Source organism: Cyprinodon tularosa, unplaced genomic scaffold, assembly GCF_016077235.1.
Source record: "Cyprinodon tularosa strain WSP-4 unplaced genomic scaffold, ASM1607723v1 ctg26, whole genome shotgun sequence".
NCBI classification, from domain to species: Eukaryota; Metazoa; Chordata; class Actinopteri; order Cyprinodontiformes; family Cyprinodontidae; genus Cyprinodon; species Cyprinodon tularosa.
This window is the reverse complement of record NW_024038961.1, coordinates 1,350,078-1,421,987: the sequence shown is the minus strand read 5'-3', so window position 1 is coordinate 1,421,987 and position 71,910 is coordinate 1,350,078. Positions and strand designations below refer to the sequence as shown.

The 71,910-nt window shown below is 38.6% G+C and overlaps 7 protein-coding genes across 7 annotated transcripts; 4 read left to right on the top strand and 3 right to left on the bottom strand.

Annotated features, from left to right (window-relative positions):
• The first annotated feature begins 2,463 nt into the window (after positions 1–2,463).
• On the top strand, positions 2,464–3,061 carry LOC119785941 (ladderlectin-like). Its single transcript, XM_038288914.1, has one exon. It carries the CDS (start codon positions 2,494–2,496, stop codon positions 2,980–2,982), a length of 489 nt encoding a protein of 162 aa, XP_038144842.1. The 5' UTR covers positions 2,464–2,493; the 3' UTR covers positions 2,983–3,061.
• A 19,576-nt stretch (positions 3,062–22,637) lies between these two features.
• Positions 22,638–23,297, bottom strand: LOC119785937 (lactose-binding lectin l-2-like). Its single transcript, XM_038288909.1, has one exon. It carries the CDS (start codon positions 23,294–23,296, stop codon positions 22,706–22,708), a length of 591 nt encoding a protein of 196 aa, XP_038144837.1. The 5' UTR covers position 23,297; the 3' UTR covers positions 22,638–22,705.
• A 2,639-nt stretch (positions 23,298–25,936) lies between these two features.
• On the bottom strand, positions 25,937–26,632 carry LOC119785938 (galactose-specific lectin nattectin-like). The gene has a single exon (XM_038288911.1). It carries the CDS (start codon positions 26,594–26,596, stop codon positions 26,069–26,071), a length of 528 nt encoding a protein of 175 aa, XP_038144839.1. The 5' UTR covers positions 26,597–26,632; the 3' UTR covers positions 25,937–26,068.
• Positions 26,633–41,830: 15,198 nt separating this feature from the next.
• LOC119785936 lies at positions 41,831–43,308 on the top strand. Its single transcript, XM_038288908.1, has 2 exons — positions 41,831–42,850; positions 43,049–43,308. The coding sequence occupies exon 1, from the start codon at positions 41,864–41,866 to the stop codon at positions 42,836–42,838; it is 975 nt and encodes a 324-aa protein (XP_038144836.1). The 5' UTR covers positions 41,831–41,863; the 3' UTR covers positions 42,839–42,850; positions 43,049–43,308.
• Positions 43,309–44,264: 956 nt separating this feature from the next.
• Positions 44,265–45,553, top strand: LOC119785940 (lactose-binding lectin l-2-like). The gene has a single exon (XM_038288913.1). The coding sequence runs from the start codon at positions 44,400–44,402 to the stop codon at positions 44,886–44,888; it is 489 nt and encodes a 162-aa protein (XP_038144841.1). The 5' UTR covers positions 44,265–44,399; the 3' UTR covers positions 44,889–45,553.
• Positions 45,554–46,591: 1,038 nt separating this feature from the next.
• Positions 46,592–59,566, top strand: cdca7b (cell division cycle associated 7b). Its single transcript, XM_038288649.1, is given in 11 exon segments — positions 46,592–46,802; positions 49,526–49,669; positions 49,776–49,876; positions 50,767–51,013; positions 51,098–51,160; positions 54,052–54,231; positions 54,378–54,399; positions 54,402–54,532; positions 54,888–55,037; positions 58,539–58,675; positions 59,180–59,566. Coding segments are annotated over 11 exon segments (1,215 nt in total). The 5' UTR covers positions 46,592–46,784; the 3' UTR covers positions 59,202–59,566.
• Positions 59,567–62,115: 2,549 nt separating this feature from the next.
• On the bottom strand, positions 62,116–71,355 carry sp4 (sp4 transcription factor). Its single transcript, XM_038288676.1, is given in 8 exon segments — positions 62,116–63,999; positions 64,001–64,215; positions 64,414–64,613; positions 66,573–66,771; positions 66,982–68,197; positions 68,293–68,643; positions 70,382–70,452; positions 70,733–71,355. Coding segments are annotated over 8 exon segments (2,310 nt in total). The 5' UTR covers positions 70,740–71,355; the 3' UTR covers positions 62,116–63,948.
• Positions 71,356–71,910: the final 555 nt, after the last annotated feature.

Genomic DNA, 71,910 nt, shown 5'->3' with positions numbered 1-71,910 from the left:
CAATACAATATAATTTTTTTCCTGGAGCACCATTTTTTTTTGAAACACATAAGATTACATATTTTTGAATATATAATGAAATATATAATGAAAAGAGAGCTGAACCTGTAGACACGAAAGTAAACCCAGTAGAATCAAGATGGTAACAAAAGAGAAACCAACAAAGATGGAATGAAAAGCACAGACTATAATCCAACAGAGAATAATCAAAATAAGGTGCATGGTATAAAAAAAAAGACAATTGGGAGTGAATGGTGACACAAAATACCTATGATTTTTTTTTCATGTTTTTCAGTTTTCGAAAGCTTAGTAATGTTATCACATTTCCTAATTATCTACTATATTTTAGTCATTTTTCTCTTTAATGACACATTATAACATATCTTATCATGATTACTTGTTTTTTCTTTTTTATTATTATTTATTGTCACATTCAATCTATGTGCCTCTCATGGTTTTATGTCTCTCCTTCTGTTCTTATGATTCACTTGCCCCTAAACTTGACTTCTAGAGATAGACGGATGAGAGTTGGAGGGAGCAGAACCCTCTTATTTGGCTGTGGTCAAACTCTTAAAAGCTGAGAGTCAGAGGCAGATGTGGGTGAGATGAAACAGTGGATCAAAGCAGGGCGGGATGTCCATTTGACTGTGGGAAAGGGAGAAAGAGTTTAACCTTGTTTCTGAATTGAACCAATTGAAGAATGATTTCGGTTCCATGGGCCTCATGCAAAAACTGTTTATACAAACAGAATTCGTTATTTGTCGTTAAGGAGAAAATGTTACATTCACCAATTTTCGCCAAATTTCTAATCTTCTCTCAGGTATGAAAACATTTTAAGAGTGCCCCAGACTTGACATAAGAGTCTTGTCCAACCAGTCAGCTTTTATCCATTCCTAGTTTTTCACTAAATGATTACATTTGTCTGCTACCGTAAAGCAATTGTCCATCTTATTAAGCTACATCATTATATACGGTAGGAGGAAAAAGTAGGAGAAATTTATGTCAAGAACATGAACATTTTGTTGCACAAGGCCTATTGTTTTATCCACACTATCTGTCTGATCATTATTTTACTTGAAACATGTGATCTTCTTAATCTCTGATTACACATATCTGATATTGTTCAGGCGGAACCTGCTTTCTGGCCTCTTCCTGAATGCTTCCTTTCATTATCTTGTCCTGTGTTGACCTTGAGTTGCTTTTGTATACTCGTCAACAATTATTTGTCTCCCTTCTTAAAGGTTTGTTTTTTCTTGGTTCCTTCCGATCACTTTTGATCGATTTCACTGCAGTCAGTTTAAGACTCAGTCATTGCATTGATATCCTCGCCATGTGGCTGACACAGTGCATCCCAGTCTGCAGCCTCAACACAAAACCTTACTGGGCCTCTTTAACTTCTCGTACCCATCTTTTTACAGTTCTTTTTAATCCAGGTTGTCTTTTACAAAGAGGCGTATACTCTGGACAAAGAAAAAACAAATGGTGATCTGATTTCCTGAGAGAAGTCTTATTGTGTTGCCATTTGCATGAAACAAATCCAAGACCCAGCGCATCTTGTTGGCAGAACACCAGCTGGATCCTACCTCATTCTCTGGGCATGGACTGAACTTATAAACTGTGGTCACTAACCTCTGTTTATATCCTGCAGAGTTTCCTGCCTAAGACGCCCTAGCTACAGCAGAACTGAAGCCGTTTCAAAATAAATGTTTTTTGAATATTTCTACTGTCTGTCTTGCATTGAATACTGGGTATCCTGCTCTGATCTGGAATGATCTTTTTTGTTTTAGATTTTAATGAAAAGATATTTTCAGTAATTCCATTTAAATTTTGTCTTATTTTATTGAGAAAGTAATAAAGACACTGTAGGTACTATTTTATTTTATCTAATCCTGTATCAACCTTGTTTAACATGTATCTTTATTATACTCTGGAGAAAATATCCATTTGCAGAAAGTTGTAAAACAAGTTATGGTGTGCCAGGAACTGAATGAATTACTTTGAGTTGTGTGTCTAACTCAAGGTCACTGCATAATGGAATGAATGTGTATCACGTTGCAACTTACTCCCCACATTCCTTCAGGGTTGCGGGGTAAAATTTTGTAAGGAGGAGGTCAGCAAGTGGGCTTCAGAACAGGGGGCAGGTGGTAACTGATCACATATCTTTCCATTCTCCAACATCTGGTGTCTTCTTCTCCAGGTTATTTGATAAGTGTTTGGGTGTTTAAACCTAACAGACACCATGAGGCAACCATGGAGTCAATGACATCTCCAAACCGCCATAATGATAACGATTTAAATCCATTGCTGGAAAACAGATAACAAATGATAGATGTTATGGGAAATCAAATGAAGAATCAAAGTAGCTCATTAACAGAAATGTGATAGATGCACTTTCTGAAGAGTATAAAAAAGAGCAGAATCACTCTGTCCCTCCAGAACTTTTCTAAACATCATTCCCAGCAGATAAAGCCAAACAAGACATCAGACTCCAAAATGATGTTGTTGTTCTTTTTGTTTGGTCTCTCTCTGGCTGCTGAGACTCCTTCAGAAAGGCAGAGGACTCCACTGCTTCGTGGCAACTGCAACAGATTCTGGTACAGCTTTGACAACAACTGCTACAAATACGTTGCCACATTGATGACCTGGGCTGATGCAGAGAAGTACTGCAACACCCAAGGTGCCAACCTGGTTTCCATCCACAGTCTGAAAGAAGAGAACTTTGTTAAAGACCTGATCACAAACTTTGATCCTGCCGAAGGAGTGAACTGGATTGGACTCTCTGACGCCCAGCAGGACAGAGCATATTTCTGGTCTGATGGGTCTCCACTTGATTTTACTCTCTGGAATGCAGGAGAGCCAAACAATGCAGGAGGAACTGAACCTTGTGTTCACACCAACTGGGGTCCAGTTAAGAAATGGAATGACAAAGTGTGTGCAGAGAAATATTCATTTGTTTGTAAGGCTCGACAAGTTTGTCAATAACTTCTGACAATGTATTTCTAAACTAACTCAATTGTATAAATTGTGCTGATCAGAAAATATCAATCTAAACATGTGAAGATAGAAAATGTCTATCTTTTATTGTAAACTGTTTTTTAATTAAGTTTGACAATCATTTTTCACATTATTCCAATTAAAAAACATTAAACCTTTAAAGGGATTTGAATGAAATCATTTTATATTACAAATGACATAACTCATAGAAATGCATTATGTTTGAGAATTTATATTGTACAAAGTATTATTTAAGGTTAATCTGTCCAGCTGTTTTGAAATGATAAACACTTGTTTGGTAAAACCAGGAAACACTATTAAAGGGTACCTCACCGCTTGTCTTTGGTTAAGTATAGAGTATAATTATACCCATCCATCCATCCGTACATCTGTACACTTGGAGTTCATTTATTGCTCATCTCCCATTAATTTTGTTTATGCTAGATTAATTTTCCTAGTTCAGTCTCCCTCACCCACTGCAGCCATTCTATTCTCTCAGTCTCCATTCTGCTCTCTCCTCTGGTACAACAAAACAGTTAACCAATAAGCCCTAGTACATTGTTTCCTTCAACTTCCATTCAAATTCCCAATATTTGAACTGGTCTCCTGCTCTCACTAATCAATGGTTCCTCAGATTATGCACCAGGTATTTTTTCCTGCTTCATGTAACTTATAGATTCCTATCTTTTTTAATCTCGGCTCCACGAGTTCCCTCTATCCTCTATCTCTCTATCCTTTTGTTGATTTACAAGAAAAAAAATTTTCTGAGGGACACCAGTGATTTAATAAATGCATACAAATAAATGCAACTTATTGTTACAATTTACCAGCAACTCTTACTATACTGAGTTAAATGCAACTTATTTTTTCTTGAGTTTTTTTAAATGATAAAGAACAAGAACACAGAAAGCAAAACCCAAAGCATGTTCATAACCAAGTTATTTACTTAATTTGACTGTTTGCATGACTTTTCTAATTCTCACATATATCAAGGGCTACAAATCAATGCCTGCAGGAAAATCTATTCCGGTTGTTGTCTAGGACTCAAATGCCGGCAAAATACAAGGTAAATGTACACCAAAAATGTTGCTGTTTAATTATACAAACAGATAACTACAAAAAATAAAAGCCAGAAATCCCAGAAATCAAACTTAACATCACAAAGCTAGATAAATCAGTATGGACGACAAATTATGGAGGGCAAAATTTAAGACTACAGCGGAACAGCAAACCTGCTTTGCAGAGTCCATCCTTTTTGGATTAGTAAGAAGATTCTTAGAGATTGTTATTGTTCCTATGTTGAAATTCTTCTCACATTTTGATTTGGTTTGTTTTATTTGTGAGGGACAGAAGCAGCCTAAACAAGATTGTTAATGTTTGTTCCAGAATATTGGTGTTTGTCAAAACGATCTGTCGTTACTCTCGCTCCAAGGCTGGTCAGATTATAGACTTGGAAAAGAGGAATGTCTTATCGACATGTTTTAGTTTAAAACCCACATGTCATTATTCTAGATTTTTTTATACCCTTAGCGACTAGGTTCTCAAGCTTGAATTAAGTGTCTTTAATGAAGTATGCTGGTGAAGGTTCTTAGCCATTCAGGTCATGGTTAGGAGAGTACTGGAAAGCGGAGGACCTCATCTATTCAGCCAGGCCGAAAATCCCCTTTAACGACCAACCTTTCAGAAACTTATATGGGTATGGGGCATTGCAGTCTAACAGAAGAAGCTAAACCACCCACATTCCTAATAGGTGGACCCCTTCTTCAGTTCTTATTTGCATGTTTTCAAAACAAAAACAAGGCCTTGTTGGGCTACTGTATAAAACCTCGAACCCAATGCTATTTGACTTTATTAGCTCCAAAATACTTTTACTCATATGTTGGAGAACATTGCCAAAGACTGAATTATGTATTATTATGTAGAGTGACTGGCTGCGAGTGAATTGTGTTTTTCTTTCATCTTGATTTTCTTGCTTTCCCCTTTGTTCTGAGTTTAGTGTAGTAGACTAGCTGAGGGTTTCCTTTGAACCGTGTGCAACCACATGGTCGGAACATGGTAGGAACTTTGAAAAGTTGAATTTTTATATGCTGAATTTTTAACACTGAAAATTTAAACTGTGAAAAATATGTATATTGAAAATTTGATCACTTTGAAATAGGAATGTGAATTTTTTTAATAACTGAAAATTGCAACCATGTAAAAAAAATTACACTGAATTTTATTTTTAATGTACAAATAATGACATTGAATTTTTTTAGGTTAAAAATATATTCTGAATTTATTTTAATACTGAAAAAGTAAGCACTAATATACAACAATCAAATTTCAGAGGTATTTTTTATTCAAATTCTGATGGCACATATTTACTTCCATAGGAACAGCCATTTTGTGAATTCAAAAGTTTAGATACGCATATTGTAGTCAAACCCTTTACCTTTAATCACGTGATTACCATCCGGCAGTTTCCATTCTGTTGCATCACTCACTCTAGACCACATGGTAGGACACCTACATCTTGACCCCCCTTTATCTAACTAGCTTGGCTGAATGAGTTTACTTAGGTGCTACAGTGCTACATTGTTAATGCCTTTGTAAAGTAGTCATCACAAGCTGAATAAAGTTACATGTTATAACTGCACTACTGTTATCATCATACTATCATCATACTGCTACTATTCGAAACAGACGCTGTTAAAGGTATTAACATCTGGCTTAACTCGGACAATCTCAGAAGCCACTTAAACAGACTCTAGGGATTTTGGTCTTTTTCTTTAAAAACTAGTAATTTAGTCTACCTTGTGTTTATTTTCTAATAGCATGTAGTGTCTTGCATGGATGTTAGATTTCTGTAATTCTGAATTATTAGAATAAAGACATAATTGTTTTGACTTGCAGTCGTTTGTGCTTTGTACAGCGAATGGTTGATCACTCAAGCCAGATTCCACCATCCTTTTGGTAACAGTTTGTATAAACAGAGATAGTTATTTGATTCATGATTAATAGCTCTGCTGATAGCCTAGCCTAAGTCACTAAATTGGTTATAAGAACTGGATTTTAACAGCCGATGCAGTAGCCACCCAGAGGTGAAAGACACAAACCCTGGTAAGTGAGCAGATTATAGCTATAGTTACTCAACTAATTTCACTGGAGAAAAAAAAAAGTTATACATGAAATTATTTTTATTGAATAAAAATAATTAAACTATTCCTGTCTGAATATAACTGCATTATGAAAACCATTAATTTAAAGCTTACAAATAATATTTTCTGGCTGTACGTAAGACAGCCAGAAGGCCCCCGGCTCTTTGGAATGCCCTCCTATCCGTTCCGCAACTTCCCTGACACAGTTCCAAAAGCACCTTAAAACACACCTTTTCTCTCTTGCCTACCCTTCCTAACCCCCTCCCTGTCCCTACCCCCCCTTACTTCACCTCTTGTAAAGCGACCTTGGGTGTCCTGAAAGGCGCTATATAAATCAAAGTTATTATTATTATTATTATTATTAAGAGTTTCCCACCCTAGCTGAAAGGGCTCTGAAATGTCTCCTTCCATTTGCAATCACTTACTTGTGTGAGTCTGGCTTTTCCACTTTAAAAGTACTGAAAACTAAACACAGATCACGTTTAAATGTGGAGAATGACATGCGTGTTGCTCTGAAAAGTCATCAAGCCCAGACTGGACAAACTGTAGAAGCCATCAGGCCCACTGCTCCCATTAGCATGGTATGTCTATGTATCTCTCATGTAGCCTATATTTGTTGTTAGGCCTGCATTTTATAAAATGCCTGCATGTTTAATTTGGGCCGAACTTTTATTTTGTTGACAAATCTTTGTGTTTTTGCAAGGTATATGTAACCGGTTGGTTTATTGGGTGTAAATTCCCACCCGTTTCGGGCCCTTGAATGCATCAAAGCACATTTTCTCTACCTTCATGTCTGCTTTACAGCATTGAAGGGCTCATTAGCGTATATAGGCACTAGATGTCCCAAGCAAGCTATGAGAGTCGGCTCCGTTTGGTGTGCAGTGGATTCTTTTGAATAAGCGTTGGGAGCCGTGCTTGGGCATCTGTTTAGGATGCCTCCTGGACGCCTCCCTGGTGAGGTGTTCCGGGCACGTCCCACCGGGGGGAGGCCCCGGGGAAGACCCAGGACACGCTGGAGAGACTATGTTTCTCGGCTGGCCTGGGAACGCCTTGGGGTTCCTCCTGAAGAGCTGGAAGAAGTGGCTGGGGAGAGGGAAGTCTGGGCCTCCCTTCTTAAGCTGCTGCCCCCGCGACCCGACCCCGGATAAGCGGAGGAAGATGGATGGATGGAGCCGTGCTGCTAAACTAGAATTTGGATCTGGATATTCGGGCTGCTGGAAGAGTTGTGGGTTTTCACTGCAACGTTTGCATATACCCCTGTCTGTGGCTGATGAAGGTACTTTTTTTTTTTTTTTTTACCTTATAGCTTTATTATGGTCGGCAGACACTTTATTATTGTTTTTTGGTTGTTACAGATTGCTGCTGTTTCATATTATACTCTCACCAATGGGACCTTTTTTTGTTAAATGCTCTTGGTTTTGGTAAAAGGTCTACTCTAGAGTTGGAGTTGTAGCACAGGCACTACTGAACCAGAACGACCATTTATTTATTTTATGAATAAGCTGATTGTGCACAGCTCTACATGACTGAGGAACGCAACGTGAGATTAGTTTTTTTCTAACTTAATATGATCTTGTCTTATCTTGTGTGTTACTAACGTGGTTTGCAGTGTGTTTCTAGAGTCTCAGATTGCTTCTTGTTTTGTCACAGGTTCCTGTGCCTTATTGGATTTTAAAGTAGAATAATAAAGTCTGTCTTCTAATTGTAAAATAATGCATAAATAAAATATATAATTTGTATACTAATTCTGTTTCCTCATTTTAAGCCAGACCTACCTATGTACTTTAAATTGGGAGACCCTAGGCCACTAGAAGTTAATTTTAGCGGTCTAGTTGGTTTTAGGGCCACGTCCTCGGTTACAATTCTGGTAATTCCCCCGTGTTACATATAAATAGGTTCATCGTTTAAAAAAAGGTTATTAAAATTAAAGTGGTGGGCCTATGTTATTGTTATAATTTATTCATTAAATTAATTAAAGTTTAATAAAATATAATTGTGACTTCATCTTTACAAAATAAATGTGTTTTTATTTAGGTGGTTTGTTCACTCATTTTTTAATTCTGTTGCTGTAGCTTACACATGAGTTTTTACATGTGTTTCATATGAGGGGGGGCCTCAGCTGAAAATGTATTAGTGTAGGGGGGCCTTGGCAAGGTAAAGTTTGGGAATCCCTGGCCTATCCTAAGTCACTAAACTGGTGAGAATAACTGGATTTTTAACAGCCAGTCCAGAAGCCACCCACAGTGTGAGAGGCTTAAACTCCTGTTGATTAACAGGTTATGGTTATGATTATTCAACCAAGAACATTAAACTGGTTGTACCCTCAATTTTGAATGAGTTATCCATTAACTACAACTCCAGTTCTTGTTAATTATATATATATTCATGATCTACAAGTAAAATATATCAAAACCAGCAGGGGCGTTTCTAGAAATATTTCATAGGGGTGGCCAGATGGGGCCTCTTAAATTCTTGGGGTGCCACATAGAACCATAATTTCTGGGTTTTATTCTACTGCTGTCACAGCAGGGAATCCTCACTTCTTGTGTTCACTCAATGTCTGTGACGCCTTATCAAGTTAAGGATATTATCATAGCTTTTATTAGAAATCGCATTTCAAATATTTCCTGAATTCCATTCATATATTATGAAATGACACTCACCTTTACTGAAATTTCCATACGAATAAATTCCAATAGGCTTTCAAAGAAATTAACTAGTAAAAATATAGAAAGGTCCAGTTCAGCGGAAGTCATTAATTTCATTATTTTGCCCACATGGTAATAACTTCACCTGGAGGTCCAGGAACAGGTGGAACACCTGCTTTCACTGAGTTCTGCCATGCGTCTGTCATCAAAGGTGCTGACTGTCCCTGGTCTGCTGTTGTTTGATGCTTTTCCTCATCACTGTTCTTTACTAATGCTGGCTCTGTGTCCTCATCATGCTGGTTGATCTGTTTCTCTCCTCCATCCTCCTTCTCTCTCTCCTCATCCTCCTTCTCCACATCACTCTTCTTATCCTCCTGCTCATCCTCCTTCTCCTCATCTCTTTTCTTATCCTCCTGCTCCTCCTCCTTCTCCTCCTCCTCTCTTCTCCTCGTCCTCCTGCTCCTCCTCCTTCTCCTCATCTCTCTTCTCTTCATCCTCTTCCTCATCTCTCTTCTCCTCATCCTCCTTTTTCTCCTCATCCCTCTTCTCCTCATCTCTTTTCTCCTCATCCTCCTGCTCCTCCTCCTCTCTCTTCTTCTCCTCCTCCTTCTGCTCCTCCTCACTGGTTATCTGTCACTTCCCTGTCATCTCTTTCTCTGCTTCTTCTGTAATTCTCTTCTTAAAATAAGAACAGATGTCTGTGGACTTTCTCTTGACAAAATTGACAAGCCATACACAATCACCAACTCATCCAGTTAGCTACATAACTATGTCAAAAACACACTAAAAGCTGCTTTAACAGTATAATGTTACAGTTCACATATCCCCCTTTTCTTTCACAAACAAATGATTTGACTTATTTACCTACTGTTAGTTTTAAATGCTTTCTCACTGTTAAAGTGGGCACGGGCTGAGCCGTAGTTCTCTGAACGCACAAGCACCATCTGTACCTGTAGTTCATTAGCGCAAGCAAATATCTGGTAGGGGAGGGCATAGCCCAGGATGGCCACGGCCATCCTGGGCTATGCCCTGGCGGCGCCCTTGAACACCAGTTTGTTCAGTCTGGAGGTGTCCTTCTTGGATGTGCTGCTCACCCAGCACACCACGGTGTAGAAGGACAGTGCTGCTTATTTACATATTTGATCCATTTTGTATCAGAGCAGGAGGATAACAGCAAACAAACGCAGTCATACATTCAATCTAGATTCACCTGACACTTGTTAAACAGTTTACCAGCAACTCTTACTATACTGAGCTAAATCACTTTCAGATGTCAGCTTGTTTGTTATATGAAAGTCGCTGTTAAATCTTCTTTGGCAATTATACAACTTTATTGTGAAAATGCTCCCGGTGATGCTCTATCAGTGAACAGTTGCTACGGCTTGTACATCAAAGCAGTTTATGTTCAATGTAACTTTTTATTTGTTGCTTACTATAAAGCTGTGCACGATGTACATACACCCACCTTTGCTGACCATGTGTAAAGAAGTTAAGTTAGTTATTTAAAAAATCTTGTTTATTTATAGTGACAAAAAGCCTTGGTTTTTGTGCCATTTACAGTTTTTCAGAAGAAAGGGTGACAGTTTTCAAGCTGCAAAGCATCAGGTAAAGCGTTTTGTGCTGTTAAATTGGCCACTAGAGGGCAGCAGAGTGCAATAATTCTATCAAACATGAAAGGGACAAGAATACAACTGCAGGCTATATTCAGTGTTTTATCAGCCGCTGTAAAAGAAATGTACAGTTCTGTTTTTTAAAGCTGTTCTTTAAAACCTGTTTGCATGAATAAATCACACAAAATTCACAATGTAAGAGTTAAAGACAGGATTTGTACAATTGTAACATTGCTTGTGTAAATATATGCTCATGTTTGGTATGTAATTTATGAGTTTTAAAATGGAAAAGAAGTGAACCAAAAACCAATACGTCTCCTTCAAAGTACAAGATTGTACAACATTGCATTTAGATCCATGTTTGTCCTTTTCCATCAACAAAGAATTGTTTACATCTTATTTACATTGAAACACAATCATGATTTTAGAACAACAAAAACTCAAAGCTGTGACTAAAGAAATATGATTTTTTAATTTTTCCTCTCCTATTATGGTTGTAAGTCTTGAAGCATAGTCTGTTGGAAGTTTCTTTCTGTTAAAGCACAGTTGTCTTTAGTCCCTACATAAATGCTCAGAATGCGGGATTGCTGTAATGACTCAAAACAAACCACAATTCACTTTCAATGACCATGCAATATGCTGTTTCCTTAAATTGAAAAGTGCATTTTTTGAAAACTAGGATCAGTTTTAAATGCAAATTAACTTAGATGGACTTTTTTGAAAGGTCTAAAGAGAACATTTTAATTTATACCATATAAATAAGCAATTACATTTTTTTTTAAAGATATTTTTCAAGAACTATGTTTAATAGCGAACTCATTACATTATCAGATTTGTTGCATTGCATATCTATACTGAAAAACTATGCCTATGGATGGAAAACCAAATTATTATTTATAAATGAGAAAACATTTCATAAACTTGAGGTCAAGATCTCTGGATGATGATATTTATTTCAACCAGGAGAGACAGAGAAAAGTTGCAGTTTGGTTTTATTGACATGAACGAAATTGGTTCTTCACCAGAAGACTTTGGTGCTGTAAATTAACATGCAATTGGATGAATGAAAAGAAAAGAGTTACAATAATCCTCCTTCTGGGGCCCATTTTTTGAGAAACTAGAACGTAGAGTTTTTATAAACCAAGCTTTGATCATTTAAAATTAAATTTTCATTTGAAATTCCAGTTTATAAATATGACATAGGGAGTGGTGATAGATTTGGATCTTACACAATAGACTTAAGCCAAAGCCTACATAATTGTTTTGACCATCAGCAAGCCTTTAAATGAATTTGCCCATAGGTGAGAGCATGTTAAAGCCCTGATATAACTCTGTCAATGGTACGGGGAAAAAAAGGTTTGAAGTCGCACAGCACATATTAAGCATTCAGGGGAAGATCAACAATCAAATCATTTTAGAAAACAGAATAGTTTACCAATGATAGTTCAGGACAATGGAAAATGGATTAAGTAGTGATCCTATTTGGATCTCTTAAAAACGAGAAACAGTAGAAAGCACAGCTTTCGAGCATGATGTCTTCTTGATCTGTCATAGCCAGTTGAAGATGAATTGGTTTGAACCAAATTCAGTGTCATATTTGTGCAGGTTGCTTAAAGAATTTGGGTTCTAAAAAATTGAAACAAGTATTTATTTCAACTAGATAATGTATGATCAAAACTAAACTAAGAATGTGTGCTTATTAGACTAGGTGAGGACGGTTTTCTTAGTTATAACAGAGGTATTATTTGGTTCAGCTCATAGGATTAAGTTCAAACACCTTACAGTATAAACTCCTAAGATGATTTCACAAAGATGAATTCTTCAAAGAATTCCGAATGTTATCAACAACAGTGAGCATCCATCGGAGTGTCTTCAGTCAAAGACTTCTGTGGTGCAAGACAGATTGGTACAGTACATCCTACCTGCCTACAGCCATTAACATATTCAACAACTTGTAGAGGAAAAAAGCCAATGAGTTGCAACATCTATTTTTCCTTTAGAAGTAATCTATTTTTTTAATTGAATTAAATTTCGGTGTAGTTGACCCAGTTTCCAACTATCTAGGTCAGTGGTCTCCAACCCTGGTCCTCAAGATCTACTGTCCTACAGATTTTAGATGCATCCCTGCTTCAACACAGCTGAATCAAATGATTGATTACCTTTTCAAGCCATTCATTTGATTCAGCTGTGTTGAAGCAGGGATGCATCTAAAATCTGTAGGACAGTAGATCTTGAGGACCAGGGTTGGAGACCACTGATCTAGGTCAATGCAGTTAAATCAATAAATCTATTATGCTGCAATAAATATATAATTGTTAAATATAAAAACATGACAATAAAGATGTACTGCAGAGCTAATCAGTGAGTAAATTTGTCCTTTGTATTTTCCCAATGTTCTAGATAGTGTTCATTTGTACTTCCTTCACACCCTTGAGATAAATGACTTCATATTCTAACTGAGGAAAGCATACTGTATTCTATTATAAATCACACCAGAGTATAAGTCGCACCAGATTTTTTATCCCTTATATAAAAGAATAAACTATGAATAAATTGTACAGGACCACATGGACATTCAAGTATACTATGTTTAGATGAAAAGTTAATTGAAGCAACAACAGATTTCACTACTTACAACAAACACGTCAGCCCGGGTGCTGAAAATGTGAAAATGAGCATTGGGCCAAGAATGCATTTTTTTCAAGACATTTTTTCCAGGACTTCTCTGTTGTCTTGCTTAGTTAGTTATCAGTAATGTTATCTTAAAAAAGTTGTCCTGTTCTCTCATTGATCGTGACCAGCGTGACCTATAGGGCAGCCGCCATACGACAGTGCCCATGATATATTGCATTTCTGTTTCAGGTAGCCATTTTAAAACATGGAGCAACTCTGTCATGTAGAATTGTTTTATTATAGTAAATTGATTTTGATTTTAAAAATCTATCTGTATATTTTTCATGTAATAGTCACTAGGAAGTTTATGTTGCAGCCCTGGCCTGTCAAGGCTCAAAACAGCGGGCCCAGAATTCAAGGCAAACAAACAGGTGGATTTCTCAAAAGTGTTCAATAAAAACGAAGGACCTGCAGTTACCGCTAAGGCAGGAAACCTCTGCAGAGGGAAAACTCAGGTTAGTGACCACGTAAATGTAAATCTGATGGAAGATGGTTGCGGACGTGTGAGTCACTGACGTGTGAGTCACTGACCTTGTCTTAAAGTTCAGCCCATGCCCAGCGGAACAAATGGATTCCAGCTGAATGGCTGCCAATAGCATGTGGTGAAGGCCGCCCGGAGAGTTCCAGACAGCCTTGAAGACTGCAAAGCTGGATGACAAGCAGATCCAAGCAGACCAAGGAAGACAGGACTTTCCAGACGGCAAAGCCAAAGCCAATGTTGATGAGGTTCACAGGAGCCAAAGCCAGAAGATCAGAGATCCAAAGAGCTACCGAAGTGAAATCCAGTTGGACGTCAGAAAGCAGATCCAGGTACAGTCCACAGGCAAAATACAGCAGGAGTCCGAACACAGGTCAGGCAAACAGATCAGAACAGGGACAAGCTCAAAGGTCCAATTACAGAGATGGGTCAGGATCAGGCAATCAGAACACTATTAGATTCTTGAAGCTTTGGTGTTGAGTTTCCTAGCATTACTGTCACTGGTAGCTGGGGATCGAGCAGTTTAAATAGAAGTAGGTGGCTCAGATGAGCAGTGATGAGAAACGGGGCAGAGTAGACAGATGAATTAAATGAGCAATTGAGCCAGCCAGTGAAGTGTATATCACATTGAGTTAGAAAAGTCTGACAATGTTTCGGGTCACCGTTATACAGTTTGGGAGGAGGAGGTGTGGGTGCGTTGCTTGCCTGATTATGCAGGTAATCGAGAATCTCCCGCATGCCTGATTCAAGCTGAGAAATACATTGCTCGTCCTCTGAATGCCACTGTCCATCTGCCCATGGTTCCATGTTATGGCCAGAATATTCTGTAAAGCCTGACAAGATCATGACACATTTTCATATATGCTTGTGGGGTGCTGGCAAAGGGTTTGATATCACAGTACTTACACAATAGAACTTTATTTGCTCTTTTCTGTTTTAACTGGTCGATTTGAGAACTACAGTTCATATATTGCATGATGTTTAGGAAATTAGTATTGTATATATATTGATACTTGAAATATATTAAATGAAACTTCTATATATTGAATGACATTTTGATATTTTGAATGATATTCAAATTTGCAAATATATTTTATAGATTTTAGCAATTTTCAATTAATTGTTTTTCTTTATTCCAAATGTTTGTCTAAATTCTAATTTGATAAAAGTATCTTTTTTAGATGAATTTCTTACTAAAACAACCAAAAGGTGCACCTCTAAAATTGAACTAATGAAGTAAAACCTTTGATAGATCCTTGAAGAACTGAACAGTTTTTTTCATTTAACAAAACTAAATACAAACTATTAACCAATTTCTAATACTTCAAATATTTAATTTTATCAGTGTATTTGGACAGATTCTGAAATCTAATAAATAACACTGGATTGAATAGCATAAAACTTTCCTGTTCAATTTAACATTTTACAAACGTGAAGAAATTTATGTTTACATCTCTGTAATGCATATTTCTAAGGTTCAATCCTTTAGTCCTTGGATGTGCTTGAGTAGTTCTCAATGCGATTTTTAGTTTATATTGGGTGAGTTTAAAACATATATGGTGAAGAGGAAAACATTTTTTAAAAAGAGAAATAATTGTATTAAAAAACATTGTAAAAGCTTTCAGCCAATTGTCCAATTCAAAAAAGTTTGTGCGTTGTAACTGACATATGACCTTAGTAAATTTAGTCAAAACTGTTTCACAAAATTTTCTTTTATTTCCAAAATGTTTTGGGGCATGACCCTGTTCTTTGGCTGGCTATCATCAGCTATAACTACACAGAAGAAAGTGAAAGTTAGGATTAATCCTTTAGTGTGCGCAAGCAGCTAAAAATGCATCAGTTTAAACCCCAATAAGGAAACTGACTTATAACATGACATTGTGTTGGCTTATCTAAATTGGATTCTTGTCTTCTGAGGATCAGATACAAAGTTTTATTTTTTATCTCATAAAATATGTGGCTCTACCTTATCCCTCTTGACTTTTGTATCCTCATAATAACAAAAGATAAAGCTTCCACGTGCCATGTGTATCATTCACGTTAACAGGGACAAAGCAAAGGAAATAAAATATATATATATATACACTCACCATCCACTTTATTAGGTACCCCATGCTAGTAACGGGTTGGACCCCCTTTTGCCTTCAGAACTGCCTCAATTCTTCGTGGCATAGATTCAACAAGGTGCTGGAAGCATTCCTCAGGGAGATTGGTCCATATTGACATGATGGCATCACACAGTTGCCGCAGATTTGTCGGCTGCACAGCCATGATGCGAATCTCCCATTCCACCACATCCCAAAGATGCTCTATTGGATTGAGATCTGGTGACTGTGGAGGCCATTTGGGTACAGTGAACTCATTGTCATGTTCAAGAAACCAGTCTGAGATGATTCCAGCTTTATGACATGGCGCATTATCCTGCTGAAAGTAGCCATCAGAAGTTGGGTACATTGTGGTCATAAAGGGATGGACATGGTCAGCAACAATACTCAGGTAGGCTGGCGTTGCAACGATGCTCAATTGGTACCAAGGGGCCCAAAGAGTGCCAAGAAAATATTCCCCACACCATGACACCACTACCACCAGCCTGAACCGTTGATACAAGGCAGGATGGATCCATGCTTTCATGTTGTAGACGCCAAATTCTGACCCTACCATCCAAATGTCGCAGCAGAAATCGAGACTCATCAGACCAGGCAACGTTTTTCCAATCTTCTATTGTCCAATTTCGATGAGCTTGTGGAAATTGTAGCCTCAGTTTCCTGTTCTTAGCTGAAAGGAGTGGCACCCGGTGTGGTCTTCTGCTGCTGTAGCCCATCTGCCTCAAAGTTCGACGTACTGTGCGTTCAGAGATGCTCTTCTGCCCACCTTGGTTGTAACGGGTGGTTATTTGAGTCACTGTTGCCCTTCTATCAGCTTGAACCAGTCTGGCCATTCTCCTCTGACCTCTGGCATCAACAAGGCATTTCCGCCCACAGAACTGCCGCTCACTGGATGTTTTTTTCTTTTTCGGACCATTCTCTGTAAACCCTAGAGATGGTTGTGCTTGAAAATCCCAGTAGATCAGCAGTTTCTGAAATACTCAGATCAACCCTTCTGACACCAACAATCATGCCACGTGCAAAGTCACTCAAATCACCTTTCTTCCCCATACTGATGCTCGGTTTGAACTGCAGGAGATTTTCTTGACCATGTCTACATGCCTAAATGCACTGAGTTGCCGCCATGTGATTGGCTGCTTAGAAATAAGGTGTTAACGAGCAGTTGGATAGGTGTACCTAATAAAGTGGCCGGTAAGTGTATATATAGTAGGGATGGGACGATTTATGAAAACCGTCAGAACCGTTCGGTTCGACTGTCTCGGTTCGATTCGTGTGTGTTTCGTTCAGTTCATGCCCTGCTCCTTTTTCTCATAGGCGAAGCGTTTACACTCCAGAGCAGAAGGTGGCAGTGCTGCGACCAAAGCCAACCACCAGTAGTAAACAAGAAGAAGAAGAAGCGAAGAGGCGTAGCCGGGTGTAGCAGGGAAAAAAAATCAGTTGTTGTGGAGAATTGTGTCGGAATGGCGAGTGGGAAAGAACAGGCGTTGGAAGACGTGCCAGCAGTACTTTATAGGTCTGCTGTATGGGACCGCTTTGCATTTAGAGTGACCTACGATGACGGCGGAAAGAAAGTTGTGGATAAAAGTGCAACAGTGTGCAAGCATTGTGCAACACGTTTTGTTTATGCTAACAGCAACATGACCAACATGTCATGCTAACCCCGAAATCCCTCATAGGCCTACTCCGTCAGCAACCCCTGCTCCGCCCTGCTGCTCTCCAGACCGGCTGCTCAAAGCAAAGCCTACAGCCTCCACTGTGGCTCCCGTCCGCTCCCCTCTGAGTCCCTTGGAGATGGTAGAGAGCATGGGCGAGATGATTAAATACAAAGCAGCAAAACATGCTGAAATGATCCAGGGTTTCCCCGGATCTTTTAAAAATAATTACAATCCATTATTTTTTGGCGGATTTTTTCATTAATTTCATAAATTTGTATGGGATTTCGGTGTAACCATCAACATATACCGAATCGAACCGAACCGAAAACCATGACCACGAAACCGTGAATCGAACCAAACCATGGATTTTGTGAACTGTTCCACCCCTAATATATACAGTATATAGGGTCTACTCCTGGTTGAATGGATTGATTGATGGGTGAAAAGATGTATAGATGGATTGAAACACATTTTGAGATAAACTGCTTAAACATTCAAAACCTAATTTTCTGTGTACAGCATGTTTACTAGAGCACTGGCCAATAATTTCACGCCAACAGTGAACACACCCTTTCTGAGGGCATATAAAAGAAAGCAGCTTTCCATACACCTCTACATTCTTCTCTTTATCATCCATCACTTCAGATAAACGGCATCAAGAATGAACAATCTCCCTCTACTAATGCCATCAAGCTCCAAGATGATACAGTTCCTCTTCTTGTTTGGTCTGACCCTGGCTGCTGAACCTCCTTCGGACAAACAGGAACAAGTTGGTGCGTGGTGGATGTCAATTGTTCTGGTTTAGTTTTGGGGGTCGCTGCTACAAGTACTTTGGCTCAAGGGTGACGTGGGGTGAAGCAGAGCTCCTATGTGTGTCAGAGGGAGGCAACCTGATGTCCATCCACCAGAGATGGGAAGTAACGAAGTACAAATACTTCGTTACTGTACTCAAGTAGACTTTTCTGATATTTTTACTTTACTTTACTACTTATTTTTACGGCGACTTTTTACTTCTACTCCTTACATTTTTACACAAATATCTGTACTTTCTACTCCTTACATTTTTAAAAATTGGCTCGTTACTTTAGTTTTGAATCATTTCAATGGAGTTACCGTTATTATTTTTCACGTCATCAATACCAAATTCAATCTAATTGGATGGGAATCTACGTTGCCTTTGACGCACCACTACAAGATGAATGGACAGATTCGGCGGTATTCATTCGCGGCAAATCATTGCAGCTTGGTGGCGGTGGCGTTAGCATAGTAGTATGGACGACGAGATGATTGAAAATGAACACAATCATTTACTGGAATGATTCCCCATGCTCAGTAAGATATGCTTTTGTTTGTGCTTTTCGCACAGTTTGCCCTTAGTCACAAAAAGCATATAAACTAGAAAAATGCTCTATGTTGTTTATATTTGACAATGAGTTTCTGTTCAAACTGAACCTGTTTTTAATCTGTAAAAGCTGAGAAAAAGCCAACATATGGCAATGTGACTGATTCTAATTTTTGTTAGAAATACTTTGATATGACCACCGATGTAAAATAAACGATAAAGTAAGGAAATCTTATTTTCCACAAGGTCCATCTTCAAATGTTGTTTTTACCTTTTTTCTTGGTCATATTCTTTGATCCTATTCTCTTGTAGAAATAATAATATTACAATGACTCAGATGTAACTAATCTCACTAATTTATATATAAAAAAAACTGTACAACATAAGTTTACGCTTAATAAAGTTTTATGATAGACTGACGGTATATGGAACTTGGGTGGCAATAATCACTTCAGGTGTTAGGTCGGGACACTGTAGGGATGTTCAGGTGCTTGCACTAGGAAGAGGCAGACTCCTTTAATAAGGTTCAATTGATTTATCTGCATTTAAGGATCTATGGCTTGCGTGTGGTTTCTAAAATACAGACACACAGTACAGACTCAGGAAATAGAAAATAAAATAAAAGTCAGGTTCAGGTTTACAGATTAACAGGTTTATACTTACAGGTTTACAGGCAAACAGAGGTTCTGACAGGCTTCCATGGCAAGGACAACAATCCGGCTCACCTAGCTTATATGGGGAGAGCTTAATCATGAGCTGATGGGAATCAGCTGAGCACCAGCTCCCAGGAGAGGATCCACGGCGCCCTCTGGTGGGCAAGCCTCTGGATCGCAACAGGAAAAACAGAAACCCACAGAAAGGGATCCATGTCGCCTTCTGGGGGGCAACCCCCTGGATCCCAACAGTAACAGAAGCCCACAGGAAGGGATCCACGTTGCCCTTTGGAGGGCAAACCTCTGGATCCCAACAATCCCCACAGCGCAAGGAGAGGCATCTCCAGGATGAGGACCAGTTGCTGCTGTCACTCCAGAAGAGGGTGAATGAATCTGGCATAAGTTATACACACGTTGCTCATAGGTCTTGAATAAGCTGGACACCATGACTTATAAGTAACATACACTTAATGTAAGTCACCGATCACACAACTGCTTGTAACATGTGAGCATATGCTGACATATGTCCAAAAATTTTGAGCATGCTTAAAATTTCTCGGTGTACTCACTGTATGCTGACTTGTGCTAGCGTGTTTCAGCGTGTTTCAGTGCACTTCAGCGTGCTCATAACTTATACAAAGTGTACCCAAAACGTATCCAACGTATGCCGATGTATTTGCCAGGTTTTCCGTATGCCGGTCTAAATTGTCAAGGTGTGACAGGGCCCTAAAGAAAGAAAAAATTATTTTGATAAGTGTGAGTTGGGACTTCCAAATCAACAGAAAAAGCCTTACCAACGAATCTGCTATGTCTTTAGTAAGAATACTAATGTTTATTTATCAAACCATAGGAACTATAAAGGTATTTCCACAGAGGGTTAGCTGGTCCCATAAAGAGTAAAGGTTGCTGTGGAACAATCATTAATCAAACCTGTAGGAGAAGCACATCCAGATATTTGTGAATAGGTTGATATAGCACTGCACATGCCAGTAATAAACTTTGCTCACTCCGCATGCATGTGCTGCAGTAAAATATGAACTCTAAAGTCACAAAGAGTTCAAAGCAAAAACGCAATATTACAGTTGCTTACAAAGAGTTCATTGGCTGGTGGAAATCGAAGAGCATAGTTGCAGCATGTAATCCAACGGGTTTTGGGTGTCACTGTGGCAACTGTATGTTGTGTGATTAAAATAAACGTTGAAGAAAAACACGAGACAACTGGCGTACGTTTCTGTCCAACTGTATTGAATAACTGCCGTTCTCATACAATGCTCTGCCTTACATACCAAGGGAGTAAGGTTCCCCCTAGTGGTCACATTTGGTATAACACATGGTATTTTGCCAAAGGGAGTATTTGTATTTAGAGTCATCAAACCATATCCATCCACCTTCTAGATGCAGGTCAGTGAGTCCAATCCAGGTCGTTGACTGAGTAAAATCGAAGTTCTTGATCAGATAATTTACAAAATTGTTGCACTCCAGACTGTGGATGGACACCAGGTTGGCTCCCTCTGACACACAGATGAGCTCTGCCTCACCCCACGTCACCTTTGTGCCAAAGTACCTGTAGCAGCGACCCTTGAAATTGAACCAGAATGTGTGAATTGCCGCACGTATCAGCTTTAGTTTTTGTCCATCTGAATGAGGCCCCTTAGAAAGAGACCCTGAAGTAGTCTCAGCAGCAAGAGAGAAATCAAACAAGAAAATGAACCATATCATCTTGGAGCTTTATATAATTTCTTACTGGTGCTTATCTTTAAAGATGTATGTTGAAAATGATCCTGCTGAGATATTAGCCTCTTGCCTTTAAATCCCTCCGAAAGGGATTGGTCAGCGTTACAGTTATGATGTTCATCTGCACATGAACATCAGTTTGTCAATGTTTGTTTTAAAATTAATATTAAACACTTTACACAAAACTTCCCAGTTAATTACCAAAATTCTGTTTTGATCATTTTGGAAAAATAAGTAAATTTAAAACAATACACTCTTGCCAGATGAATAATAGGCCCCGTCCACACGAAGCCGAACCCTGGCCTAAACGCACAAATTTTTCACCAAACCAGCCTCTCATCCACACGAAGCCGGCGTTTCGGGGGTCTGTAAACGATCTTTTTTTTATTCAGCCTTCAGAGTGGGAAGATTTCGAAACGCCGTTTTCGTGTTTCCATCTTTACGCTCTAACCGCATTTTTTTTTTACACGCATGCTTCATAGCGTCGCCTCTAAACACGCATGCGCGACACAGTATCACAACAACAATGGCGCCGTTGCTGCTAATGCTACTCACCCTGCTGTCGGGCTTACAACAGAATCTTCTTCTTCTGGAATATCTCCAGGAAGAACAGAGCAATATCGACCACATAGTTCAGCACCTGAATTTGACTTAACCACGAAAATGGACCCGCAGGGCAACCATGTATAAATGTTAGTGCGCATGCCCAACATTTCGTCGCTTATTTTTGCTTTGGCACCACAGCGCCACTTACAGGCCTGGCATACATTTTGCAGCGTTTTCATGCGTTCGTGTGGACGCTCATATTTATTTTACGTCTCCGTCTTTACGGCAAACGTTTTGGAAAATATCAGCGTTTCGTGTTCGTTTTGACTTCGTGTGGACGGGGCCTTAGTCTATTTTGACTTCCTTGTTTTGTTCCTGGAAATGCTGATGATTTTTGTATCAGCTTTATCTGTTCTTATTTCACTATCTCAAAAGAGATAAGGTGGAGTCATATCTTTTATAATCATAAATGGACTATAATATTTAATATCTGTTCCTCAGAAGGACAAGAGGCCCAATCAAGAAAGCCATTACACATTACACACACATGTCAAGTACATAACAATTTATTTCCTTCTTAGGGTTTTAAACAGTTTTGTTTTGGACTGCCTGTGAGCGTTTAGGCACTAAGATAATTAAAGCCAACTTAAACACATTAAAGGCATTTAAACTCGGCTCATTTTCTGTTTTTTCCCGTTTTGTTTTAAAAAAACAAATAGTGAGAAAACAAGTGTAGTTTTGCATTTTTAATTTTTAGTTTTAATTTGAAAAACGAAAAAACTAATGATACACGGATTATACACTGACCCAGCTACATCCTTTTATGCTATTTTTAAACATATTTTTTACATTTTAAATTAAAAAAACTGGACAGATCAACGTATCTTAATATTTTTTGCAACACACATTTTGAATAATCTCTTTTACAGGTTATATTGTTTGTAATAGGAAAGGATTTAATTAATTAATTTTTAAAAACATTAAGGTTTTTTAAAAGATTTTCGAATGCATAAACAGAAATGTTTGCACAAAAATATAGACATTTTCTATATTGACATGTTTAAGTTGATTTATTTTTATCAGCACATTTAAAACAACTGAGCAGGTTTACAAATTATTGTCAGAAGCTACTGACAAACTTGATCAACCTTACAAACAGAGGCAAATTTATTTGCGCACACAATGTCATTCCATTTTTTGTCTGTGCCTGAGTTGGTGTGAACACAAGGTTCAGCTCCCCCTGCATTGTTTGGCTCTCCTGGATACCAAAAACTAAAATCAAATGGAGAACCATCAGTCCAGAAATATGTTCCATCCTGCTGAGCATCAGAGAGTCCGATCCAATTGACCCCCTCAGCAGGATCAAAGTTTTTGATCAGGTCTTTCACAAAGTTCTCTTCTTCCATACTGTGGATGGAAACCAGGTTGGCTCCCTGGGACACACAATGCTTCTCTGCATCAGCCCAGGTCATCAATGTGGCAACGTATTTGTAACAGCTGTTCTCAAAGTCGTACCAAAAGTTGTTGCAGCCCCCACGGAGCAGTTTCGGCTCCTGCCTGTCTGAAGGAGCCACAGCAGCCAGAGAGAGACCAAACAAAATGAACAAAAACATCATATTAAGGTCTGATGTCTTTGATTTTTGTAGATTCTTCCTGGAGTTTATGTGCAGGGAAGGATCCCGCTCTCCTTTATGTTCTTCAGAAAGGGCGTTGATCATGTTTGTGTTAATGAGTGTTGGAAATAATCTTAATCATTCATAATAGGCTTGTTAACAGTTAATACATATCCGATATATTGGCAGGATATTTCCTGGTTATTCCCAGGTAAATCTAGGTTAGGTTTATCTTAGTAACAATAAGATAAAGCCAATGAAACATTTGACTTTATCTGTCTAAATTTCTTCTTGCTATAAAAGTAATAGCTAATTAAAAGGATCATAAACCTATCAATTCAATCTAATTGACTGATCTTAATAAATAAAAAAATGGTGTATAAACCCTTTTTATACAGTAAAGTGTAACACAAAGTCTTCACAGAAGACATAATGCAGACATAAAGCCATAAGAAACTTAGTAAGGTGTTGGATAAAACAAATAATTATTATAACTGTGACTAATTAAATCAGAAAGATTGTTTTGATTATATATTATTAGGAAATGTTATAATAATATATTAAAATTGGAAACAATATTATTTGGTGTTTGCTTTCATTTTATGTTGGGATTTTTTCTGTTGCCTTTAAGTCTTTGTATTGTTTTGGGGATTTCGGCTATCACGCCCTGGTAGTGAGTCTGTAAGGTCAGCATCCTTTTCATTGAAATGTATCTTTCCACCCAGACCCTGGTGATGTATTTGATCCTTTACAAGCACATATTAAGACATGTTGATACAGGTTACCTTATTACCTTATTCTGAACTCATATTCACCGCATTACAAACACGCAGATATCAATAAATGTGATTAGGAGACATTTCTGAGGGTTAAAGTTTAAGTTCAGTACGATAAACTTTTTAAAATATGCTGTCAGCAGCAGATGGATTCATAGACTAGAACAGGCTTCCTCAATTCCAGCCCTCGAGGTCCATTGGACCCCGTTAAAGGGGGGGATTGCCGTTAAGGGGGGGATTGTCTCCCTTAACGGCAATCCCTCCCTTTAACGACCGACCCTCAGAATCATAGACGTGTTTCAGATGTTACAGGCTAACGATGGAACCAAACGACCCATTCATCGGTTACCATTTGCATGTTTCCAAGCGATACAAGGCTTTGTCTATATAAGACTCAAACTCACTGCAGATCCAGACATTTGAATTGAGAAAGCTTTTTTTATATTTGATATTTTTTTGAATTTTTACGGAATGACTATGACCTGGATGACTGAGAACCTTCATCAGCAACAACAGATGGTTCATTCTATAAGTTTGCATAAGTCCATTTCTCCATTTTTGGTGAGAGCTCGGCCCAGAATTGTTCCTGTTCATTGATATGTTTACATCTCCTCCTGTTCTTATCCATTTCACTTATTTTAGAATCTCCTATTGGAGAAAGAAAAAATGGTGATGCAAAAGAAGATTCTTTTCCTCCATGTCCAAATGCAACAATCCAACCTTAATCCTTTCTTGCAGTTTCAGTGAAAGCATGTCTCTTTTCAAATCTCTTCTCTGTTTTGTCTTCAACGTTTATTTTACTTGAGAACACTGTTAGCTTCATTTTGTTCCATTAAAATGCAGCCAGCTCCTCTTTATCATGTCATATAGTTTATTCTCAATAGATTTAATGACCAGGGTTTGTTCTCCAGGAACATCCCATCAAAATGATGTCCAGAGGATCCTTTTATGGTTTTCAAGAAAATACATATTGGACAGAAACAGGAAAAAATCCATTTCAAAACCCACCTAAACATCCTGTTAAATCAAGATCAGTATTTCTGAAAAGACGCAGAGGGCAGTATGACATAGGGAATGCAGATTAGTAAACGACTCATGAAATTAATATTTCAAGTTAAAAATGCTGCATGGGAAGATCTGATTGAGTTGTGATTAATTACAGATGAAAAAAATGTGATAAAATAACAAAACTAGGCTTGCTCTAAAGAATGGGAATAAGTGCAATCCTATCGATTGAGTCATAAGTTCTCTGATTATATGAGCATGCACAAACAGAGGATCAAGGGAAAAATATGTACTGATTCCTGCACACATTTTTTTAATCATCAGTTTTTTTTGTTTTTTTTTACTATTTATTATCTTTTTTAGTTACTATAGCTTCGCCATATAAAAACTGTTGTCTGTAGAGCTTCAGTCTTCTATTAGATGGAACACTTTTGGATTTGCTGTTGATTCAAGGTCAAATCCACCTTGAATCCACAAATTATTCCTACTTAAAGCAGCTATTGTAAGTACTCCATGTTCTTTTCTGACAATTCGACACATTACTATGTATCTGCAGAAGGTACAGAATGAAATAAATATTGGAACACATTTCTCTTCTATTAAAATAGATAAGTTAAATATTTTAATGCTTTAAATTTACTTAAATTTTTATTTTACAGTTCTTGTCAATCCTCAAATGTTCAAGGAAACCATGTCAAAATATATTTTGTATGAGTGGAAGAAATGTAATAGTTCAAAAGAAGAACTCAGAGAGCCATTACTCTAAGGATAAAAATATGATGTACTGATTTTTTATTTCTGTAATTTAGTGGTATCGGTTACATCTGAGTCATTGTAATATTCTTATTATTTCTAGAAAGAAGAATTGGACCAAAGAATTACAGAAAAACAGCATTTGAAGATGGACATTTATTTTACATTGAAGGTCATATCAAAGTATTTCTAACAGAAATTACAGTAGAATCAGTCGCATTGCCATATTGTTGGCTTTATCTCAGCTTTTACTGATAAAAACAGGTTCAGTTTAAACAGAAAAAACTAATTAACAAATATAAAGCATTTAATATTGCTTTTCTAGTTTTTATGCTTGTAGTGACTAAGGGCAAACTGTACGAGATGCACAGACAAAAGCAAATCTTCCTGAGCAAATGTGATCATTCCAGTAATACTGGTTGCCAAAGTTGGTGTGTACACAGTGTTCATTTCCAAGGCAGTTGTCAGGTTGTCCTTTACTCCAAATGGAGAATCTGTATTTGGACCCATCAGACCATATCCAACCTCCCTCTCGATGAAAATCAGTGAGTCCAATCCAGGTGTATCTCTGAGTAGGATCAAATCTGTTGATCAGCAAATTGACAAAATCGTATTCCTCTTGACTGTGGATGGACACCAGGTTGCCTCCCTTTGACACACATAGGAGCTCTGCTTCACCCCATGTCTTCCTTGAGCCAAAGTACTTGTAGCAGCGACCCCCAAAACTAAACCAGGACAATGGACAGCCACCACGCACCAACTTCAGTTCCTGCTTGTCTGAAGGAGGTTCAGCAGCCAGGGTAAGACAAAACAAGAAGAGGAACTGTATCATCTTGGAGCTTGATGGCATTAGTAGAGAGAGATTGTTCATTCTTGACGCCGTTTATCTGAAGTGATGGATGATAAAGAGAAGTATGTAGAGGTGTATGGAAAGCTGCTTTCTTTTATATCTCCTCAGAAAGGGTGTGTTCACTGTTGGTGTGACATGATTGGCCAGTGCTCTAGTAAACATGCTGTACACAAACAGCTTTTGAATGTTTAAGCAAATTATCTAAAAATATTTTTCAATCCATACGTCCGTCTATCTATCTATTCATCAATCCATCTATCCATATAAATATGTAATTTTGAAAAAAACAAACTGTAAAAAGCTATTACATTAATTTTGTTTGGACCCTGTTGAAGAAAGATTTAAGGAATTTAGGAATAAAGTAGGATTAAACTTAACTTTCGACTTTTTCTGTATAGATGCAGCTGATCAAAGCCAGCCGAAGAACAATGTACTCCCTACAAAATTTGGAAACAAAAGAACATTTAGTGAGACAGATTTGACCAAATTTACCAACGTTAAAACGGACTAAAATTTTCGAATTTGACAAATAGCCAGAAAGTTTTTACAATTGTTTTTTTTTTTTTTTTTTTTTTTTTTTTATAAAATGAATTCTGTACTTAACTAATTTTCCCCTCTTCAGCCAATATATTTAAACTCACATAATATAAAGTAAAGATGACATTTAGAACTGCTTGTGCCATGGGTGTAGGTTTGCATAGGGACCATAGGGACATGTCCTTAGCAGAATTTTGGATCAACCTACTTGTCCCTACCAATAAGTTGATGTGAACAACATGTTTATAATTTAAAATTCAGCGTTGTTGCAGCAGTGGCTTCTTTTCCTCTTGCAGCTCCTCTGCCTGGTAGCTGCAGCTGCCTGGTCTTTCCTTTCCTTTTCACATAGCAGAGCATTGCACTGTGCTACGCTGTTTAACTCCACTCTTCGATTTTTCTGCCTTAAGTTCCACCTTCTCTCTTTCTGATTGCTTGTTTTTTAGTCTGTATGTGTGCAAGTGTGAGTGCTTGGAGCGCAAAATAAATAAAAAATGACACTAGAATACGGCGATTACCAAAATAAATAATAGGCTACGAAACTAGTCCCAATTAAAAAACTAAATATTATCTACGCTAAAACAGGCTTCTGATTGCAGTTCGGTAAAAAAGCAGGAGAGTGTTTTGATTTGTGGAATTTGAGAAATGTAATTGCCGTTTTCCTTTTTGACATCAGTTCTGGTATGAATAACAGCTGTTATTTCTTTTGTAGAACATAACAACATTAGAAGGATGCTAAAGATCTGTTATTTTTTTGTTTTCCACATAAAAATAGTGCTATTTTATTGACTTCTACTTCTAGAAATAGGATAAAGGCAAACAGAAGAACACTATCTACAATGAATATATTTTTCTAGATTTCCACACGATCCATAAGTGAATTAGTACAAACATTAATGTCTGGTAAATAATGCTTGAATCTGGCTGTTTATTTTGGATACCATTACATTACAGATCAGATACTGTTATATTATTGTCTTTTAGAATTGTTAAAAGTTATTTTATATTTGAAGAAACTTAGGCTCATTCTTAGTTGTGTGCTTTGTAGATGCCACTAAAAAAGAAAATAGACATAAGGAGCTATTTAAACAGTCTGACAGTAAGTTTTGCAGCAACTTCAGGAAACAAAAACAGCTGCTTAGAGGCTGAGATGAGTTCCTTGTCTGCATTAAGAGGTAATTTTTGGTTGTGATTAAACTTTCACAGGGTTGGTAGAGAACTAGCCTCGCCAAATATTTTAATAATGTGGAATGTTTGGAGTGCAGCTGAGAGACTGTAGATTAATAGATTATAGATCAAAAAAGAAAAGTCCAGAGAGAAACAGGATGGGAAACTAAAATCCCAGACGAGGACATTACAGGATTTTGATTTAAATGTAGTTTCATTTTTGTTTTGTTTTTCATTAGGATTGCATTAGAGATTGATTAAGAACAGGATAAATCACACTTCAAGCTGGAACTGGAGAAAGCGATACCAGTTCTTAGAAGATACCCAAGAAACCCTCAGGAGCTCAGCAGATCAGCTGGGTCAAGCTTTTATTAACAAGGCTGGAGAGTTAAAAACAACTCCGATGTGACCTGACCCTGGGTTTTTCATCCTCCAGTTTTCAAAAACTTTTCATTAATATCTGTGTATATTATGCTGTTTGGAAACTGCCTAGGCACAAACTGATTAATTTGCATCTCTAATCATTACTAACACTTATCTTGGTTAATAACTGGACTGGATCTGAATCATTGATTAGGACATCAGGGAGATGGTGAAAGAACACAGCATGCCAGATACAGTGTTTAGAGATTGTGGGCTGCATGTTTTGTTCCTGGTTGAAGGCCATTCTGGTGAGCTCAGAGTTTGTTTTAATTCCTCTGATATAACCAATGAGGTACAGATGGATATGGGGTTTTGAAGCTCATGGTGTTTTGTTGGGGTGGAATTGGGCCCCCATTAAAAGGCGGTCATTCTGACAGAGGCATTAAATGAATGACTTGATGAACCTACAACTTTTTGGAGAAATCGGGGACACCACGGGGGGTTCGTTGTCCTACATGTTTGTCGTTGTTTGTGTCTGTATGTTTATCTATTTGTGTTTGTTTACTAACATCTTAGCCTTTAGAAGAAAAAAAAAGAAAAAAAAGGATGTGGCACGCATGTTAATTTTGTTTGAATAAGCACTGACTACACTACGGATGGAAATGTTTCAAAATGAACTATGGACTTTTTGTTTGCAGAGACATTGGACAATTTCTTTCTTGAGTCACAGGAAGGATTACACTATAGGGGCACAGAGACTAACTTTACAACTAAACTTCAGAAGGAGGGATGGTGTGCAGCTGCTGAGATTCAGACATTAAGGAAGTGAGTGCTTCGGGTGAGAACAGGCCATTGGCAGTGATGGGGTGATGGGAGGTCACGGGATCATCGGACAAGACTGATGAAAAAGATAAGCGAACTGACGCACCAGATTTCTTATTCACAATGAAAGATTATGAGCAATTTATTCAAAACAGGTTAAAATGGTTACGGTAAATATTCTCCATATCATCAGGGGGTGAGGTAATCTTAAATAGAGGAATAAAAATGACTTAGAGATGCTTTGATATGTTATAGAGTGGACTGGGTTTTTTTTTTTTTATAAATAGTTTGGTCAGTTTTTGATTAGCAGAATATTAAAGGGACAACAAGCTGAAACTTCAACATTTGGGAATACTAAAGTAGCATCAACAAAATAGAATTTTGGAGAAATTAGAACATTTTCGGAGCAAGTGTTTTAAAGCAAATGAGGACATCTTTCAATATAAGCAATAATGATGAAGACTTTTTTGAGTTAATGGTGCTTCTGGCACTTCAACATCAGGCCCAGGATCTAAAACTTCACCATTTTTAACTGCAAGCTGATTTAAAGATAGAATTACAGAAGCTATATATTTTGGGGATGCTAGATTTTGTGGATGGGTAACCATATATTTCATGCACAAAGCAATAAGAACACCTGACTTTATTTCACCTACAGCTGCAATCAATACTTTAGATGGAACTGCACACTTAATACGGTTGTTTATTTGATATAACACATATATGCCGTAAGAGGAGATTATGTTTCCTGCACATTTTTGATCTGGTCAGGGGTCCAGATATGACAACTATTGACTGGTTCATCAAACCAAAGTAACTGTGGCTAAGAATATCTGGTTGTGATGGCACTTAGGTTTTGAGTAAATAATGAATTACTCATTAAAGACACTGCTTATTCTGATAGAACATTAATTGCAATCTCTTCTGTGCCAGAGGTTCCTGGAGGAATGGATTGATGAACTATGATGAGAACACTCCATGAGAACCACCACGTGGATTCAACATCTATCTGCCATCGGATGGCATGGAGACCAAAGCGGCTGTGGAGGAGGTCATACGAGACTCTGATGATGAATTAGGTTGATGGGTGATAGAGACACTGAAAGAATTCATCATCATCAGCGATATTCATAATTTGCTTTTAAATCGGGTCAGGATAATTCTTGATTTTACCTAATTGTGATTTATATGTTTTGATTTATTTGGATTTTGTTTTGATGAAAAACATGGAAACATTTGCTCCAGACCCACCAAGATCAAGTTTTATGCCACTTCTGCTTTGATGTAGAAAGACTCAGAACCTGATTGGCTTAAAGGTTCTTAAATTAGTTGGTAATGATAATAGTCAGATTCAAAACAGGGTTTTTCTTGCTCAGATTGTCCGAGAGTGGGATTTTCCTGGGGTCACCCTTGGTTTTTACTACCTTTTAGAGAAGGTAGGGTTTTCCGGTGGAGAACGGCCCGGCCTGTCCTGTGTCGTCCCCTACTGTGACTGAATGATTGATAAATGTGGACGGATGGTTTATCCATCATGAGTTTTTGAATATCGATTAATAATCAGATAGCCTAAGGTTCCTTAAAGAAGATTTTTTACGAAATAGAACCAGTTGAAACAGATACGTTTCCTCTTGAGAAGATCTGGATAGAGAATATTGACAGAAAAATACTTATTTTTTATCTTAAATGCAAAATGTTTACATATTTTTTACAATCTTTGTATAATTCCTGCTCTACGTGGGTCGTTCTGTCTGCTAAAGGCATATTTTAGTTGCCCTATACTACAGTTAATGATTAAATAATTACTAAATTAGTTGACAATTTTTTTAAATACTCAATTATTATGATTAATTGTTTCAGCCATAGATAAAATACATGAAATGTGCTACACAGATTAACTACAGCCCATATCTACAAAATGTATAGTAAAGTTAATATTTTAAATGCTCAGTGTAGGAGTTTGCATTTTCTCCCTGAGCCTGCATGGGTTCTCTCTTGGTACCCTGGCTTCCTCCCACAGACCAAAAAAAAATAAATAGATGACTGTTAGGTTAATTGGCTTTTCTAAATTCTCCTTAGGTGTGAGCGTGAATGGTTTTTTGTCTCTGTGATGGACTGGTGACCTGTGTGGGGTGTACACTGGCCTGCCGCCTGTAGATAGCTGGAGATAGGTAGCAGCGACCCCGCTTGGAAATAGACTGATGGAAAATGGATGGATGGAATGGTTCTTTAATTGACTTATTATTTGGTGGGGTACTTCTCACGTTCACTCCACTACATTATAAGTTCAAATATTGTACTTTTGACTCCACTACATTTCCAGGAAGCTACTTGTTCATTTTGGCTCAGCTTACCTTTGTAATCAGCTATTGCTGTTTTTCTTCCTGCAAATGTGATTTCAACATGTAAGGCAGCAGCATGTATAATAAGCATTATACATAAGTAATGATGCTTATTTTGTATTTTTTATACTTAAGTGCTTTTAAATGCATGTCCTTTTGAATACTTTTCAAGTATTTTCAAAAGTGAGTACTTTAACACTTTAACTTGAGCAGCTATTTGACTGAGAAACTTTTACTTGTAGTAGAATAAGATATGACTATGAGTGTCAATTAATTTTAATGATGTACTACTGTTGAGTACTTCGTCCACCACTGCTAAAAGGTAGCTCCATCCCATTTTAAAATATCATGTAGTGAGTTAATCTGAGGTTCTTCTTTTTGCCAGGAAATGGTTCATTGTTCTTTTCATTTAAGAAAAAAAATGTGACAACGGATTATTTTAGTATGTTTACTTTAACATTGTCTGCAGTCAAAAATAACTGAGTATCAAAAGTTAAACTATACATTTATTCTGATATTTCTTAGTAGTACAGCAATAAAAAAAGTTCCATTTGTTTAATTAAATACATTTTGTAACAACTGTGCCTGTAAAACAGATGCTCCCATTCACTTAATTTGATTATCTTATGAACAGAAAACAAAACTCAAACTTTGATCAGCCAAATGATGTTAAACACAAAAAATGATGTGAATATTCTCAAAAAATTGTGCTCCTATTTTGTACAAAATCTATTTCTACAGGTAATATGAGATTGTTTTTAGAGCAACTAAGACATTCTGACAATCCAACACAATGAGGTCACTAATGCTTTTATTGATTCCATTATTGCTGAATCTAACAAAACAAGCTTGTCTTTTTGCAATAAATCAATTTAAAATGTGAACACAATCTGATTAGTTTTGGTACTTTGACTTAAGAGCAGTCGTGTACATCTGGACAAAACATGTCACAAGCATGTGACCAACTGTATTAGGTGATATATATGGCTGAGGGGGGCTTTAAAGACAGCCCTCCTTAGGTGTATAAAAAACAAAATGTTGTCATCCAGTTATGTAAATGACAACAGCTTTCCAGTTAAGTGCCAGGAAACTTCTTTTTCTAAGACTTTGCAACATTAGCGTGATAGTGTTTTTCTTATTGGGGGTGTCACTTGTACAAATAAGCGCCAAGAAAGTGTTCACTTCAATAAACTAAAACCCTAACATGTAGGGATCCTTCTTTCTTTCAACTGACCAGGCTGGACTGTGGCAGCTGTCTAATGTTGTGGTGCAGCTTTAACAGTTGCTGCTACAAGTAAGTATCCACCCACATGACCTGGGCTGATGCAAAGCTCCACTGTCTTCCAGAGAAAGCCAACATGGTCACCATCCACAGGCAATGACTTAGGTTTTTCAAGACCCTGATCAAGAGCAGATGGATTTGGTCTGATGGGACTATGGCAAGACATGCTCTTTGGACTCCAGGAGAACACAATAATAATCATAGTAATGGGCACTTTGTGCACACCAGCTTTATTATCAAGAAGAAATGGAACAATTGTCCATGTTCTGGGCTTTATCCCTATGTTTATGCTTCCCTTGTAACATTTTTTTTTAGTGATTTATCATAGAATGAGTATCTAGATCTTCACTGAATATTTAGCAATCAACATTCTTATGGCTTTTGTGTCTGCGTGAGCTGTTCTTTTACTAATTTGAGGAAATTATTATCGGTTTACACTGAAAATGTAAGGGAAAATACCACTTCAAATAATCCTAATTTTAAAAATGGTCTATTATAGTTTAACATTACTTGGGAATAAATAAATATGCACCTGTGAACCAAAGAAACATAAATTCTGTTTTAAGAAAAAAAAAAAACTTTACACCTTTTTACCACACTCCAAGGTCTCAGAAGGATAATTCACTTTCATGTTATGTTGTATTTCACAATCTTAAAGTCAATTTAAATCATTGAAACAATAGAAATTAACTGGTGTTAAGTTCAATTGAAACCCCAAATGATGAAAACTTAAAAGAGCATGTTACTTTTACTCTTCTGTACTAGAAATGATGTTTTGTGGTCTCTGTTGGTTGAAATTTAAGCAGACTACTTTTCCTCAGTTGTCAAGTGACACAGCCGAACATTTTTTTTTTCTTTTTTTTTTTTTTTATCAACCTATGAAATCATATTTTACAAGTGATCTGGATTGACCTCTGCAGGAATGGATAAAGTGCTTTACTAGCTTAACAGACTGTATGCATTCATATCAAGAGCTGATTCAAGTTCAACTTAGGGACAAAACGTTCTAACAAAGTTGTTATTTCAATAATTTTTAATGTAAATTATATTCCAAACATAATTTAAAGCAATTTTTAGGCCTAATCTTTCTTTGAAAACCTGTCAGAGGCTGCAAATGACTGCACAATGAGCCCATGGATTACTTTGTGGAAGGAAAAAGAAGATGCAGAAAATCTAAAATGTTTTTGTTACACTTTATGGCCACTGGAGGTCAGTATCTAGTCATGTAATCACATAATCATTTTTTTGTTTCTGTTCAGTGCTAAATCAAAAAAGTAATTGTAATGCAAGAATCAAAGTTTACACAACAATTTCACAAAAAAAAAATGCTTCAAGAGTAACACAAAAAATAAACTTTATATTGATACCACTGGTTCTCTATATGACAAAAACGTTTTTATTTTTGTTTGTTTTTTTTTTACAGTAAATCACTTTAAATGTTGGCTTTTTTATTTGACTAATTATGATCTGAGAGTTTATGATCATAAGGCTGTTTCTATGGAGGTGTCGTCTCTACTGACAACAGAGAAGGCAAACCAAGGCACCAAATTCCCCTGAGAACTCTAAAAACATCAACCTGGCCCTATTGGCCATGAATTTCAATCATCACTTCTTCACGCATTTGTCATCAATGTATGATTCAGTAGATTTATAGAAGAATCCCTGAATGAACCACTAGATTATCATGCACCTGTTGAAAGTTTTGCTCTTTCAGCCTCCCGGTTTAACTGCAACTGTGACATAAAACAGCTGCATTTAACTAAAAAGAGGTTACATCAGCTTTGGACTTACTTTGAACAAACATGCCTATGGAAAGCATCAACATGCCTTCACAGAGGCCCTCTGGGAATCGAAATCCAACTTCTGTCCCAGTATCACCAAAAGAAAGTCTTTGTAATTCCATGCAGTTTTTTTTTCACATTTAGGAATTTATTCAACTCTTGACTAATAGAGACTACAAAAGAACACTTCAATGACTTAATGGACTTCTCTGCAAACAAGTTCCAAAAAATGTTAAAAAGGTTAAAAAAGCAAGAAAAAGTGGATTTTGTCTGTTCTACTCTGAGATGCACATCTGCTGCATCTTCATAGATTTATATTTTTGATTATCAGATTCTCTGCTCCCTCCATTGCTGCACATCAGTTTTTTAGCAAGAAGTCAATGATATTATCAAACATGATAAATCCACACCTTTTGACAGAACTGATTAAATCTTTTGTTCATCAGTTGAACACACCCAGCCTTTACCATAACCCCAAGGCTGGCCCTAGTTCCAACTTTCTTAAAGATTGCAATTATGAAATCTCCCCTAGAATGCAACTGCAGGTGTATCACCAGCTTTCCATTCCTGACAAAAAAAAAATAAAATAGTCGCTAAAGCATGCCTCCACAGTCAGCTCACTTTCAGTAACATACACTATATTGCCAAAAGTATTTGCTCACCTGCCTTGACTCACATATGAGCTTAAGTGACATCCCGTTCCTAATCCATAGGGTTCAATATGACGTCGGTCCACCCTTTGCAGCTAGAACAGCTTCAACTCTTCTGGGAAGGCTGTCCACAAGGTTTAGGAGTGTGTTTATGGGAATTTTTGACCATTCTTCCAGAAGCGCATTTGTGAGGTCGCACACTGATGTTGGACGAGAAGGCCTGGCTCTCAGTCTCCGCTCTAATTCATCCCAAAGGTGTTCTATCGGGTTGAGGTCAGGACTCTGTGCAGGCCAGTCAAGTTCATCCACACCAGACTCTGTCATCCATGTCTTTATGGACCTTGCTTTGTGCACTGGTGCACAGTCATGTTGGAAGAGGAAGGGGTCAGCTCCAAACTGTTCCCACAAAGTTGGGAGCATGGAATTGTCCAAAATGTCTTGGTATGCTGAAGCATTCAGAGTTCCTTTCACTGGAACTAAGGGGCCAAGCCCAGCTCCTGAAAAACAACCCCACACCATAATCCCCCCTCCACCAAACTTTACACTTGGCACAATGCAGTCAGACAAGTACCGTTCTCCTGGCAACCGCCAAACCCAGACCCGTCCATCAGATTGCCAGATGGAGAAGCGCGATTCGTCACTCCAGAGAACGCGTCTCCACTGCTCTAGAGTCCAGTGGCGGCGTGCTTTACACCACCGCATCCGACGCTTTGCATTGCACTTGGTGATGTATGGCTTGGATGCAGCTGCTCGACCATGGAAACCCATTCCATGAAGCTCTCTGCGCACTGTTCTTGAGCTAATCTGAAGGCCACATGAAGTTTGGAGGTCTGTAGTGATTGACTCTGCAGAAAGTTGGCGACCTCTTCGCACTATGCGCGTCAGCATCCGCTGACCCCGCTCCGTCAGTTTACGTGGCCTACCACTTCGTGGCTGAGTTGCTGTCGTTCCCAAACACTTCCATTTTCTTATAATACAGCTGACAGTTGACTGTGGAATATTTAGGAGCGAGGAAATTTCACGACTGGATTTGTTGCACAGGTGGCATCCTATCACAGTTCCACGCTGGAATTCACTGAGCTCCTGAGAGCGACCCATTCTTTCACAAATGTTTGTAAAAACAGTCTGCATGCCTAGGTGCTTGAATTTATACACCTGTGGCCATGGAAGTGATTGGAACACCTGATTCCAATAATTTGGATGGGTGAGCAAATACTTTTGGCAATATAGTGTATATGAAAAATTTCTGAAATTCCAGCTTCTGCTTTACTCACAATATGGAAAACAGTCCTGGTTGGCCTGGTCAGGTCACAGAAGCCTTCACCATGCCAGCTGATGCTAGGTCTCCCTGTCTGCTGTAGACTTCAGCATTTGACAGCGTGGGTCATGGCATCCTCCTCTACTTGCTTAGAACTGGCACTGCTTTGGGTCGGCTCCACTACTGTCTTGTTGCTGAATTAGTTTCAACTAAAGATGCCAGGTCATGCACTCACATGGTCAATTATGCATTCCCCTAGAGTCAAGTCCTGGTCCCCATTCTGTTTACTTTCTACATACTCCTCTTGGTTAAATCATTATTCACCACATTGTTTCATTTCACTGTTATGCAGATGACACACAGTTCCATAATAAACCCTACCTGCATCTCTCTTCAACTTCACCATCACCAGTCTCAATTCTAACATCCTGTCTTAAGGAGGCAACGCATGAACAAAGTCCACATTTCTCCAAATTAACACCTCTAATATGAAAGATGTGCTAGTTAATACCTCTCATTACATACAGTCATCCTCATTCCGTAAAAGTTTAAAAAACAATCCACTGGACTTGGTTTCCAAGGTTTGAAGACGTTTCGCTTCCCCTCCAAGAAGCTTTCTCAGTTCAAATGTCTGGATCCGCAGTAAGTTTGATGCTTTGTGTAGATAAGGCCTTGTATTGCTTGGAAACATGCAATTGAAACCGACGAGTGGGTCGTTTGGTTCTATTGTTAGCCTGTAATATCTGAAACCTGTCTATGATTCTGAAGGTTGGTCTTTAAAGGGGGGATTGTCGTTAAAGGGGAGATTGTCTCCTGTAATGCCTGAAACCTGTCTATGATTCTGAAGGTCGGTCTTTAAAGGGGGGGATTGTCGTTAAAGGGGAGATTGTCTTCTGTAATACCTGAAACCTGTCTATGATTTTAAAGGGTCGGTCTTTAAAGGAGGGATTGTTCACCTGGCTGAAGAGAAGAGGTACTTTGTTCCTCTGTGATGGGGTGGGGGTGGTGGTGATACCTGGAAGGAATCATCTCAATAACTGAATTGTAAGAGAAAGCTTCCTGGAGGGGAAGCGAAACGTCTTCAAGCCTTGGAAACCAAGTCCAGTGGATTGCTTTTTAAACATTTACGGAATGACTATGACCTGGATGACTGAGAATCTTCATCAGCACAGTCATCCTCAGTTTCTACCATAATTTCCCCTGGCCAAAACATCCCATTTTCCTCCACAACACAGGTGTCAAACTCAAAGGCCCTTATTTCACAGCAATTTATGGTCCCCTTAACAGCAAAAGAATAATAATTTTGTTATCAGGTAATGGGGTTGTCTTTTTCTTCTGTGCTCTACCTGGTTCAGTTCTGTAGACTCTTTACCAGAGTTCCTCCTGCATGCTGACTGCCGGGCTGGGCTGCCATCTCCAGCTGCACCTTCCTACAAGTGCACCTCATCAGCTCATCAGCTCATTCTTCAAACAGTATAAGTGAAACAGGAAGCCAATCACTCTCTGTCTGAATGTTAATTGCCTTTAGTAGCCACCTGCATTCCAGTTCCCTGTGTTCATGTTGCGTAGAGAACTTACCTCTGTTGTTTGATGAACCTCCGCGGATAGCCGCACTTCATTCCTATGCCTGGTCTCCCCTAATCTGGCTACACTATCAAACTGTGACATTGCCTGCTGCACTACCTGTGCCCTTAGCGCCTCTGCAGTTTCATTACTTTCTGGAGTCCTCACCTTCTGTGGACCAAACAAACCATCAATCACCAACCACAATCCTAGCAGTACAACCCCACTGACCACTCACCTTGCCCTTGTCAGACCTTCAAATCTTGTCCAGCTAAGATCAGATCATCTCCCGCCTTCCTGTTACCTTTATTTCTCCATTCACCTGATTCTGTCTTTTAGAGCTTTCAGTTCCCAAACTGCAGACTCACAGATTTCCCTGATTTTCTGTTCACAGTTGCCACTGGACCACATTTACTGTTTCACATTAATAAATTGTACTCAACACTTCAGCTATCAGATTCATGTCATTCTAATAGCTTTTCCTGTATGTAAGTCAGAAGCCTTAACCAGCCAAACCATCAAAATCATGTCATGGAGTAGAAATAAGGGAGTCTAGATGATTAAGTGGTTAAGTCTTTGACTGTGAACTAGGAGACTTGAGTTTGAATAACTCTGGGATTCACACCAACTCTTTGCTTTGTCCCATCATAGTAGCTTTATCTGGTCTGTTCCTGTTTGGCTGTGACACCATCCTGGAGAGAAATATCAGCAGTGCTGCTGCCGTCAACACATTTGTTTATAAATGTTGGAGCTTGACCTGTTTTTAAGTGTAGTCCTGTGAATCTGACTGTGACTAACTGTATGTACTCTTCTTCATCCTCTGACATTGGAGCTGGCTCTGAGCTCGTCTGCCTGGCTGTGTGTTTGCTGGACGGGGCCACCTGTGGCGCTAGTTACACCACAGTTAGGACAGGCCTTTGGTATTTCTGCTTCTTTTTCTATGTCTGCTTTTGTCTCTTTGAACCCCAGTGGGCCTCAGAAGATGGCTACTCACACTGAGCATGCTTCTGTTGGAGGTTTCTTCCTTTTAAAAGGGAGCTTTCCCCTCCACTGTTCCAGCAAGTATGGTTGTTGTGAGGGATTACTATTGAATCAATGAATCAATACAATCAGCAGGTTTTCTTAAGACAGAAAACTTTGAACCAATTTGACTGTATGATCTGATTGTCTTTGTAAAGTGACTAGAGATGACTTGTTGTGAATTGGCTCTACTGTATATAAATAAACTGAATTTAATTGAGTTGTTTCTGCTCTATTTTTATTAGACCGGCTATTTTGATATGGGTGTCCTTGGCCTCTGCCTGGTGGCTGCTGGTTAAAACTCAAACAGATAAATTATCTAAAGTTGCCAAGTGACACAGCTGAACAAAATTTGTTGTTCTCAGGCGGTGAAAAAAATCCTCTAAAGATGGAACAAAATGGCCTTTGCAAAAAGCTGCAGAAGATAATACGAAAAGGATACAGGGTTTACTAGTTTAGCAGACAGTGTGCCTTAAGATAAATTGAGGAATAAATTTCAACTTAGTACCAACCTATTCTACCTCAGTTGTTTTTTCAATTGTTTTTTTTTTTATGTATTTTATGTTTTAAAGGTCAATAAAAAAACCAGTCTGCAGAGAGGCTAAAATCATTAAGAATATGAACAGCTTTGGTTTGTTGTGATGCTTGCAGAAGATAATGCAACAGGGGACAAAGTATTTTTAACAAGCTGAAATTTTTCTTCATCTGTGTTTTAACTATTTTAATACATTCTTTTTTTTTGACAAAAAACTAACAAATCTAAACAGTGTGCTAATTATTCACACTAAAATCCTTTTTTAATTTCAATATTACAAAAAATATATATCTGCAGTGACATGTACTCTGAATACATTGTAAATATATATATATATAAATATATATATCATCAAACCGAAACACTGGTTAGCTGCCGGCTGCCTTTCTTCAGCAAGGACATATTCTCTGTCGAAATCAACTGAGTTTAAGATATTCAACATGAGAATAAACATCAGAATAAATGTTAAGTCAGAAGATGCTATAGATATTTCGAAAAGATCTATGAGCTGCAACTACAGCAAAAGGTGATTATATAAAGTATTTGTTAGAGTGATAACTATTCTGTGTTTCAACCAGAAGGGTCATAAACTTTTATGACCTCCTGTAGGTCATGAGGCAGAATCACACGGATGTGTGACTTCCATCCAGCCAGTTGGTCAATTCACACTATCTTGTTACCTGCATCCTCCCAGACAATGATTACTGGCTCTTCTGTTTTAGGCCCGCCTGTTTGATGTTGTAAACTGTTAATAAAAGGCTTTGCCATGAAGGGATCTGTGGGAGAAGGTGATGGCTTTCCAAGCCAGCATTCTTCTCTCCACCCGGCACACGCTGACGTCACAAAATCCCGTCTCTGTGTTGATCATTTTCCTTTTAATCTTTTAAACTCACATTTCTCTGGATTAAAACCCAATATTTTTGGTGCTGAAAACCCGGGAGTCAAGATCCAATTGTCCAGGACCGTGCGGGACCAAGGCCAAGAAACTATCGACAGCCGTCCACCCTTTGCCGGACAGAGCCAATAGGTTGGTCCAGCCCTGCCCTGGACATCCTGGTGACGACTCAAGCTGAGGACTGATCTGCACAGAAACGGTACGCCTAAAGTTTTTTACCAACAGTTGGTCTGGGACCACGTGAAAGCTATAACTAGTTGTAGTCGCTAGAATATTTGACAAACAGGGTTTGTTGTGGGAGATCTGGGATCGGTATTCTATGCGTTTTGGGTCAGGGACCCTCTGTGTGAAAGCTATAACTAGTTGTAGTCGCTAGAATATTTGACAAACAGGGTTTGTTGTGAGAGATCTGGGATCGGTATTCTATGCGTTTGGGTCTGGGACCCTTTGTGTGAAAGCTATAACTAGTTGTAGTTGCAAGAATATTTGACGAAACCAAGTTTTGTTTACAAGTCTGGGACCTGGGTATTCTGTGCGTTTGGGTCTGGGACCCTCTGTGTTCAAGCTATAACTGGTTGTAGTTGCAAGAATATTTGACGAAACCAAGTTTTGTTTACAAGTCTGGGACCTGGGTATTCTGTGCATTCGAGTCTGGGACTCTATGTTGGTTAAAAAATAAAAGATATTAGGCCTTAGGTGTGTGTGACTGTGTGAAAGTGTGTGAGGAAACAATCGAACCGCTGTGTACTGGACTAAATTCTTTAAAAATGGGACAAGGCAGTAGTAAGAAGGAAATGCCAGGTGATGTTAGATGGATGGTGGCGTGTTGTGGTGGTGACCCAGAGTTTGCCAGAAAGTGGATTGAGAAGGAGGACTGGGATGGAAAGTTGAGAGTTGAGCCGCTGACAAAGATTCAGCAGAAGGTGGAGATGAAGTTGGTGTATAAATCAAAAAGAAAACAAGCTAAATACAGAAAAGCAAAAAATAGGGAAAGCCAAATACAACAGAAGAAGGATAGAAAGACAGTTACAATTGCTGCTGTAAAAGTTAAAGCTGATGAAGAAACTGTTGTATCCCGAATGCTTCCTCAATATCCTGACCCTAATCAAATTCAAGGGGGTGATGGGGTTCAAGCAGTGGCATCAGCTGCGCAGGAAGGTGGAGATAAACCCCATCACGGTGAATGTGAACACAGCCATGCCACTGTTCCTCCTCCAGTAGCCCCACCATCGTGTGGTGATATTGGAGGAGCAGGAGCAGGCCCCCTGTCCGTGTCGTCCTCTATGGATGGTATGGAACTCAGTGCCCCTGACTCTTGTGAGCATGAGTTGGGAGGATCAGGGGGGGATGTGAAGCTTGATTCGAAGTGTTACAGGGATGATTATCAAGTGGAGGCTTGTGGAAGGGGCCCATCTGCCCCTATTCGTCCAAGATTGGCTGAATTAAAAAAACAAGAACAGGACCAAGATCCTGGGAGGGGGGCATGTGCTTTTCCGGTGTTGGAGGTGGCCAACCCTCATTGTGGTCAACACACGGGACCCCAAGATGGTGACCCACTGGATTGTGGACCCACTGTTCTTGTGTGTGGGCCACGGACAGATGCAGAGATGCAGACTGCCTGTCAAGGTTTAACTCCAGCCAGACAGAACCCAGTTAAATGGTTCGAGGATGTTAAAAATAGATTGAGAAAATTCATGGCAGAAACAGGAAAGCCATGGGCAGAAAAAGAACAAGATGACATTGACCCGCTAACTAAGTGGATGCTGAAGCTTTTCAGCGACAAAACTGTTCGGAAAACATGTAATCTGCCTAGTGCTCCTTTTGTTTCCCCACAGGAAGGCCTGAAGCCTGGAGACCGAGTGCTGATTAAAATCATCAAAAGGAAAACTTGGAAAGCTCCGAGGTGGGAAGGACCCTACAAAGTGCAACTAACAACCCCCACTGCCGTGAAAATCCAGGAGAGAGACACTTGGATCCACCAGAGTCATTGTAAACTGATTAAAAACTTTCCACAGCAAGAAGCCCAATTACCTTCACAGGAACCCCATAACTAAGAGCTGATGAAGATGGAAAAACTAATGACATTCATCTGCCTGGTGGTGACCGTTGGAGTGGTGTCTCTAGGGACTCAAACTGACCGTCTGAAACAAAGGAAGAGCAGGATGATTTTTGATGGATCCACAGAAAGTCATCCATACGGTGCAGTTCCAGCACCATGGACAGTTTGGTTCACCATGGGATCATGGTGGCAGGTACTGATGAAGATAGCTTTACCATTTATAGGATTGTTAATCATATTTTTCCTTTTTATTTGTTGCTTAATACCATGCCTGCAATCAATGTTTCAGAAAATGATAGGAACCACTCTAATCCAATATTCAGCTATCAATTATGCTCAACTCCGCCGAGATGCTGATGAAGATAATGATGATGATGAAGTTATGTAATCTTTTACAGGGATAATGGTCGCCTCCTCGGGAGGGGCTGGGTAGGAATTTTTTCTCTATTGGAGAGTTTTGCCTACTCAAGGGACAGATTATTTTTAAAGTTTTTACATTCTTTTTTACCTTTGTGCTTGAATTTTCCTTTCAATATAGTTGTGTTTTGCATATTAAACTTTGATTACTGAATTCCCTATCTGCAATGCATTCATGATGTATGTAGTGAAAATCTTTTTAGAAGTGCTATATGCTGATGTTTTTATGTATAAGAGGAGGGAAATGTTAGAGTGATAACTATTCTGTGTTTCAACCAGAAGGGTCATAAACTTTTATGACCTCCTGTAGGTCATGAGGCAGAATCACACGGATGTGTGACTTCCATCCAGCCAGTTGGTCAATTCACACTATCTTGTTACCTGCATCCTCCCAGACAATGATTACTGGCTCTTCTGTTTTAGGCCCGCCTGTTTGATGTTGTAAACTGTTAATAAAAGGTTTTGCCATGAAGGGATCTGTGGGAGAAGGTGATGGCTTTCCAAGCCAGCATTCTTCTCTCCACCCGGCACACGCTGACGTCACAAAATCCCGTCTCTGTGTTGATCATTTTCCTTTTAATCTTTTAAACTCACATTTCTCTGGATTAAAACCCAACAGTATTGACTCAGTGAGACTATTTACAGATGGAGAACTTAATTTTAAGATTTTTATTTGCTAAGAAAATTTGTAAGTGGTGCACCCTTTTCCCTTTTGAATTAATTGTGCAATATTTAATAAGACTGTAACATAACAAGCCATAAAATATCACTGTGAATATAATGTCTTTAAAAGTAAAATCTTCAAAAAGTATAAATAATTTTAACTAGACACTGTATGCAATATTCTTTTTGCCATGTGTGATCTTTAATTTAACATTAATAATCTGTTTTACATAAAAAACGTGAAGGCTAAAAATAATTTAATTTGAATAAAGACTCTATGAAATGTTTTGAAGTTATTCAAAAGCATTTGGTTTGTTATGTAGGTCATACTATGTTCAGTGTCACAAAAGTAAATATTTGCTTAATGTATTTAACCAATCAAAACCCTTCAAGAGGGCAGATAAAAATTTTAGAGGCTTTATAAGAGCCTGTCTCAAATTTCAGTCCTACCAAGCAAAGCAGATTAAACTGAAATCATGATCCTGTTCCTCTTATTGTTTGCTTTAGCTCTGGGTTCAGTGTCAACTTCATCTGAACAGGAAATAAGGCTGGAGCGTGGCACCTGCCCCATGTTCTGGTACAGCTTCAATGGCCGCTGCTACAAGTACGTCGCCACACTCATGACCTGGAGCAAAGCAGAGCTGCACTGTGTATCAGAAGGAGCCAACCTGGTGTCTGTCCACAGCTTTGCAGAGCATGATTTTGTTAAATCTCTGATCAAGAACTTTGACACTGCTGAAGGACGCACATGGATCGGACTCAGTGATATCCATAAGGAAGGAGGCTATATGTGGTCTGATGGTTCTGCAGCAAAATTTTTCTCTTGGGGTCCCGGGGAGCCAAACAACAACGGTGGAGCTGAACATTGTGTTCATACTAACTTTGATCAAGATAAAAAATGGAATGATGCACATTGTTCTGACTATTACCCCTCGGTCTGTGCAAGTCGCACAGCCTTTATCTAGCCCCTAATATAGTTTCCTAGATCGTATTCAATAAGATTTTAGTAATAGAGAATTCATGTCTACTATGGAGTGTCTGTATTAGAGACTATTTTTTTAAGCTCATATAAATTTAGAAACATTTTAAAGATTTTGAGATGTTTGTTTTTTCGCCAGGTTCACTGTTTTTTGTGGTTTTCTTGTTAGCTCTGATTATGTTTTTGTGATTATTCATAGTTTCATTAATTCCTTTCTTGTTTGTTTTTGTCATACTTCAGCTATTCAATTAGAATGATTGTTTCTACCTGTTTTTTGGTCTGAGCCACAATATTAACCTAGCAATTTTTTCACGCTCTATGTCAAGTCAAGTTTCCTTTAATAAACTATCTCCACCTACCAGGCTGCCTCTGCCTGCACTCACTTTTGGGTCTGCTGCATAACGGACTTCTCCATTCTCTCAGAAAAGACCAAACCATTAAAGGCAGCCACTCTTGATTTTTTTTATGGGAACGTCCAAAGTTTAAATTAATTGTCTTTTTCATAAGCACTTTTCCCTTTACCTGAAATACTCTAAATTAAAACTAGGTTTGTCTTCTATAAATCTGCGGTGAAGAGTGTGATCAGTAAGATGCTTCTCCAGAGCCGCTGTAAGACAGGGGATCCTTCATGCCAATAGCTGATCAATAAAGTATTTTTGAACTAAATTAAATTTGATGGAAATTTCAGGAACACTTTCATCAAGGAAAACAAGAATTAATAAGAAGCCAATGACAAAAAACACACACTGCACATATTTGTTTTTGTGAAGACAATGAGATCTGAATAGTTCATATTCTAAAGAACTACTATTTTATCAGTGGCTGATGAAATAATAATAAAAAAAAATCCATCTGAAAAGCTGAGGTTGTAATGCCTGACAAGTTTTGCTTCAATGTTATCATCCCTTCTTCCCAGCTGATCAGGTGGTTAGTTGTTAAGAAATGGATTAGTTTAACAAGACAACACCTCACAATGATATATCAACCCTTTTAATGTACAAAAGTAACACAAATGTAAAGTACCAAGGATCCTGACACTTAATGATATGGTGCCTCAATATTTAATGTATAGAATCCATTTGTCGCTGCTCCATAGCCCTATAGCCAGGCTCAAAAGCATAGGTTAAAAAATATATTTATATAAGAGCTCCCTAATGTATGGAATGGTCTGTCTTTGCACTTTATTTCATACATCAAGTCTAATAAAAAAAAAAGAAAGAAAACATGCATAGCACACAGAGCAACACAGGGCAAGGTATTTATGAGTCAGTTTGTTTGTTAGGGTTTCATCCTTTTTCATATTCTATTGGTTAAGCTGCTGTTTTTGTTATACTAATACTTTAATTTAATCAACTTGCTTTAAAATGTGTTATAGAAATAAACTTTAATAAACTTTACTTATTTTAAATGTAATTACATGGAAACAAAATTTATATTTATTTTTTTTCCAGAATATGGTCGTATAATCACACTATTATTGGAACAAATAAAACTTTTATAAAGGTTAATAAACTGAAAGGGATATGAGCTGTTATTTGGGCCGCACTAACACGCCCATTGCTGTTTCCGCGCGAAAACCTGGAACGTACCATTCTACATTTAAAGGGAGAATCGGCAGACCGACTTCCTATAAAAATAAAAATAAGCTGAGATACGTGAATCTTAAAGTGGACTAAACGTTTATCTTATCCCACGAATACAAATGAAGTGGTACGTTATTTCCTATTATTGCTATTAAATGGAATTTTACTCGCAGGCACCTCCAACCTTACAACCCCCATTTTCTTAGTGCCCGGGTCTCTGCAGGGCCGCTTTTAAATACACTTCTCATTCATTTCGCTATCTTTAACTTTGTCTTGAAATACACAACGGATACACCAAAATGACGCTCAATTCAAAGGTAGGTATCCGAGGACAGCATGCACACCAATATGTCTTTTCTTTTCCGAAATATAAGTAAATGTGGGTTGTTTAAAGAAACACTCCCATGACCATCGGAGGCGGCCTGGTTGTTGTATGCATGGCTTTAAAGGTTTGGTGTTTCTTAGTTTTGGTTTTGTGCTCTTACTTTGTAACCTGCTGTTTAGATCCTACTAAATGATGTGCCTGAAGGTATTTTCAGGTTATAAATGGTGAGAATGCTCCGTGTTAAAAAGTTTTATTTAAACTTCAAGACTTGAGCTTTACTGTTGCTGCCGATAAGTGTATTTTTTCCCCCAAACAAACATAAAATTGCAAAAGAAACACAGCTGGGTCTGGCATCATCGATTTCTTCTGCAGTATTTTACCAACATTTTGACGCTTACGTAAAAAATAAATAAATAAATAAAAAAACACTGCATCCTTATTTTATTTTTGGCTTGATGACATCACAATAGAAAAATATAAATATTATGGATGATAATTAACAGGGGCGGAGCTAGATGGAGGGCCATGGGCCCCGTGTGGCCACCCCTACCAGTTTTTCCCTCTAATACAGACAGTGGCAGCTCTGAAGGGGAATGTTTAAACTTATTAAACATTTACATTTTTAATATATTAGCAATTACTTTACAACAGAAACACTGTGGCTAATGCACATGCACATCAATGTACTAACATTAAAGATGATAAATACAGAATTCATGCTCTTTTCAGAACAAAATTTTGAATTATTTGGGGGATAAAGATAAGATTATGCATCTCTGCAAGTCATCAGTGAAATCAGAGATAAATAACTACTTTAATAATGACTTAAACATTCATTAAATGTAGATAATAGTACATGTAAATATATATTTTTTGGCAGAATTGATAAAAGTAGGTAATTAAGATGTAAAAGATGTTGCCCCAGAACTCAAACCTGAAAGAATTTTGTCCACTATACCTTTAATTTAGACAGCATAGATGTTTAAATATCTGCATTTATTATATAGAAAAGGCTGTAGGAAAATATAGTAAGTTTTTATTTAGAAAACATGGATATTGTGGTTGTTTGTTTTGGAACGGTAGAGATTGACCCTGAGGTTCTGGCTCGTTTTGGCCACCCCTCTTATACGCCTCTAATAAGACAGTGTCACTCATTTAGACTTAAAGACTGTGAGATGGCGATATCAGAAAGTGGGGTACACACAGTCATCTCTTATAAATAATGTAAATATTCAATTCTGATTACCTTTTTGCATTATAGGTGCAGTGACACTAAATTGATCTAAACTCATACTAGTCCAGCTTACTCAAACCTCCCTCTTTCTGAGCTCTTAGTGAGGATAGTTTTTATCTTCTGTTTTCATCAGTTATCAGTGTGGTAGTGATGGAATTAGCTGTAATGCTGCTCCATGCTGTCAGTGAATTATTAAGTAATTATTTTTCTGCAGGAAATCTTGTTGGAACTTAATGAAACATATGTACAAGACTTTTTAAAACACATTAGCTTTAAAGGATTGCCCAATATCTGGTACTCCAAAATATGATCATATCACTCCTTTTCCTGGCCTTGCTCTGCTGGCTACCTCTGCATCTTAGAGTTTAATTTATAAATCTCTTTTTGATGTAACTGCTTAAATGACCTTGCCTCATCTTACCTCTGAGCTTCTTTACCTACTTGCCTACCCGGCCCCTCAATATCAGATTATTTGACCCATAAAATAATTTTTTTCAACAGAAACTGTTTAGATATGTTGCTTTTTTTTAAATAGTGGATTGTTTTTTTTTTATCTTTATTGAATTATAATTTGCAAAAAATAGAGGAGTTTATATAAGAGCTTACACAGAGACATTGTCTGCAGGTGCTACATCTAAAGTTATTATTGATTTTGCAGAAAGGTCTGAGTGTTTAACTATAGAAATGCATGTGTCACAGAAGGGTTGTAAACAAACAAAAAAACAACAACCAAACACTGATGTTCAAGTTTAATTTGACAGTATTTCATAAAAGTTAATTTCTATAATGGTTACAAGAAAAAGGTTTGCCTGCGAGGGGTAGCAGTGGTGTTTATGTAATGCCATCTAATGGAGGCTAAAAAGGATTTACAATCGGTCATAAAGTATGAGAAACAATGGCATGTTCTGGCTTGTGGAGGTATGATTTAGGTCAAAAGAGAAAAGCAGAAAATGTCTGAGTTGAGTTATGACTTTCTTATAGCACATAAAACCTTTTTCTATACAAGATTTAAACTTTGGAGAAGTAAAGCTCAAGGGAAGGAAAAAAAAGAGGTGAAGTGTGTTTTCCTTTTTCACTTTGTCTTATTCAGCAAGCTTCTGCACAGGAAGCCTGTTGTGATAAGGATTTATTTGGTGCTGAGCTGGATTCCTGCTAGTGCAAAGTCCTCAAGATAAGTTTCTTGGTGACTGCCAGCCACAGTCCTGTTTACCCTGCTGAGGGTTTTCTGCTCTCTCTTTTTTACAGTTGCTTTCACTCTATAGTGTCAGATTGGGCCAACTGATGGATTTTGTCTCCCTCTGGTGTAGAATCCAAGAATTTATTAATTCCTTTTCTCCTTTAATTAAGCCTCAGTGTCTATCCTGATGATGAAGCCATGTTTTCCATCCATTACTCAGAAATGAACAAAAAGTACTTCTGTGCTTTTCTTTTTCCCCTTAAAAGCAAACAAAACGCTTTTTATGCCGGATGTTTGTCAACAGGCTTCAACTTTCAAATCCCAGTACATCACTCCTGAACTGGCTCATCTGTTTAGCCAATCAGACAGTGAGGAGGAGTTTGAAGGTTTCAGCGAGGATGAAGCAGAAGAAGACAGAAGATGTTTGCAAAAACAGCAAAACGCCAAGGTAGGGTATCGTTAGCAAAACCTTTGACTGTGTGATAAAAGTACAGCTTTTACGTACTTATTATTTTTCCTCTCTGTTTTTTGTTTTTTCTCCATCCCCCCTCAAGGTTGTTAGCTCAGAAGACGACAGCGACAAAGACACAGGCTTCTACTCGGATGGCGAGGAGCCAGCTGAGCCAAAGAGGAGGAGTCTGTTAGTCGCACTAAGGTGAGGGTTTGTTGATGAGTAACCAATAAGGGCTAATTTTAAAGGGACAGTGTGTTTTAAAAAAAACTGTATAAGCAAAAACTATGTATTGCTTTAATATATACATTTTTTGCAAAAGTCTAATAATATCAATTAAAAAATAAAAGCATTCTTATAGCTTAGAGTTAGTAGTTAATACATGGATAAGGGGCGGCGCACTCGGTAAAGGACGCCGTATTGTGCCACCGTTTTGGATCAGAGTAGGCGAAAGGGGAAAAACTTTTTTTAACTCAATCTAAAAAACGTGTTGGAGGACCATCCATATTCTGTGAGTGAAAAACAAATGAAAAGAAAAAAATAAGTAATAACCTGGAGAAAATGAAAGCAGCTTTTACCAGCTGGAGACAGCTGATGTGGAGTCACAGGCTTTCTACTGGACAGCTAAGGTTATTCAGTCTTACAGTTACGTTTATTTTGGCGTCATGTTAGGAAAAGGGCGGTGTGGTCCAGCAATTAGTCTTCCCCCCTGCAGTGATGGTTTGTTATCCTAGACTGGAGGAGCTCTGTTATTACAGTTATTAGCTGCACTGTTTTTTCACAAAAGTCTTAGAAAGAGGCAACCTTTTGCGTCTTTCACCCCTGTTTTCAGAGAAATGTTTAATAATTGTAATCCTTTGTTTGAACTAATTTGAGGAGACAAAGGTTGATGTGTCCCCTCCCTTCAGAAAGAGTAAAATGTCCCTCCATGGCTTCCGCAGTAGGCCTCACAGGCTTTATGTGGAGCCGCCAGCCTGTTGTATGTAATTTATTTAGTATACCACTAGATGGAGGTAAATTTTACACACTGTCCCTTTTAAGAAAATGGAAGACTTGGTTATTTGTTTAAGTGAAATTTTCAAAATGTTCTCTAGGTTTCCAGGCAAAAAAGGACCTGCCCCTAAACAAGAGTCGAAAAAGAACAGGGTTAAAAAACCAGTCCGAGAGATTAGAATGTCTCCAAGAGGCAGAGGAAGAGAAAAGGTGAAACAGGATCATAAGGAGGACACGGAGGAAGAGAAGGAGAAGGAGGAGGAAGAGGTGGGACTGAAGGACAAAAAGGAGGTCCTCCCCCACTGTCTAATGAAGCGTGATCGCAACATCCAGGAAAACAAAGCAATGGTACAGTTTGAATTTTTGGTGTTTCAGCATATTGTGGTTGAATTTGATCAAATCCTTTGACTCTTTCATCTCTGATGTTTTCAGCTCGCTAAGCTGTTTGCTGATCTGAGCTCTCTGGCTGACCTGACTCCACCAAACACACCTGAGGTGAGCCCTCGCCTTTTTCTTTAAAAAAAGATTAAACTAAGTCACTGTTATACAAGTTTAAGGTAAGTTTCAAGTCTTTGTCCTCAAGTCTCAACTGAAGTCTTACGCAAAGACGGGGAAGTCAGAGACAACTCTAAAGTCAAGACAAGTCCCAGAATGGAAACTTAAGCTGCGTTCACACCGAACGCATCAGGAGCAGCAAAAACGCGTCTGCTGCTTCATTTTTGCTGCTTGTACCAGTTTAGTTCTGACGCGTGGCTGAAGCAGCTTTGCTGCTGTGGCTGCGCAGTGGAGAAGTGGGTCTGACGCACGTTGGGTGGAGCTACTCTATCCTTTCTTTGCCTTGCAGCTATATTTGCTGTGATCAGTTTGAATAAAGCAGTTTTAATATGTTTTTAATTAGGAAAACCACCTGAAAACTTTATCTGTGTTTTTCACTTTTCAGTGTTTTTATTTTTTTTGCCAATAAGTCAAGTGTTTTTATAGACCTAATCTCAGATATTTCTAATACAGATTAATTGTCATGCAAATATGCAAGTCGGCATGTTTGATTTGATTGTGACAAAATCGTCAACAAAGGCTGTGATTTTTCATTTTGATTATTAAATTTGTACCTTTATTTTGCCGGTTCACACCTCACGTTTAATGTACCCATCTGGATTTGACTTTAACAAACACCAAATCATTTTTATTTTTTTATTCCAATGATAAAATAAGTCAGTTGAGCTGGACATTGATTCTTGAACTCTTATCTAAACGCCATACAAAGCAAACTCACCATCTTCTTTATTAAGCTGAATTTTACTTATACTTTTCTTCAATTCGATCAAGTTAAATTAATGAAAAATCTGGCTTTTTTTTTTTTTTTTTTTGTAAATTTTCAGAAACCCAAACATTTGATACAACAGACAACATTCTCTATGATTCAAGCTGCTTGCAGAGCCTGCAAAGAGGATCAAAAAGAAATGATTTTGAGTTGGGATAATGTGGGCTGAAAACTAGAGGCAGCAGCATTCAGCTTCCTTTTGACATTCAAACTTAGAAAATGTTGAATCAAAGGAAATAAAGGGACTGATGCATGCTGAAGATTCACTTAGAATTTAGGTTTTTAGTCTGGAAAGTCTAAAGTTCCAACACCAAAACTTTAAAGATTAAAACATTGGACTTTAAACGAGGTATATAATTTGCTAACCTGTCGTTTCTTAAATAACTTTCAGGGATTCTTAACATTTCTCTTATTCAGATTAAATGATTTCCTCCGATCATGTATTATAGGGACGTCGGTTCTCTTTCTTTGACTAATGAACCCAAAAACAAATATGATGGATATAAGCTGGCAGAAAGCTGCTTAAAGGAATAGTCCACCCAAAACATGATTAGCCTTCATTTTCTACTCACCTCCATGCTGAACAACACTCTGGAGTACTTTTTTGATATCTCAAATGCATCTGGAGATCTGGGAGGCTTCTTGCTGTCTGCTGACATTCAAATAATGGAGGTCCATGGCGCCCGAGACAGAAAGGTCCATAAAAGTCCACAAAAACGTGTCAATATTCCTCCATACTGCTCGTCCAATGTAATCCAAGTGTCCTGAGTGGGTAGCATCCAGAATTTACTCGAAACGAAGTCATTTAGAATGTTTTTAGAGCATAAACAGTAGTGTATAGGATTTCCTAATAGCGCCCCCATGCGCGCTCACGATTCTACGGAAGCCGGCAGACCAAACCGGAAGAAAGTGCGCATTCAGCGTCTGGTCTGCCGATAATGCAAGCGTAGAAGAAGAAATGTGCTGTTTACCTGTGCAAAGAAAGAAACAACGAAAGAAAAATGTCTGAGGACTTCAGTGTTGAGGAAGAGCATGAGTTCTTTGCCGAGCTGAATGCGCTGGTTTGGTCTGCCGGCTTCCGTAGAATCGTGAGCGCGCATGGGGGCGCTATTAGGAAATCCTATACACTACTGTTTATGCTCTAAAAACATTCTAAATGACTTCGTTTCGAGTAAATTCTGGATGCTACCCACTCAGGACACTTGGATTACATTGGACGAGCAGTATGGAGGAATATTGACACGTTTTTGTGGACTTTTATGGACCTTTCTGTCTCGGGCGCCATGGACCTCCATTATTTGAATGTCAGCAGACAGCAAGAAGCCTCCCAGATCTCCAGATGCATTTGAGATATCAAAAAAGTACTCCAGAGTGTTGTTCAGCATGGAGGTGAGTAGAAAATGAAGGCTAATCATGTTTTGGGTGTACTATTCCTTTAACCACTTCTTAATAAATCAATTTGATCACAAAATGAACTTCTGCACGTATGAATAACTTGATCTGTTACTTCAATAATCTGATGTTACTCACATTATCATGTTAAAACAGGTTTTTAATGTTACTGTTGTTCCACTTTGCAAATAAGTCTGGTTTTAGACAAGCATTTTCTTGTTTTGCTGATATTTATAAGGTTAGTATCTTCTTGAGGAAAAGGTTGTTTCAGCAAACAAAAAACATCTTTTAAAATTTGAAGTTATTATTACTCCACCTTTATTGTTTTATTACTCAAGCATTGCATGCCTTAGCTTAGAGAAATGCATCTGGGATGTTTACTTGACTTGAGACGCCAGTGGAAAGGCTTAAGACTTACTGTTGACTAACTTCTATGTTTATTTTACGTTCTTACCTCAAAGTTCTCACTATAAGTTGTGATTTACATTATGGTGGGGTATATGTGTGAAGAATGTAGGTTTAGTAAAGTGCAAATGAAATATAATGCATAATGGAACTGCATCAATTATCTTTTGCGTTGTTTAAGAAAATCAGAACCAAAAGAATCGGAACAAAAATGTCATTTTTTCCTCCTTTATTGTTAAAACATATGTTTGTTTTTCCGTCTCTGCAGAAGAGGAAGCGAGTATCACAGAAGGTAGCGCAGAAGCGTAAGCTTAGGTCTGAAGCAGGGTCAGAAAGAAGGAACCCGTCCCGTAAGGCTCGTCCTCCAGAGAACTTTGCAGTGGAGGAAAAGTTTGAGCCAACTAAAATCACAAGTCCCAGGACTGTTGACATCAGGAGACTGTTGGAGGTACGAGTCGCTCCAGACGCTTTATCAAACACAACACTCTAATTCTTTTTGCTTAATTTCAGATGTTTCTCTGAAATATTTGTAATCACTGAAAAAAGAGAAGTATAATCCCGCTTGAGGCCTTTAATGGTTTTACCTCTGATCAGGTGGATGAGGAGAATGTTGATGGGGGAAGAAGAGGAGGAGAAGCCACAGCTCCAGGAGGAGTCAGTACATTGTGAAATCTGTGGATGAGATCACAGAGGAGGACCTGGAAAACATAGCTTACCGCAGCAAGGACAAGATCTGGGATAAAGAGAATGTGGGTTATCACAGCTTTCACCTTCATGGAAAAAAATTAAAGTCTAAATCAGTATTTTTTTCTTTAATTATGTGCACTTTTTCTTGAATTTAGGAGATAAGTGAGACATTTTGCCAATGGAACAAGACAATTTACATTTAAAATAAAAGAAAAACAATTGCATTGTCTTAATTCAAGAGCATATTATCTAATTGTTTTATTTTAAGGATAAAAATCTTATATACCTGTTGAAATTGAAGCTAAATGCACATATTTTAAGAAATGTTTACTTTTCTAGACCAGTGTTTTACCTCCTTATTGTGTTGTGATCTTAGCAGAACGGCTGAATTGGTGTTCTTCTTCACGTCCTCTTTAGGGCAGCTCGTGTCACCAGTGCCGACAGAAGACTCTGGACACCAAGACAGTGTGCCGTAGTGGTCACTGTGTGGGGGTCAAAGGTCAGTTCTGTGGACCATGTCTAAAGAATCGCTATGGAGAGGATGTTCGCAGTGTGCTGCTGGACCCGGTGAGTTTCACACACATGCAGCAGAGCTTTATCCCTGCTTGGTAAAGGTTAAAGGTACCAAGGCTCTTAATACTTTTTTTTTTTTTTTTTTTTACAAAGACGACATTCTAAAAGATCACTAGTTTGGATATTTTACTTTCCTTATATATTGAATTCTATGGGTTGTTGAAATTAGGGTTGCAAATTGTACGAGATAAGATCTCCAATAATCCTGAAGAAGGTCTGTAATAACAATATGACTCAAAATACGGTCATGTATAAAAGTTTGGGCACCGCTATTAATCATAATTATTTTGATTTCTAAATATTTGGGTGTTTGCAACAACTATTTCAGTTTGATATATCTAATAGCTGATGGACACAGTAATATTTCAGTAATGAATTGAGGTTTATTGGACTAACAGAAAATGTGCAGTACGCAATAAAACTAAATTTGACAGGTGTTAAAATATGAGCACCTCAGCAAACGAGAGACATTAATATTTAGTAGATCCTCCTTTTGTAAAAACAGCCTCTAGTCGCTTCCTGTAGCTTTTAATGAGTTTCTGGATGAAGGGATTTTGACCATTTTTCTTTGCAAAACAATTCCAGTTAAGTTTGATGGTCGCCGAGCATGGACAGCCTGCTTTAAATACTCCTACAGATGTTCAATGATATTCAGGTCTGGGGATTGGGATGGCCATTCCAGAACATTGGAATTGTTCCTCTGCATGAGTGACTGAGTAGATTTTGAGTGGTGTTTTGGATCATTTTCTTGTTGAAACATCCATCCCTGGCGTAACTTCCACTTCGTAACTGATTCTTGAACATTATTTTCAAGAATCTGCTGATATTGAGTGGAATCCATGCAACCCTCAACTTTAACAAGATTCCCAGTGCCAGCATTGGCAACACAGCCCCAAAGCATGATGGAACCTCCTCTAAATTTTACAGTGGGTAGCAAGTGCTTTTCTTGGAACGCTGTGTTTTTTTGCTGCCATACATAATGCCTTTTTTTTATGACCAAACAACTCAATCTTTGTTTTATCAGTCCACAGGACCTTATTCTAAAATGAATAAGCTCTAAAATTGGCTTGTCCTAATGTGCTTTTGCATATCTCAGGTGATTCTGTTTGTGGCGTTCTTGCAGAAAAGGCTTCTGTTGCATCACTCTCTCATACAGCTTCTCCTGGTGCAAAGTGCACTGAATTGTTGAACGATGCACAGTGACAACGTCTGCTGCAAGATGATGCTGCAGGTCTTTGGAGGTGGTCTGTGGGTCACTATTCTCACCATTCTTCTTCTCTGCCTCTCTGATATTTTTCTTGGCCTGCAACTCCTGGGCTTAACAAGAACTGTCCCTGTGGTCTTCCGTTTCCTTACTGGTTCTCATAGTGGAAACTGACAGTTGAAATCTCTGAGACAACTTTTTGTATCCTTCCTCTGAACGACTATGTTGAACTGATCTTTGTTTTCAGATCATTTGAGAGTTGTTTTGAAGTGCCCATGTTTCATCTTTAGAGGAGATTCAAACAGTAGAACAACTTACAACTGGCCACCTTAAATACGTTTTAATGTGATTGGATACACCTGGCTGAAGTTCAAATCTTATTGAAGTTACCAAACTAATTTTGTGTTTCAGTAAGTCAGTGAAAAGCAGTTAAGGGTATTTCAATCAATAAAATGATTAGGGTACCCCCATTTTTGCACCTGTCAAGTTTTGTTTTAATGCATATTGCACATTTTCTTATAGTCGAATAAACTTCAATTCAATACTGAAATGTTACTGTGTCCATCAGTCATTAGATATATCAAACTGAAATAGCTGTTGCAAACACCCAAATATTTAGAAATAAAAATTATTAAGATTAATAGACGATTAAGATTAGTCGAACTTTTTCATATGACTGTACATAAAACGGCATTAAATGGTTTTATTACTGTGCTGCTTTTGGTTCCTATTTAAAGGTATACTGGATGGTTTTTGTGAATTTTTGAAAAGACCCGTCCTCTCCACAGGAAAAAAAAATGCACATGCACAACCCTGTACCCGCTCCTGAGAGGGAACGCCCATTAAACATGTGCAAGAGTGCACGGTCCCATTTCTCCTCGTGCATGCTCTGTTTCCCCTTTTACTGTAGATATGGTACAAAATAAAGTTCATATGATGGACCAATTTCAATTTCTACCTTTACAGTTTTACAAAGTTTTTTACTTGGTCCCATACTGAGATAGGATCACAAATGTCACCTGCTAGATCAGAGATCTGCAACCAGCAGAGCCAAAAGTGGCCAATTGGCTCACTTATGTTACAAAATGAGACATGGACACGCTATTGTCCCGATCATTAGCATTATGGTGTAATTCCTATTTTATTACAATATTCTAAGGCCCCGTCCACACGAAGACGAACCCTGGCCTAAACGCACAAATTTTTCACCAAACCAGCCTCTCATCCACACGAAGCCGGCGTTTCGGGGGTCTGTAAACGATCTTTTTTTTATTCAGCCTTCAGAGTGGGAAGATTCTGAAACGCCGTTTTCGCGTTTCCATCTTTACGCTCTAACCGCATATTTTTTTTTACACGCATACGTCATAGCGTCGCCTCTAAACACGCATGCGCGACCAGTATCACAACAACAATGGCGCCGTTGCTGCTAATGCTACTCACCCTGCTGTCGGGCTTACAACAGAATCTTCTTCTTCTGGAATATCTCCAGGAAGAACAGAGCAATATCGACGACATAGTTCAGCACCTGAATTTGACTTAACCACGAAAATGGACCCGCAGGGCAACCATGTATAAATATTAGTGCCATGCCCAACATTTCGTCGCTTATTTTTGCTTTGGCACCACAGCGCCACTTACAGGCCTTGCATACATTTTGCAGGGTTTTCATGCATTCGTGTGGACGCTCACATTTATTTTACGTCTCCGTCTTTACGGCAAACGTTTTGGAAAATATCAGCGTTTCGTGTTCGTTTTGACTTCGTGTGGACGGGGCCTAAGTATTGAAAGGCTTATCCCAATGTCCTCAGCAATAGGATTTTCTCATTGTAGCTGAACGGCTCAGTCTGTTTCTGACTAGACGTCCTTTCCCAAAAAAGCATTTACCTCACTAATGTGGGCAGCTGCTCGCTGTGGATGGTGACAGTCGTACCCTCCAGTTCATGGTAAACTTAAACCTGATTCTGAGCACCATGTCAGGTTTCCTTCTAATCTTCAAATTTTTATTACTTTTTAAATAAAACGTTATTTATTTTAGTAAATTATCCTTAAGTGAATTTTTCTTCTTTCAGTTTTGTGTTATTTGAATTGCTAGTGTGGACTCATCCTTTTATTTATTGGGAGGTTATGTAAACTTTCAAGCACAGCTGTATTTCTATAACCATATGAATTATTTCAAAACTATCCTGAAAGGACTTTCATTCACAACTCTAATAAGACTCAGTTTCAGTTAAAGTATTAGAAATAGTAGAGAGTAAAATGAATAACTGTCCTTCTTTTGCTGTTTCTGCCAGACGTGGTCATGTCCCATCTGCAGGGGGATGTGCAACTGCAGCCTGTGTCGTAAGAAGGAGGGCCGTTGTGCCACAGGGATCCTAGTGGGCCTCGCACGCTACAACGGCCACGATAACGTCCACCAGTATTTGGAGAGGTAAGCTTCCTCATTCTGCACCCTACAGCTCCATTTAAAGGGGCAAACCCAGATTAAAACTCCTTTTTTATGCTTTATCAAAAACAGTAATCATACAAAATCTATTAAAGAATGTTTAGAATGACAGCAGATTTAAAACCTCTATGAAGGGGTTCTCATGTGATATAATGGTATTTTACTGCATCTGTGTCCTTAGATATGAGCTTGCTTGTGTTCAGTTTAATTTGACTAAAAACATTGTTTATTAAAATACACATAAACTCATAAATACAAAATTATAACCCAGTCTGCATGGTACAATCATCATGATTATAGTAGGGTCACTGATGGCGTTTCTCTTGGCTGTAGCAAAATTATCAGGGAAAAATAAGCTATTTATATAAGCTATTATATAAGTGATTTTATCCAATTCCATATTCCTGAATAAAAAGAAGAAATGTTTTGTCACAACTGTTCATGCAGCAGCATCAGAAGCTCATGATGTTTTTTTCTGTTTTGTTTTAGCATCCAGAAGGAGCTGCAGTGAAGTCCAGATGATTACAGCTTCTGGTTGCTGCTCAGTACTGTAAAGGCTTTTTGATGCACATTTCTGAACAAAACAACTCTCCTTTTACCTAGTTTGAGAAAACAGCATTGTTAAAGTTGCCTTAAAGGTGTTTTATACCGTTACTACTTTGTATATGTAGATCGGGGCTTTTGTTGCATGTAATGCAGAACTGTTTTTGTCCAGTTTTTGTTTTTTGATGAAGTTTTATAAATCTGATTGATTTAAATGTTTTTGTTTTTTTTGTATTAGAAACCAAAGTTCTGATTCAAATTATACTCTTGAAAACTTTTACGTGTTCTTGCCAGTCTACTGTACGTTTGAATAAAGTTTTTTTTTTTTTTAAAGAGAACATTTGAAGCAGTGCTGTATTTTTTATTTGTTTTATCAGTGTATGTGTTTTATAGAAATATATGCAAGTCCATAATTAATCTTTTAAAGTGTAATTACTTTAAACAGGAAGTCAAATTTAGGTTTTTGCATTGGACTGGCCATGAATAAATTCCACCTGGGTGTGATTTAATCTCACGAGAAATCTAATCGTTCTGTGAACATTTTAGTTTTTGTCTGAGGACATTATTATCTCTGGCTGCTTTTAGGAGAGTTTCTGTTTACAGGAGAACTTAAAAAGTCATGGATGGATATTAATTAAACTTTTATCAGAGGTGTCGCTCATGGGGAGGAATCTGATTTATTGTGGTGATGATACAGGTCATAATCTGGATACAGGAATGTTCTAAAAGATTCTCCAACGTGGTGAGATAGAGATATTTGGCAATACAAGCAGTTCCCCCCCTAAACCAGAGGGTGGCAGCACTGACTTGACTGACAGCATCAGACCTAAAAAGTCTGATGCAAAAAGAAAAGGGGATGATGTAGGTTTGCAGGATCAGTTAAAAACATAAACTTACTTAAATGACATTTGTTACTATAGATGTGCCTCATGTGAAGGACGGAGTCATTTAAAGTTGTTAATGATCCAGATCAGGTGCGAGTTTTAGCCAGAGGTGTAAGTCGCAATTTCAGGCAAAATGTACTGCTTGGTGGAGGTCTGCACTTTGTGTTTTCCTGATTGAATAAATGACATAGTGGAGAACCAAGTGTGTTGAAGTGTAAGCAAAAAAACCTAAACTGTCAGGATGGGTAAACTGCAGATAATCAGGCTCATCAGAAGTGCTGGCCCAACAGCGACTTTGGAGGAGCTGCAGGGATCCATATCTCAGGTGGGAAAAGATGTTAACTGCAAAAGACTATTTGTCACATACTCAGAGGAAAGTGGGGACAGAAAGTAGAACCTTAAAAAAAACACATTTGCAGTTTGCAGCAGGCTATTTTGAAAATGCACTCTAGCACACATGGAAACTTCTAATCAGCTGAGATTTACCTGTACAATGCAATATGGGGTTCATCCTGAATTAAACATCCCTATGTTAAAATGAGGCAGATAAGGCTGTGGAGAAACTTTTCTTTAAGAATTTGGAAAAAAAATCAGAAAAATGTTTACATTCCAGAGAAAACCGACTACTCGACTACTGTCATTAAGGGAATTGGTCGATTTTTTTTTTATTTTTTATTTTTTGGTAAAGTTTTATAAAAAATGTTTTTAATTATTAACTTTTTTTGTTTGTTTTTTTTTTTTGCACCCCTGAATGTCCTGAATGTTTGAAGTCAGGCTATGCAGGTATCCCAGAAGAGCAATGTTGGCTGATTAAGGATAAAATAGATGGAGCCAAATAACTCCAGATTTTTATTAGTCCGGTTATTTACAAGAGAGCATTATGTTATCCATGTTAATGTCTTTCATTGGCCTTTGAAACACAAGTGTTTTTTTTGTCCATTGTTCTAAACCATAACAGCATGAAGTACAGTGTGTGTTGCCTGAAAATCACAGCATTGGCCTTATTTAAGTCTTCCCTGCAATATTAGCACTGTTTGGACTCTTTAGTAGGAAATGCATGGCATTTAAAAAGCATTACAGGGACACCAAACTTTCTGTCTTTGCAGCTTTGGATTTTTTTTATCATAGGAAAGACATCCAAAATTGAAGCTTAAATTTTACTTGCATTCAAGTTTGGACTTATTTAAATCTGTAGTTTAAGGTTATGCATAGGGCTGCAACTATTTTGCAACCTGATTAATCTGTCGATTATTTTTCCAATTAATCGATTAATAATTGGATAGCCTGAAGTTCCTTAAAGAGGACTTTTTATTAAATTAAAACCAGGTGGAAATAAAACTTTTCCACTTGAGTTCTGGATAGAGCATAATGACAGACGAAAAAGATTTTTATCTTAAATGCAAAATGTTCAGTTAAAGATTAATCAATTAATAAATTAATCATTTGAATAATCAATTAACCTGATTGTTTCAGCCCTAGTTATGCATTCCAGCATGAAAAAGCGCATATTGAAACCCTATTGAAACCAACAACATATTACATTTTGGTGATAATCCAGATAACCATCTGGATCCAGGAATTCTTGAAAATTTCTGTGAATAAAGGTACTAACTTAAGTTGAAAGTCACTACTACACTTCTAGATCTAGAAATAAGTAAAAATGTCTTAAATTAAGTGTATTTACCCTTAATTTAAGTAGGTAAATTAGATGATTTGCCAATGGAATGAGTATTTTTACTCTTAAAATAAGATAATTAGATAACATGCTCTTAAAATAAGACAACTGAATAGTTTTTTTCTTATTTCAAATGTAAATTGTCTTGTTCCATTGGCAAAGTGTTGAACTTACCTCCTCAATTCAAGAAAAAATGCACATATTTTAAGAAAAAATTACTTATTTAGATGAACATTTTTTTGCAGTGAGATATTTTATCAATCTTTACCAGGTGAGCCAATATGCTGTCCAACCTGGGTAGATACAGAAACAAAAGCCTCAGAGGAAATGTAAGACTCACTTTATTGTCAGGTGTTAAGCAGGCAAAGCATGTTTTCTGCTTGAAGTTTCATTTTTTCTGTCTTTTTTTTAAAACTTTTGTTGCTGACATAACACATTTGTACAAACCAGTTTTAAAAATATCAATAAACTGGAGCCTTTAAGGCTAACCTGGCAAAAACCCATTATCAAATGTCATGGAGACGAACAAACATCTTTAGAAAAAGATTTACAAATGAGATGTCACTACAAAATAGAAAACCAAAGAAAAGTTAGTTGTCACACAAAAAAGGATTTTTAAAAACATCTAAATTTGTTTGGTATCAATCTTTTCAGCTTTAGACATTGATATTTATTTATTTTTTTGCTTTCTTCTTGTTTTGTTATTTATATATTTTTTTCTCCAAAAAACATGTTATGGTGCAAAGAAAATAAATGAAACAGTGGACCAACGGAGTTTAAAGAAGAAAGAAGCAGCACTACGGCAAGAAACTGAAACATGCTGCACACAACCTTAGAACCACACAACTACAAGTCCAGCAAAAGGCAAATATTACAAATCAAGGATAAATAATAAATTAGCCATACACAATGGGGTCATGTGTCAACACACCTGAAGAGGGGCTTCAAAACAATTTCGATTCTTTAACATAATTGTTTTAATTCAAAGAAGGTACGCACTGAACCAACACAGAGCAACATTAACAAAAAATATTACATCCACAAAGCTAAAGAGCTTCCCTCTGCTGTAGCTCTTGGCTACTTCAGCTGCTTGTGATGTGTCGTGGCCCCCCCACACGGAGCAGAGGGTCCTCACCAGAGCCCAAGAAGCATTAAGTATCAGCAACAGTGCCGCCATCTGATAAAAACTGTTGATTTACAGCCAAACTGCCTTAAAAATTGTTGCTGAAGCAACTCCTGCAAACCTTCAGCTTTGCTCAGACGGCAGCACTTCTTTCCGATTCTCGAAACAAAACGGTCTTGTCTCAGTAACGAAAAAACTTCCCCTGACATTGTAAACACGGTTTCACAAGGATTGTCATGATAGTATTGCTTTCCCTACACAAACAAAGTTGTAGAAAGCTAGATTGTTGTTTTTTCTCTATACAAACCTTTTATTTGTATTCTAATGGCCACTGCGCTTCAATAAGGAATGCATTATTTATAAATCTTTTTTTTTATATGTGCTTTTTTTTCCTACTCTTCTCTTCTTTTAGAATTCCCTCTTCAAGAATAATTTGTTGACTAATCAAACAAATCAACACCTGAATCTGAAGTGAGGACTCAACCTGAGCCATGAATAAAACTCACCGTAGGTAGATCCTCTTTGGAGCTGCGTGGGAACACAAGCACACACCCATTCATGCAGATAACATTTACACACACACACAGAATATCCCAGCCTGCCCTTGCGCTCTGCAACCGACCTGTACCGTGATTGACCTCAGCACAGTCAGACAGGTATGAAACAGGAACACAGCTTTGTGCATAGAGTTAGATTCTTGTTAGGAAAATGCCTCTCACTGCTGGATGGTTTTAGTTTCATCAGGTCCTCCTGTCTTGTGCTCATCTACTTACATTCTGTCCTCTCAATGCACATGGAGATGTTCTATCTTATTACATAAAAGCCAAACTAATCTTCGTTATATGTTAGTTTCCTTCAGATTGTAATGTTCATATTTTTTTCCCCACTTCATGATCATTTCATGATCCTCTTTTAAGTCCTTTTTATAAGAAAACAATTGTAAAATTATGTAAAAGTCCCTGCAAACACCTCCAAAGAAAATCAAAGAATACAAAAAAAAAAAAAAAGATCAGGAAGTCTGCCTTCAGTTTGTCTATTCAAACTCTTCTTCCTCTTCCTCCTCCATGTGGTTGGAGGTTGTGGGTTGTAGCGGGTTCAGAGTCCCGCGTGAGGGTCCCCACAGCGACGATCTGAGGGGATTCAGCCAGGCCTTCGGGGGGCTCTTCTTCCATGTCGTCAGTGGTGATGATGGCCACGGCTGCGCCGCCCTTCTTGTTCTGGTGAGTCTTGATGTGCTTCGATAAGTGGTCACTGCGCATGAAGCGTTTGGAGCATTCTGGACACTCAAAGCGCTTTTCTCCTGGAGGGGGAGGCGACAAAAGGAGAGTAAATCCAGGTTACAAAGACTTGAAGAAATCTGACCAAAATCCTAACTTTAATTTTATTAGGAATCTGCAGCTTCAAACATTCATGACCTCTTCGTTTCAGCAGACCAAAGTAAACAAACAACATTTTATCAACTGCAATCAGAATCGGTCTGTCTTTTTGAGTCTCCTACCTGTGTGTGTTCTTCGGTGTCTCTGCAGCTCGTCGCTACGGGTGAACCTCTTCCCACAGAAGATCCAGTTACAGACAAACGGCCTCTCGCCGGTGTGCCAGCGTAAGTGGGCCCTCAAGTGAGACGTCTTGCCGTATACCTTCCCGCAGCCCTCCATGTGGCAGATGTGCTGCTTTTTCTTTGTAGGGTCTCCGCTGTTCCTGGGAACATGCATGTTTGGATTTTTCAATTACTTTTAATCTATAGATAATTCTTCAAATTAAATGTAAACATGTCATAGAAAGTTAACAGATATTTATAATAGGGCTGGGCAACGAATTGCATTTGTAATATAATCGCAATTTTGGGTGGCAGTAATAAACCAGAGGAAACAGAGAATTTTGGCTAGCGAGCAGATCCATGCATGCCAGTATAGGTCAGCACTTTTCCACACAAAAGTTCTGTCACATTACAGTCAGAGGAAGCAAGTTTTCAAAGTCATAAAAGCAATATAACCTTGGAGTGAGACGTCTACATGATTTAGTTATAGCAAAGGAAAGCCTAAATAATATCACAACTTAACATGGAAAAAAAGAATCACAATTTTCATGTTTAGCAATTGTTTGGCCCTTATTTATACTGCTTTGTAAAAGCATTTTAACTCTTTGTAACATCATATTAAAACGACAAACTTTAATGTTTTCAGGGGGGATTCATGTAATACATCTTTTAATTAGGAGGAAATAAAGCACTTGTGCCACAACAAATTGTAGCATGCATTTTTATTCAGCCTCTCTGATGCAATAACTGTTGCTGAACAACTTTTTGCTGTATTTAAAACCAAATAGTCTTTAGGGGATTGCTTCCTCTATAGCTGCACATCAAAAGACCTTTTAGCACATTTTGTTCTTTGCAGAACTGATACTGTGAACATTAATTTTTAATTCTTGACACCAATTTTCCATTGAGTTTGTGGTGAATCTCAACTTTGACTGGACAATTTTAACACTTGAATATGAATTGATTCAAACTATCGATCAACCTACAAAGATCTTTTAAGGCTGACGTCAATAACAATTATGTAAGCATCAGTCTAACCAATCCCTCAATATTCCTGCTGATATTTTGGGCCAATTGTTGGAGCTGATATTGTTGTTTCTTCCTTCTTTTGCATCATTAAAACAACACAATGATACATTTTGTACAAGTCTCAATTTAAACCAAAAAAAAAGACAAGAAAAATGTATTATCCAATCAAACAAAACGTTAGCAATGGGTAGAAAATACACTTTATGAGACCTCAAGGCATGGCTGATGAATGTGCTGATGAATTGGCCAACAAATGCAGGTATCGGTCGACGTATCGGCAATCTCTAATCAAAACCTTTAGATTCTAGCTCTCACCGATTGTGGTCACTGTCCTGCTAGAAGGTAAACCTAATCCCAAGTCATTTGTTGCCTATAATGTTTTTTTTAATGCAAAAGTTGATTTGCATTTGATCACAGTTCCTTCTCCCTGCACAAAACAATTTAAAAAAACAAGAATAAGATAATGTAGATTAACTTTTATTATTTGTGAATTGCAATTTTTAATTTTAATTCAGATAAATCCCAGGATAAATATTTAACCAATGACATTTAAACCCAAATTAAGTGTAAAATTCTGAAATGGATGCAGCTGTCTGGACTTCAAATAAATTAAATGTTATAGAATATGAATAAAACTATATTAATAGAGCCGTCCCAATCATTACTTCTGCTAATGAGGTGCTGGACTGGATTTCCTTTAAGGTTGTCAAGCGTACAAAACACACAAAACGTTTCAGTTTTTGCATTTGTAAAAATATGTAAAAACTATGCATAATATTCTCTCCCCTTCTGTTCTGTCCTAAAGGTGAACTAATTACATACAAATCCCCATTAAATGCACTGAAGTTGGATGTTTTCTCTGCCAGTTACAGCTTAGATTCCCCACTTTAAAAAGCTAACTATGTGTTAGTCATAGACCAAAACAGATGTCAACATGAAAACTTAAAGAAAAAAAAGAGCGTTCACTTCCTTTCTTATCTTGTTCATCAAGCTGCACTGATTCCGGCTTTTAAAGACAGAATTACTTTCTGCTGAATTAACAGGTATGTTTGAACCAGGTGCATACTGAGGTGTGTTGATCTAATCTGTACCTTCCCTCTCCATCTCGGCAGTTTGGACAAGAACAGGCGACCCTTCGAAGCCTCTTGCTCGGGAGCCCCTCCTGGTCCGAAGAACTCTGGACTGAGCCTAGCTGGTCCGGACTCACCGATGAACCTGAGGCCACGCTGCCGACAGTGACGGTCACAGGAGAAGGCTGAACTTTAACCGTGTCCTGACCCTGTGGTTGACCTACGAGAGATTTCAACATCAAGTATGGATTTAAAATAAGCAAATCATTGTTAACGGAAAACAGAGAGGAGACCCAAAACAGCTTTTATTACTTTGAATGCAAATTGGCTGAGTGGGATGGGTGGTGTGACAGACTTTTAAGCTGTAGCTTTGAATTGTAAATGTTTTAGATGTTAATCTTAATTTCAGAGAATCTTTCCAAGCTCTTACCCTGTAGACCAGTAATGGTGAGGGGGACACCCTGCACCTGAACCCCTGCTGTCCCAAGTCCCGCGATGCTGACCGTCTGCACCCCAGAACCTGGGTTGATCTGGGCAGCACTCAGCGTTAAGGGGGTTCCACTCAGGGACACCAGCCCCCCGCTCCCAACTGTGGTTCCACCTGCCATTGGAGCAAGGGTTAGCTGCTGTGGCACTGCCGCCCCCAGACTCCCCTGTAAAGAGACCCCCCCAGGCAGCTGTAAGGTCTGCCAGGTGATCTGCCCCGAGGATGACAGGGTAGGAGCACGGATGAGAACCTGTGCTGGGTTCTGGAAGGCTTGGATCGGCTGGATGGTTTGTCCCGGCGCCAGCTGCAGGGTTTGAATATGTTGCGGCTGCTGCTGGTTCTGTGTCTGACCCTGACTCTGTGCCTGTGGCTGCAGCTGAATCTGCTGCACTACCTGGTGTCCCACCTGGCCCACGATCACTTGCTGGATGGTTCCTGTCTGATCGGGCTGAGTCTGGAGCCCATTGGCCTGGTTCTGGGATTCGGCGTCATTGCTCTGTACTTCGGTGTTATCTGGGGCACTCTCTGGTGCGGCAGGAACCGCCTGAGCGCCATCGGAGATGCTGTCCCCTTCAGCTACCGTCGGTGTTGACCCGGTGCCAGCTGCAGCGGGAGTCCCGCCTGGCATTGCTGTTGTAACCAGCTGGTTGCCATTAGCAACAGAAAACGTGCCATCTGCCGACTGGATGAGCTGCACTGCACCACTCCCTCCAACGCTGTTGATCACCGGCAGAGCAAGGGTCATGCCGCCGAGGTTTATGGGCACAGTGGTCATAACCGGAGTCTGGGAGCCCGGGAGAGTCTGCAGCTGAATTGGGAAAGTCTGTGTAGGACGTATCTGTAACGGGACCGTCTGATTGGCTGTGCTTGGTAGAATAGCCTGCTGGTTGGCTGGCTGGAGTATAGCCTGTGTGTGGCCTGAGTTTGGTGTCTGGATGAGCTGAACCTGTTCAGGCAGGGCCCCGATGGAGGCCGGCTGTGGGTTAATGTGAATCTGCTGTCCGTCAGCCGTCTGCAGGTGAGGAATGACCTGATACTGGACACCGCCTCCTGCAGTGGGCAGGTTTTGAACCTGGATGATCTGGAACTGCTGCTGCTGTTGTTGTTGTTGCTGCTGCTGATTGGTTGGGACACTATTGGTACCAGTTGTGGTTTTCACCTAACAAAAAGGAGAAGAGTTTTAAAACATGGATAAGAATAATAATAATAATAATACAAAAAAAACAGCTGGCCAAAGCCCCTGACAACCTTTACCTTGCGTCCTCCAGGTGAACTGTCATTGGCCAGAGTGGTGGCCACTGTGACAGCAACAGGCTGACTGGTGTTCTCCTTGGCCATGGCGGGAGCGGATGTAAAAATCTGCCAACCGTTCCCAGTGAACTGAGCGGGGACCAGTTCTAGCTGCTGGGGAACCAGTGCCTGGCCCCCGGCTGCATCCACCACTATCTGACCCTGAATCTGACCTGCCTGGAGCTGGATTTGACCGGTCTGGAGTTGAATCTGCTGGGAACCCGCTTGGGTCTGGGAGCCCTCAACTCCCCCTTGCCCTCCGATCTTACTGCAGGTGGCTGCTAGCAGAGCCAACGGAGATGGCTGGGAGGAATCCTGCAGGGGGAATGGAAGAGCTTGTTAAATATGCGCACTAATGGCCACAGGAAGATCCCAGATTTTTCTAAAATGTTGAGCACCAACAACAGGATTACAGTCATTACAGAACATTAGTATAATTCAACAGACAAACAGAAAGAGCATGGTGCAGCCTCAGACCTACAAACATGTCCATCTACCTAAACTGACAGACTAGGCAAAGAGAACAATAATCTGAGAAACAGCCAACAGGCCCATTGAAACATCTGCCAAAATCTGCATCAGGTGGATCAATCTTTCCAATGGAAATTTTTTATACCAGAATTTCTCGAACTGCACATGCATTGACAGGTGGAAAATAAGCCAAAAGTGCAGTTTGAACTAACACACTTTGGGGGTATAGTAATCATAAGATTGGACTCAGTTTGCTTTCTGTCTTACAAACAAGATGCTATGTATGAAGAAAAAAATAAAAACTGCACATTCCCCTGAAGAACCCCTGTGAAACATGGTTGCTATTCCATTGTAGGGACAGGGAGATTGGTCATAGTTCCCTAAATGGATGGACGAAGGTAAATACAAGCTTGAAAGACTGACGGGACTAAGGTTCACCTTCCAGTCAGAATACCACCCCAAGCACGCAGCCGAACTACAGGCATGACCAAATGTTAGAGGGTCAATACTTGAATTCACTGAGAATAGTTGGCAAAACTTGAAAATTGTTTCTCAAAGACCATCTAAATCCAATCGGACTGAGCTATTGTGAAAATAATGTGCAGTAATGTCACTCTCCAAATGTGCAAATCCAACAGAAACCTTACAGGGCTTTAAAATGTATTAACTAATTGATGCTGAGTCTAAAGCAATGCGCTTCATATTTAGAATTTAAAAAATAAGGGGAAAAAAATCAAATCATCATCAATACATTCATGTTTTCTTCACTTAAAAATTAACATAAAATACATCAATATTGTCATCACAAAGTGTAAGAAAAAAAATTCAAGGGGCATGGCTACTTTTGTAAAGCTTTACTTTTGTGCAAAAATGTCACCGCGAAAATATTGAAGAGAGGAAAAAAAAGCACAGAATAGAAATAGATGGGAAAAAAAGAAGAAGAAAAAAAAAGAAATACACAAAGAAAAGAGACAGAGAGCTGTCAGTAGTGGAAGTGGGCGGTATTACAGGAAGCGAGTGGGTGGGCATGTGAGAACCACATTTCTGTTTTCTCAGAACACTGGAAAAAAAATGCTGCCTTCACTCTCCTCCCTTTTTCACAAAAGAAGAAAAACTAGGTCGCGGGCAAATGTTTAAAGTCAAACACCTCTAAACAATAACAGAGACACAGCCTCGGATTATTTACATTATTTACACTAATCCAAATGCATCATAAAGGTAGTGCGTTGATATTCTAGTCATGCCATGCATCTGCAACCTCTCTATGTTTACTTACAATAGAAATTAGAGAGCATAAACAGGAAAAAATAGGTATTTAAAACAGGCATCATTGAAAATGAATGAATCTGACTATAATTCAAATAGACAAATTTGAAAGCTGCTGGGGTGTGACAGCCATATAAGCTTATTCATGAGGCTTTGGGTTGGCTCTCAGCAGGGCTGCACAGAAGCAGGAAGTGGAAATCACCAGAGAAACGCCCCCAGAGGTGTCTGTCTGACTGGCTGAGAGGGAGTGAGAACATTTTTGGCCTACAGGCAAGGCAAAAAAACTAATGAACTAAAACAAACTCCTCTCTTTTACCTGCGATCCTGAACTTTTGCCCCGTTTAGATGCTTTCCCTCCTTCTGTTCCAGATGATTCCTTCTTCGAGTCTGTGGGAAAGAAAGTAGCTGTTATCTCAGAACATGTTTTCTTTCATTCATGATCACTGCCTGGATAAAGTCCCAGGATAAATCAAGCAGTAGATAATGTGGGTTTGTAAATAAAATGAAAGCATTAAACAGATATAATTAAACAAAGGTGATCAATAGAGATCAGAGAGAAAGCAGTAACCTCATCATCAATATCAAAGGAGGCATGGAGCCTCCTATCTGTCAAAGGAAGAGAGAGACTGATAGAGGGGTGGAGACGAAGAGGGGGGAGGGTACCTACCACTCATAACGCATTAATATACCGAGAGGGAGAGGGTGTAGTTCACGGTAGAAGGCCGGCCGGGTACAGAGGCGGAGGACGGCCTATATGTTCGGCTCTGGGCAGTAACGGATCAGCCCGTTTGACGAAACCACCCACCAGCCAGGAAGGGCGGTGCCAAGCGAAGACACAATCAAACACCCCCCTCTGAAAATATCGGAAACGGCAGCTCACACCTAACCGTTGGACTCCTCGCAGCCCCCTCCCCGTCTTCTGGTTCTCCCGCCGGACAGACAGTCCATAAAAGAGCTAATTTGTGCTTGTCAGAGCGATGTCCACAGAGAAGTTGGCGGTGTGTGACCGTGTAGGCCCACCCACTTCCATTTAAGCATCAGGACAACACCCTCCTCGCTGCTCCTGCCTCTTGTCACCCGCCGCTTCTTCCTCCGCGAACGACACACGACGTGCGGACGTCTCGTCGCCGTCCGCCGCGAACCTAAAACGAGCCGCCAGCGGATGTTATATTTTGAACCTATTCCTTTATATTCGTGCACAATTGGGTTCGATAACGAGGAGATAGCTGTGGCTTTTGTGGGCGGACGCGCTCCTCCCACATATTCAGATTGGACGGCGGTGCTCAGCGTGCGAGGGTCGAGATGGGAGTTGTATTTTGGTGAAGCCTCGCCTTCTCGAACGTGCTAGCGAAGCGGGAACTACAGCTCCCATGATGCTCCGGGGTGGCGATACTGATAATCATGTTGGGCTGAGAGCGAGGGAGAAGGGCGGGGACTACTTTTCGATGTCGGAGGGATTGGGCAAACATGACAGGGAGGCGCGTGAGCTGGTTTCAGGAAGATTGCAGTGAAGAAGAGTGTAATCTCTGGCTAATATTAAGAAAGTTCTCCATCAGTTCACAGCAAAAACTTCACTTGTTTTTACCTCCAACCCATTTTAAAGTCAGTCATTTGGTTAGACAAACATTTATTACAACCATATTTGGTGTGAAAAAAAGGCATCAAGTTAAACTACTTTAAAAAAGTAAAAGAAACATGTTAACATTTTAAATGAATTAATTGATTCTAATTATGAATTAGAATCAAGTTTATTGCCAAGTAGGATATATATATATATATATATATATATATATATATATATATATATATATATATATATATATATATATATATATATATATATAT

Excerpts from the sequence above, each read along its gene's own strand:
- LOC119785941 (XM_038288914.1), top strand. The coding sequence starts at position 2,494 with ATGATGTTGTTGTTCTTTTTGTTTGGTCTCTCTCTGGCTGCTGAGACT.
- LOC119785938 (XM_038288911.1), bottom strand. The coding sequence starts at position 26,596 with ATGAACAATCTCTCTCTACTAATGCCATCAAGCTCCAAGATGATACAG.
- LOC119785940 (XM_038288913.1), top strand. The coding sequence starts at position 44,400 with ATGATCCTGTTCCTCTTATTGTTTGCTTTAGCTCTGGGTTCAGTGTCA.
- LOC119785936 (XM_038288908.1), top strand. The coding sequence starts at position 41,864 with ATGCTTCCTCAATATCCTGACCCTAATCAAATTCAAGGGGGTGATGGG.
- LOC119785937 (XM_038288909.1), bottom strand. The coding sequence starts at position 23,296 with ATGATCAACGCCCTTTCTGAAGAACATAAAGGAGAGCGGGATCCTTCC.